Source organism: Pseudorasbora parva, chromosome 11 (assembly GCF_024679245.1).
Source record: "Pseudorasbora parva isolate DD20220531a chromosome 11, ASM2467924v1, whole genome shotgun sequence".
NCBI classification, from domain to species: Eukaryota; Metazoa; Chordata; class Actinopteri; order Cypriniformes; family Gobionidae; genus Pseudorasbora; species Pseudorasbora parva.
The window spans coordinates 15,274,615-15,346,703 of record NC_090182.1 but is presented as its reverse complement, the minus strand read 5'-3'; the positions used below and the strand labels follow the sequence as shown (position 1 = coordinate 15,346,703).

Here is a 72,089-nt window from a genome sequence, read left to right as displayed (position 1 = left end):
ATAAAACACGTAACAGGCAAATAAATGTACAGTCACATGTATTTATTGCAAAAACTGAACAAAAAACTGTATTAAAGTATTAACTCATGTTGCATTCCAAGTCTTCTGAAGTCATACGACTATGATGATGTGTTTATTCCCTTTCTGGACATGGACAATATAGTGTGCATACACTTACGCTCTCGGACGCTCTCGGAGATACGCTCTCGGACTAAATATAAAATGACTCAAACTGTGTTCTGAAGATGAAAGGAGGTCTTACGGTTGAGGAACATTAGGGTGAGTCATTAATGACATCAATTTCACAGACAATTTGACAGACAGGTCATCGTGCTCTGATAGGTGCTCAACTGTTTTCCTGTCCTGGGTATCCTGGATGTTACCATGTGAATATATATCTTGAATTTTTCTATCTGAATATGAGCAGTCGAATTAGACTGTCTTCTTTGAATAATATTAACTTGAAATTTGAGATATGAATTTGAATCAAATTTGATCAACCTGAATCTGTTTTATCTGAAATTCTGTTTTTTAGAATTTATTTTTGTTTATTTATTTATTTATTTATTTTAGTTTATTTATTTATTTATTGCATCTGAATTTGTGAGCATTGAAAAATATTCATAGATATTCAGGTTTTGAGAGGTAAATTCAAATGGTTTCCAAAGTAAAATAATTTCAAAAGGGTGAATTCAGGGTGAATAAATTCAAGATAAATGTTTTTCAAAATAAGATATTTCAAAACTAAGTATTCAGTGGCTGTTACATTTCAAATAATTATGTAAATTATTTGCTTCCATACACCTAACCTACATCTTGGATGCACTGGGGGTAGTAACGTAAGCAGATAAACATCACATTTTCATTTTTGGGTGAACTATCCCTTTAACAGAGAACCATTACACCCCTTACAGTTTTATACACATTATAAACAAAATCTCACCTTTGAATTTCCTCTTTTCTTCTTCTGATAGTTCCAGTCCAGCTTCTATGAACTTTAACAGTTCTTCCGACGATGAAGAGGCCAAACGCCATTGTGGTAGTGCTGGTCAACTGTTTCCCGCTCTCCTTTCTGTTTAAAAAAAATTCAGTAACGGACGCAGCAAAAGAATATTGTTGCTATGCCTAAGAGATACCATTTAATATAACTTGGGACAGCTGAGAGCAAAATATATGTACCACGATAAATGAATATTAAACTCATTCATTGCTTTAACAATATTAAAAAGTGTAACAACTGGCTAACATCATTGGGTAACGTTACGTTAATTTTTACGTTGGGTCACTTGAAACCTTTGTATTTTCAGCTACTAAATGTAATGTTAAGCATAAATAGTTAAAACTCACCTTCAATTTTCATCTTCTCATATATTCTTTCGTCTTCTAAATTCAACCCTTCATTAATTTCAACACTTTATGTCGATAAACAGCCAAAAAAAAAATATAATGTCCTTGTTGCAGTCATATCTGCTGAGGTGAGCCGTGCTGACGGAAAATTCTAGGCCTCAACTGGCTGCAACCAATCAGTTTCTTGTTGCTATGCCTAATAGTTAACACAGCAACCAATCGCCCATGCAGCAACAACAGTAATTTATCAACATACATTTGCATCGGAATTCAAGCCATTTTGTTTGAAAATAAATTGATTATATTGTCTATAAAACATTTACTAAGGTTTTTGTTTTTATAAATATCACAATACCAGCATTAGGACATGTTGTTGGTTCATAGAGATTGAATGTTAGTCCACTTGCAAATGTAATTAAGAGGGAGTTGTCTATCACTTAAGGTTACTGTAGCCTACCTTTTATGGGGAACAATTTTGTACCTTCATATCAGTTGTATACCTTAAAATGTACTAAACAGTAGCAGTGTCTCATTTCGTTAAATTTCGAAGGCTGCGTCCTCCGGAGGACACGTCCTGTGTAGGATGCAGTATACGGAGTGTCCTCAATCAGAATTAAACGAGACGTCCTTCGTAGGACACACAGGCAGGAAGTATCACGTTGCTATGCCAACAAGTTCAGCCTATATGAATGAAAATTATTTATAACTTGAAAATGACTATGAAATGTTTTGCCTTGACAGCAATGTACTGTTCTAAACGTTTAAAATGCACTAAACAGTTGTAATCCTGTTTACCAAAACTATCTGTTTGAGGTAGGCCTAATAGTCCTTAAAAAAAAAAAAAAAAAAGCTTGAACTACTTATTTTAAACACCACACCTACGCTCGCATGTATATCTGGCGGTGGTGCCGTTTTTTTCATATAATATAAAAAAAAAATGACGGTTGTTAACGGAGACGCAAAGAATTGTGGGTTATCTCCAGCCGCGAAGGCTACACCTCATGTACACTCCGAATTCCTGCGAAAGAAGGACACATTCGAAGGTCGCATTTGGAGCGTCCTACTCACTTTTTTGAAATGAGACGGCCTTATGACATATGCACCCTTCGAATGCGACCTCCGGAGGACGCAGCCTTCTGAAATGAGACACAGCTAGTATCATCAGAGGCCTTTCCTGTACCATTTAAGGTACAATTATCGAAAAGTTACAAAAATGTTCTTCAAGGCAGGCTACATTTTTTGTACCATCCTGTACCTTTTTTTCTGAGAGTGTGGGGCGTGTTTCAACCGAACCAGGAAAGACCTCCATTGGATAGACCTACAACCAATCAGAGCAACGAAGCGACATCAACAGAGCTCAACTGCACTGTCAAGTCCGTGTTTTTTTTCCCGCGGGTTGTTTTCTATGTCCTATGTCCTAAAAATTTAAGAATTTAATTCACAGAGTACTTACCCAACATGATCATCATTTTTGAGAGAAATTGTGAAGGTGAATGCGTATCCAAACAAGCTCCCCTTTTAAGATTTGAACAAATCCAAGCCCCTTTGATGACGTGCATGATTACATTACTGTTGATCATCTGTCCATCATCGTCTAAAGCCCGCCCTGATGATTTCATTGGTCCGAACAGTTTCTGTTTGGAGATAATTACTTCTCTATGGAGGGGCCAGACCGAACTGCCCGACTTAAAAAAAATGTGGGCAGGGCTAAGTTCGGCTGGCATCCAGGCTAAAACTTCCCATCACTACTCTCTCTCTCTCTCTCTCTCTCTCTCTCTCTCTCTCTCTCTCTCTCTCTCTCTCTCTCTCTCTCTCTCTCTCTCTCTCTCTCTCTCTCTCTCTCTCTCTCTCTCTCTCTCTCTCTCTCTCGACTGGCAGCGCTGCAGCTGCTGCTCACGCCTCACTAAACCACGCCCCCTCCTCACATAATCTCATTTCAAATGCAAATATATCACAACAGTGGGTGTTTTCACTGAAGTCTCAGAGCAGACACGTCCCTTGAAACAGTGCATTCCAGTCCATACCTGTCAACACTCCCGTTTTTGCCTGGAGTCTCCCGTATTTCACACCCATCTCCCGCCCCACTCCCGTTTTGTAATTTCTCCCGGAAATTTCCCGTAATTTGTATGGCCCAAACCTCATTCTTTGAATAATCACAAATATGTTATTCCAAGGTTGTTCAGTTGCCAGATCTTGTATGAAACGGCGACTCATACAATCGACACATCACACAAATTTCAAACCATTTGGCCTCGACCTGACAACGTAGTTGCGCTGCTGATATCTGCGCAGGGCACGGGAAGTTGTATCAACCATCAGTAGAAACGGGAGAAGACTCAGCTAGTAAATATATTTTCTGTAATCCCTGACTAGTGTTACATTATATGATCACGAGTTTATTCGTGCAAATGCTTTTAAACCATTTAAGAGCGACAAGACAAACGGAACGTGCTGTATGAAAAAGCCCAGATTCAAGTTCTTTCACTCTTTAATGAACAATAACACACACCATGCCAAGATACCAGTTCTGTTAAGTTTCTTCATAAGAGCAGCCTTTAAAAGAGTTTAAAAAGGTGTGAGATCCGCATCATGTGCGACAGCGGAAGATCTTTTAAAGTGACAGTAACCACTTATAATGACAATGTAAAGAACAAAAGTAATTGCTCACTAAATATGCTCTGCTCTTGACTAAAAACCTTCAGTATCTTTAATAAGGATTAATTTAAATATAATTCATAAATTATCCAGTGCAAACAGTTAAACTTATGCATAACAATTTATGTATATTTCCTACTTTCTAAGTTCTTGAGCACAGGAACAAATTAAATGTATTATGGGTTTATGTGAGGATTTTTTTAATTCACTGAAATGAAAAGTTATATTTTTTAAGCTTAATAAATGTTAATGTGTTATTTATTTTATTTAAGTGGGAATTAAATATTATTTAATAGAGACATCAGAAGCTGTACTATCAGTGATACTGGTCTAAAAAGATAAAAAGCCCCCCCCCCCCCCCCATCATTTTAGGGATCATAAAATCCCCCCTGAGCTATTATTTTAGCTTAGTCAAAAATAATAATAATAATTATAATTATTATTATTATTAGACAATCAATATGACTATTTTATTGTTTTTTATCCAAACAGGGAACATTCTGCATATATTAAACCAAGTTGAAAAAAGTAGAGAATTCAGTCCATGCTATGGTTCCATATTTTTCAGGGACCTAAATGGCAGCCATGGACATGTGAAGATGTGATTACAATGTTCACTGACATTTTGTGCAGCAGCTCCAATCTTGTCAGCTCTCAGAAAACGGAGTCCAATCTGCACAGGACTGACACCGTCACACAACTTATTTGAACATACCCCTATAAGCGACCTCAAGTTGGGTTTTGTAGTTGTTCTGAGAATTTTGTTCAGGAATCAGTTCAAACACTTCAGAATTACACAATAGACATTTTCATCATGTTGGCTATAAGGTGCGGTGATAACCTGTACTCAGAGATACTCAAAGAAATATACAGTGACCATAAAATATTAAAAAGCTACTTTCATATCTACTCTTCTTCATACATTAAATAAATATTTTGTTAAATTTTGTGTATATATATATATATTTCTCCTTATAATATTAATTATTTTTTTATAATAATAAGATTATATAATATTTTTTTAATAATAAGATTATATATTATTGTTATATAATAATTGTTTTATATATATATATATATATATATATATATATATATATATAACAATTATTATATAACAAAATATTTTTATTTATTTTTATTTAATATTATTAATAAATTCTATTATATATTTTAAAACCTTTTTCAATATGTAATTATTTATTTGTTTATTACTATATATTAAGTATTTAATAATAATAAATTAACAATAATAAATTCTATTATAACAACTATTTTATATTTGCACAATAAGATTAATTTTATATTATTATTCTTATATTATTATTATAATTATTATTAATAAAATATTATATTATACATATATTATTTAATATGTAATAATGTATAATTATCAAAAGGTTAAGACAATTTCAGTCAAGTGTATCTTTTGGCTGTAGGCTCTACATCTAAATCTAAGTTTTAAATGGTAATTTTTGTGAGGGATAACAACACTCTTTTATGGTAGGGTTAAAAGGCCAGTCTTAAATCTGAATAACAAATAAACCTTTCTGCAAAATGTTTCAGCGATGAGCAAAGACCCAAAACAATGACATCTGCCCCACATTAAACCAAAATCAGTGACAGGCTCAAAGAAAAGCCAGCTCCATGCCGAACACAGACAACAGACAGAGACACGCAGCCAGAGCTGTAACTAAAACATGGTGGACCAATGTTTTGAAAACACAGATGACCCTGAGACTGGAAATGAGTGGAGAGTGTCAGGGGTCTGGCTGCTTGCTTCTTGAGTGAATGCTAATCAGTCATCTATATAGCATCTAATACAGAACAAGCAAAACTGCTTTTTAGATATTTCCTCTCAATGGCAAGTTTGTGTGTTCTGCCTTTATATTCACTGAAATATTGCATGAGATCTGTGAATGAAAATCGCAATCACTATTTATAGGTGGTGCTGAAATCTGTATCCAATTTTCACAAAACTACTATGCAAAACTCACTTTCCAAGTTCAATCTTACTTGCACTGGATCCAAATGATTCAATAACTCAAAAGAAATTTCCTCCAGACTGTCGTGACTAGGGTGATTAAATCTGGCAGACATTTTAGACTCATGTTAGACTCTGGCACGCAAGTTTCCTCACTTGATCACCTCATTCCTTATACCATGAATACTCACAGAGATCCTTCATTTGTAAAGGGCCTTTTCTGTGTTTTTATGTAAATGACCTTTAAATTCAAAATAAAAACTGCTCAATAAGAGTTAACCAGCTTGCCGTTTAGTTTGCCAGTCTTCAGCTCTTTTAGCTAAAGTAGTTCAATCCTCAAAGGGTAAGTTCACCCAAAAATAAAAATGCTGTCATTAATTACTATACCCTCATGTCATTTGACATCCGTCCATCTTCAGAACACAAATTAAGATATTTTTGTTGAAATCTGATGGCTCAGAAAGGCCTCATGACATTTCCTCTCTCAAGACCCATAAAAGGTACTAAAGATGTTGTTAAAAAGCCCATCTCACTACAGTGGTTCTATTTTAAGAAGCGACAAAAATAGTTTTTGTGCTAAAAAAAAAAAAAACGAAATACATCTTGCATAGTGATGTCCGATTTCCTGAAGCTTCGGAGCTTAATGAATCAGCGTAGATGAAGATGAACAAAATGGATCTGGAATGGCACAAGGGTGAGGTCTAGAGGTCTCCAATTCAAAACAAAGGTGTAGACGCCTTGATTTCGCTTAACTTTTACTAAGCCACAGGTGACTGCTTCTGCTTCTTCCGCTTATGCATATCTAGGGTAACGCAGTGCTGTTTTGCGTTGAAAGTCATGTTATAATGCTACTCTGTGCATTCACTCTGTGGCTACAAGACACTTGTTGCACACTGCAGTAAGAAATTAGGTATACAGTATGGATATTGGCCTTGGTAAAACATGGTACTCTAGATACATCATGAAAACGAGATTCAAACAATAAGACTAACTGTGTTGAGCTATATAAAAGTGATTTGTTTTCTGACGATGAAAGTATCCAAACAGTTGCTCGTCTGTTTAATAAAGCATATAATATATTAAAGCATCTTTGGTGTTTCCATTGTTTACAAAAACAAAAATGTAAATCGAGGGTAACGTGGGTATGATGTCATTGATAAGCAACGTGCAGGCATGACTGTTTTGGTTAGATTCTTGGAATTATTGGGGATAATAAAGTACACAAGTCAACAAAATATATAACATTATTCTAGTGGTTTTTGGATTATTCATCCAAAATCTTACATTGTGTGCCTTTAACTTCTGTCACGTCTTTTTTTTTTTTTTTTTTTTACAATTGACAGGCTAAGCACTGGGCCGCATAATGCAGTTTGTGAAAAACATGACATTGATCTGAATATGATCATGTTCCAGTCTCTTTAAATAGTTCATACTGATCAAAACTAAATTACCTGCTCACAATAACTGCTGTGAAAGACAGGGGTAGAAAATGAGAAACATTCACTAAACATTATGGTCAAGCACTTGTTTAGTTACAAAGAACTTAACCAATCAAATTCCAGTGCAATGTCCTAAAAGGACCCTCATTAGGTAACCATAGAAACAACAAGAAATCCTCCAACAAACTCCCTTTTGTGTGCTATTTGCTGCCAAATCTGTTGATCAATATCATAGGCATAGTTTTGGGTGGGTGGGTGTTCACCTTGATGTTAATGTGTAGTATAAAGCTTTAACTGTTGGAGAAGTCTTGAGGCACGACTCACAAACAGTGTGTTCTCTTCCAAAGATCAAATGACCTACTCCACTGATCAATATAAATGAGAACAACATGTACTGCATGAAATTTAAGGGATATTTCATCCTAAATGTACTCATGTCGGTCCAAACCTGTATGACATTCTAGAGAATTGTGACAGAGATTTGGGAATCACATGGGCCTTTAAAGAGAATGGTAGAGCTTCATGATTCCGTATTGACAATCACAATTTTTTGATTATTTTTGATTTTTGAATAATTAAACAAAATAACATGTAATTTACCAGAGTTTCCACGAAAATGATCATTGCTGCAGTCTATTTAAAATGTTTAATTAAAATATATATAATTCATTACCATTAATTATTCCCATTCATTCCCATTGTGTCAGCCCAATCATCACCCATGTCCCTCTTGCCCTTAAAGCTGCTGTCCTCTGTCCTATACTTAAGAAACCAACTCTAGACCCGGAGGTCTTTGCTAATTATAGGCCGATCTCCAACCTCACCTTCCTGTCAAAGGTTCTAGAGAAGGAAGCCACCTCTCAGCTCCACAATCATCTAAAAAATAACAACCTATCTGAGACATTTCAATCAGGCTTTCGCTCAGCCCACAGCACCGAAACAGCTCTGCTTAGGGTGACAAATTACGTTCTTATGTCAGCTGATTCAGGATCATCATCACTGCTCATTCTCCTCGACCTATCAGCGGCATTCGACACCGTGGACCATACCATCCTCTGCAGCACTGCAGTGATTCTAGCTTTCCGACAGGATAGAGAATGTTATATTGGGAGAATGTGAGTCCAGTCTGCTCACTGTTACATGTGGTGTTCCGCAGGGGTCGGTTCTCAGCCCAATCTTATTCATTCTCTACATGCTTCCCCTTGGTCCTGTTATCAGCAGACATGATCTTTTCATTGTTTTGCTGATGACGCAACTTTATCTTAAAACTGCCTTAGCCCCTCCACAGCTCTTTCACAACTCACCACATGCCTTGAGGAGATTATGGGAAGTAACCCCTCATCAGATCCACTCCTATATCCCTTATCCCAGCTCATCTTTGATGGTCAGGTCATCACTTTCTCCTCCTCAGTCACTAATCTAGGGGTTCAGTTTGACCCCCAGCTGACCTTCAATGACCACATAAAGCACATTCGTAAAACCTCCTTCCACCACCTTCGAAACATCTCCAAACTCCGTCTTCTTTTAACCTTTCCAGATGCAGAGATACTTGTCCATGCCTTTGTCTCCACCAGGCTGGACTACTGCAATGGACTCTTCAGTGGGATTTCTGGCAGAAATATCCAGATGCTTGAATACATCAAGAACAGTGCTGCCAGAGTCCTTTTGAGAGTCCGTAAATATGAACACATAACTCCCATCCTACACTCACTGCACTGGCTTCCTGTTTCATCCCGAATCGAATACAAAATCTTTCTGCTCACACATAAATGCATCATCGGACATGCACCACCATATCTACAGGAACTCATCACTCTGAAATCCTCCACCTGCACCCTCAGATCTTCAGGCCACCTGCTTCTTCAAGTCCCCACTACCAGGCTTCGTACCATGGGGGATCGAGCTTTCTGTTCGGCTGCACCGCCGCTTTGGAACCACCTTCCCAGTGAGCTGAGAGCAGTACAGAGCCTGGACCAGTTTAAAGCAGAACTGAAGACTTTTCTGTTCAAAAAGGCTTTTATGTGTTGATTGTTTTTATTCATCTATATTTTTACTTTTTATTAATTATTAATTTTTGTTATTTATCCCTTTTCCATTGTTGTACTTGAGATTCTTCAGAATGAAAAGTGCTTTATTTATAAAATCTATTATTATTGATTATTATTATAAGCAGTAGTAGTAGTATATGAACTCAGTTTGAGTGAATGATTCAATGACTCACTCATTATTCTGCATTCACAGTGCTGCTAGTGACTGGCGGTGAGGTCACTAGTGGGCATTCCCACTACTGTTAACCTAATAACATTTGTGAATAACATTGTTCATGTTCAACACTCCATGTTGTAGACAACAAATTATTTGTCTTGCTGTTACAAAGAAACATTTTGAAAGGACAAGTCTAAATATACACCTAATATTTATTGCAAAACATTGGCCCCCTTTTGCTGCCAAAACAGCCCTGACCTGTTGAGGCATGGACTTCACTAGACCCCTGAAGGAGTGCTGTGGTCAGCGGCAACTCAAAAACAGATTTAAATGTTCTTGTGTGATTTTGTCAAAAGTGTAATAGACAGGTGACTCTAGGAATAAGATCGTGTGAGTGTTTGAATTGAGAGGGCAATCGTTTAACAATTAATCGTGCAGCTGTAGAGCATGGGTAGAGAAAGAAAAAATTATGAAGTGATGAATGAACAACAAAAGATGAATAAATACATTAAGGGTAAGTAAGCTCAAAGACCACTTGGCATCTTATCTGTCATAACGAGGAAATGGAAGGGGGCTCATGGCGAAAATGAGACATTTAAGCACTCTCAGGAAAGACGTCGCACCACTGGAAGCACCTTAAAGCCTCAGCTGTTGTTTGTGGTCGTCAAGGCTACCTAAACCCTTGTATTTCACATCTAATTTCATAGTTGCTGTGGAGAGCAAGTCTGCCTGGCTCACCCTTGACAACGGCTAATCCCTGAAAGTTCAGGTGGTCCTCCTTACCAAGACAACGGCATACCAGAGCCATCATGAGAAAGGTGGTGTCCTCAACACTGATAATTAAAAATAAGACCTTTTCATCTGCCTAACATTTATTAGCATCACTGACAAAAGCCATGTGTGACCCTAGAGATGCTCATTACAATATAGTATGAATCAGATATATTTTCAGTATATTTTTCAGTTACTCTGTGAATAAATGCACTGTGAACATATTTATCAGCACTTCAGCATTGTTTGGGGGAAAACCTAGATGTTTGCAAGTGATTATAAATCTGGAAACATTATAATGGCCTGTTACCTAGATATAGACAAACCATTTGTGTCAATAAAGACACACTTAAGGATATATTTAATAGATTTATGGATAAAACACTTTTTTTCAAATTCCCACAATTCTGCGTAGACAGAGAGAAAAAAACATGTATTTCCTGAAAAAATTGCTGAAGTCTACATAAAAATTCATTCGAATTATTTTAAATCGGTTGAATGAATGATTCAATGATAACTAATTTTATTTATTTATTTATTTATTTATTTATTTATTTATTTATTTATTTATTTATTTATTTATTTATTTATGACAAATGCATTTTAACAGTCACTTGATGCCACTATGCAGTGACTGTTTTTTTGTTTTTGTTTTTTAATTTAATTTATTTTTTATCACATTTGACGAGGAAACAATCGAGTCTATAAAATATCAAAACTCCACAAAGTACCATAATCATATTGGTGAGAACCACTGATCTTTAAAATAACAGATCACTGGTGAGTGGTGAGAGAGAGCAATTGTCTCGTTTGGCTGCATGTCACATTTTTGATATCATATACTGCTTGCAAGCGCAATGTTACAGACTGGTCTAAAGGTTTACTGTTTAGACTGGTTTACACTGTCATATATAAAAGAGCCTGCACGGCGACAGGAAATAACAATGAGCACAAAAACCTACCTTACAAAACAACGAAGGTGGACTTCAGAGAGTGGATGAATTCTTTCTAACCTTAGTAGCCTACCATAGACTGTTAAAGGTGTCATGAACTGGCTTTTTTTTTAAAAATTATACTGTTGTCTGAGGTCAACTAATGGCGTTTGTGTGGTTTTATCTTTATCACAAACAATTGAAAAACTTCTCCAAATGTCAGACTTTCCTTGCTTAGCTTTTGTGCTGTAAATACCTTGTTTGAGGTTCTTTTCCACATCATCTATTGACATCTTCTCCATCATGGCACTAGGCAACCTCCCTATCCCGCTGTGTTTTTTTTATTCAACAACATCATAACTAATAAGCAATAGGCTATTTTCTACACTGGTTTTGAGGCTCTCTCCTGAACGCTGGGTTATGATGGGCGTGCCGCACTGGAGACTTGGAAGTAAACGCCCACGGCTAGGATTGGATAAGATTTGCATATTTAATGAGCTTCAGCTTCACTGTCATATCTATGCCTCTGTCTAGAGGGCTGCATTGGGATTGAGTCCCGCCAACGCAAATCTCGGGGGAGCGGGTGGTTTGAATTTTGCTGCGGGCGGGAATGGGCGGCTAAAAAAAAAAAACACCTCGGGATAGGGAGGTTGCCTAGTGCCATGATGGAGAAGATGTCAATAGATGATGTGGAAAAGAACCTCAAACGAGGTATTTACAGAACAAAAGCTAAGCAAGGAAAGTCTGACATTTGGAGAAGTTTTTCAATTGTTTGTGATAAAGATGGAAAGGAGCTGGATTTTGTTCATTGTGACAAATGTGCAAAAATACTTATCTAATGGGCACAAATCCAGTGCGTCTGGGTTGAGGCGACACACCTGCTCTGTTCTCCCCGGTCAAAGTTTTCATGTAGCCTAGTTTATCATATTATATATATATATATATATATATATATATATATTTTTTTTTTTTTTTTTGCAAAGCAGTCTATTTTTATGTGCAAAAAATTTATGTTTGAATGTATTGTGTGTTTGTCTTTTTTTTTTTTTTTTTTTTTTACATGCAGGCCAGGGAAACGAAACAAACAACCCCACTAGTCTCTTTAATAATATCAATACAAATAGGCCCACGTGTTTTTTTCCCCCTGTAAGACGAGAGAAGACAAAATCAAAGCATCTATATTATTGTGCACGAATAAATTCTCAGAGTTTGATTGGACATACATATTGCGGGAGCGGGCGGGAGTGTAACACATACATTGCGGGAGTGGGCGGTATTGGTCAGAAATTCGGCGGGCAGGAGCGGGATGAAGAAAACAGTCCCGCACAGGGCTCTACCTCTGTCAGTTCACATGAGGGAGAGATTATTTTGAAAGTGGCAACTGCAACTTGGCCTTATTAAACAAACAAAATGATTTATTTCTCATCCACCCGCGATTGTATTACATGGCCCGCACCCGCACGATCGGTCGAAATAAGCGTGCACACGTGCACACACACACACACACACACACACGTGCACGCCCAGATCAAGAAACAATTTCTGCCTGCTGCCGTACATTTTGGTAGCCCGTCTGGTACAGCCCCAGGACTAGTACTATTACATATAAAAAAGACGTTTTACTTACATTTGTTGCACAATTCCTGTCGGATCCAATATAGAAGGCACAGCATTGTCTGCAAAAATCCAGCACTTGAGACTTGTTTGAAAAAGAATGAAGCGAACACACGTACATGGTCTTCCCCACGTTCGCTGGAACTTCATTAAAAATAAATGAGGTATCACACATTCCTAATATTATGATCTGAAGGAAGCTTATGCAGCGACTATGTTCTTCCACAATATCTTGCTATCTTCTTCCACGTTTATTGTTGCGAGCCGATCAGCTCCATGAGTCGGTGGGCGGGGTTACTGAACCACACGTTCTGTAGAGGTCTGTTTCATCACACGATGACATAAGGATGAAGCACACGATCGTTTTCTGGGCCTGGTGTCTACAAAAGCTTTTCTTTGACTAAAAAGGACGTTTTCATCTCTGAAATTTACAAGATAATCTTATATTATCATGACCTATTATTTATCAAAAGCTCAAGGGAAAGTGGATTTCTCAATTCATAACCCCTTTAAAATAAAATAAAAAGAATAAAAAGAAGGTTAGTTCCCATGGTTCGTTTTTTTTTTTTTTTTACATAAACTTTTTTTAAACAATTTAACAATAACACTTCGATTAATAGGCCATTTATATTCTTTATTACAAATCAAGTGAATACATGTAAATGAACAAAATTTACGTTGCACCCTTGGTTAAAAAAAGACCCACAACTTTTGAACAGTAGTGTAACTGTAAATCCGCTGTTAGGTTCTTACATCAAAGTTAGCTTTGGCTTCTCATTCTTCTTGGGCATGTTTGCTGTTTGCTTTACGTCTAAAGCAGGTCTGAAGCAGCACTTTGAGACCAGTAAATCACATATAAAGAGTGTCAGTCATGCTTTCCACAGGCAAGCCTTTGCATGAACTGCGGTCAGGTGCAATATGGCATCTCCGTAATCCTAGGAAAGAGAAAGGACGCTAACATGCGTGACACATCTGCTAACACTTATCAAGATTTTGAACTCTGCCACGTCAATAACCCACGGGCTCAAATACTGGACTCTCCAACCATCACTTCAGGCCTACTGCTGTGAGATGAAAGACCTGGCTGGAATAGTGCAGCCAAAACAGAAGACATATAAGTCTGCAGGAATAAATGAAAGCAACTCTTGCACGCCTTTACTGGAGTAAAGTATTCACAGCGCTTCACTTTTTCCACATTTTGTTGTTACAGCCTTATTCCAGAATGGAACTCTTTATTCTTTTTCTTTTATTCTACAAACAATACCCCATAATGACAACATGAAAGAATCTGATCTGGAATTGTTGCAAATGTATTATAAAATAACTAAAAAAATGCACAGCATTTGCTATGACACTTAAAATTGAGCTCAGGTGCATCCTGTTTTCACTGATCATCCTTGAGATGTTTCTACAAGTTGACAGGATGCACCTGTGGTAAATGTAGTTGATTGGACATCATTTGGAAAGGCACACACCTGTTTATTATATAAGGTCCCAGTTAACAGTGCATGTCAGAGCACAAACCAAGCAATGAAGTTCAAGGAATTGTCTGTAGATTGTATTGAGGCACAGCTCTGGGGAAGGGTACAGAAAAATGTCTGCCGCATTGAAGGTCCCAATGAGCACAGTGGCTATAGGACTCTTCAAGCTAAACGGTTAAGAGGTGTTTTTCAGAATCATGGCCTCCTAATAATCCCTATCCACTGAAATGGCTCTGTTATCCTCTCCACCTATCGCTGGTATGTGGTGAGCGCACTAGCGCCATTGTACTATGGCTGCCGTCACATCATCCAAGAAGTGGATGCTGCACACTGGTGGTGATTGAGGAGAGACCCTTTCACGAGTGTAAAGCGCTTTGGGTGTACAGTAGTACATATGAAAGCGCTATATAAATGCCTCATTCATTCATTCATTCATGATCTGGGGGTGCTTCAGCAAGGCTGGAATCGGGCAGATTTATCTTTGTGAAGGGCGCATGAATCAAACCACGTCCCCATTTATCCTGGAAGAAAACTTGCTTCCTTCTGCTCTGACAATGTTCCCCAACTCTGAGGGCTGTTTTTTTTTTTTTTTTCCGGCAGGACAATGCTCCATGCCACACAGCCAGGTCAATCAAGGTGGATGGAGGACCACTAGATCAAGACCCTATCATAGCCAGCCCAATCTCCAGACCTGAACCCCATTGAAAACCTCTGGAATGTGATCAAGAGGAAGATGGATGGTCAAAAGCCATCAAACATATCCAAGCTGCGTGAATTTTGGCATAAAGTCACCCAACATCAATGTGAAAGACTGGTGGAGAGCATGCCAAGATGCATGAATGATGCTGTGAATCAAAATCAGGGTTATTCTACCAAATATTGATTTCTGAACTATTCCTAAGTTAAAACATTGTGTTGTTTAAAAATGAATATGAACTTATTTTCTTTCCATTATTCGTCTGACAACACAGCATCTTTTTTGTTATTTTGACCAATTGTTGCTTTTTCCAAATAAATGCTTTAAATTACAATATTTTTGGGGGAGAATTTGGAACAATGTTGTCAGTAGTTTATAGAATAAAACAAAAATGTTAATAAATAAAATGTATTATTATTACTATTATTAATTTTTACCCAAACACTTACATACCTATAAATAGTAAGCCAGAGAAACTGATCATTTTGCAGTGGTCTCAATTTTTTCCAGAGCTGTATATATTGTATATTATTTATTTGTACATGTAAATTAAAAATTATGGTGCACTCTGGCAAGAAAATAAAGGGAAAAGACAACATTTGCTTCATGTAAAACAAACATTGATCCTTATGGGCTGGGCATTGTCACAAATTTCACAATTCAATATGATTTTGATTAGATTAATTTGGGCCTAAGGTTAGCCTACATGGCAACCATTTCTGTAAACTATACACAGAAGGTTAGAACTAACTGATTTTGTAGGCCATTATAGTTAAATTACTCATAAGGAAGTTTTTAATAACATTACGCATAATAGCAGAATGACCATGATGTTTTACAGTTTTTTTTTATATAGGCTAAAAGGTTAAAGAGTGGTTGTCATAAAAATTATTTATTTAAACATTAAATATTGAAGAACAGATTAAAAAAAAATGCAATACAGAATTAAGTGAGATGCTCATTTCAAAGGTTAACTTTTATAGCTAACAAATGTTTATTTTACTTTTTTACTTTGAATGAAAATTTAATTTTCTGAAATGTGATATTGTTTAAAAATTGTTTGGGCATCTTTTCAACATATGTTTATTAATGTTTATTTTGTGCTGTATCTAGTAGTAAAGCAAAAAAAATGATCAGTTCACGATATGTGCACAACAGCTATTTGCGATTCCAACTATTTTTCATCTGCACAGGTGAACACTTGCTACATTTACTAGTCAGAATGTCACAATGTGGAAAATATAACCCATTTCTAAATCATACAAACATTAAAAGCCTCTACAACAGAATTCACATAGTATTGGTTACAGTCATTAAATAATATTTCAGTGTTCAATTAAGTGTCAATGTTACTTTGTCTACACTGATTAAAATAAACAATACAAATGGCTACATTTACACTTTGTTTTAGACTTACAAGTCTTGCCTTTTTTAAATTTACAATATTTTAATTAAAATAGTGAAAACAAATGTCTGTAAAAGTAAAATGGTATGAAAAAGGATTAGGCCTACTGACTACATTCAAAGAACATCAAAAGACTATGACTACAAGAAAAAATGCTATATAATTAGCACTGCCCACGATTATTGATAAATCGCTCTCAGGCTTGCAGACTTTTATTATTATGTGCAAAAGTAATGTATATAAGAATAAGCAACAAACAACTAAGAAAATATGTTCATGAATCAGCATCAGTGTTACTTAGAGCTGTTTAGTGTTCTCAGCTCGTATTTGTAACTCCAGGATGTGCGGTTATGGCCTGTGTAGTCCATCTGTTCACATGGCACCACCTTGTGGATAATACCTCACTATAATATCCCTAAGCCACTTAAAGAGAAGCCAAAGTCACTAATAAAAGTGCCAGGGGAAAAAACAAACAATTAAAGCATGCAGCTAAAAGTAGCATACCGACACTGTATTTATATCATCACATTCTGCACATCCCACAAAGGTACAAAGTGGCAGAGTTGTATAAAACTTTCAGCAGATTAAAAGAAAATACAACAGGTCATGAAGCAGAAAGAATTTATTATCAACCATAGGAAAATACATTACTGTAAATGAACTATTTACAGATCTCTTGAATTACAGAGAACAGACAGAAAATAGTTGCTTACCATTCTTTTCCAGAGATTTTATTTAAGAGCTGCCTTTTTTGGATTTTATTAGAGAATGAACATTCATTGAATAACTTCATTGAATATTGTGAAAGCTATTCTTATTTATGTTTTATGGGTGTGTCTATCTGCTGGCATTATCTTGAATAGTAAACAAGAGTTGTTCCCATGTATTACACAATGGCTTATGACGGTGTGTACAGTGTTAGTCAAAGAGAATCTACTAAAAAAAGTCATCAGCCTCTACGAAACGCAAGTGTTCTGAGGTAAAATTTAAAAACGGCCCAGCTAATCTATCAATTTTATTGCAGCAGATTTCCAGTATCAAAATGAAAGCTGGAAAAGTTGTTATAATATATAGGGTAAACCAGAATGAAAAAAGAGGACAGTAAAGAAAGATATGATCATTAATTGCAGTTTCTCACTATTTTAAGCATAGTTGTTGGATTGTGTACTACTGAAATTAATAATTTTGTTTGGGAATGATGAATTAAAAACAAATCAATTTAGCAACATAGGTCTCTGAAAATTGTCTCCATTACCTATCTTATTACTTCAATCACTTTAAGCAGCAATGTCTGGAACAACCACTTATCACTGATTGAAATGCATCGATATCAAGTCAAATACTTTACCATGCAGTTTAGTGTATTAGACAACACCTGGAGCCAGTTGCATGAACTGCAGACTAGTCTTAAAAGATCCCCTTATTATTTATTTTTCCATCAAAACTGGTTCTAACCTTTTAGTCAGTTACAAAGTAGATTTGTCTAATTTGAGTCAGAAAAATAAGACTTTTTGACCAATTGCTAATGTCAAATTAGTTCTAAAGACTGGCTAAGTTTATGCAACCGGCTCCAAACTGCATTCAATCATGACATTAAACTGCACGAAAACTAGTCTACCCACAAAGCAGGATGCTCTGCAGATTTAACATTATCCATCTGTTGGCACCTTCAGTCAGATAAGCAATTTTGTTATAGGACCAACAAGCAAAGTTAATAATTGTGAAACATTGTTAAAAAGAGACACCAATAATACAGTAGAATTCATTATATACACTCACACAACACACTTCATTTGTTTTGTAGAAAGCAAAATATTCAATACACATTTTATTCACATTTTACAAAAAGCTAATCTCATTCCTACTATAATACCATTAACAATTCATGGTCACTTAATAAGACCAAAACAAATGCTAAAGAATATTGTGAAGAGGCCCCGAATAATAAAAGACTGCTCTGGTTCTTACTGCTAAAATAAAGCAAGACGTAAAAAGCGATCCTACAGCATAGTTGAAAGAAACTGATTTGTGACATGTTGAACGTGTGACGGTCATGCTGACATCAGTTTAGTGAACCAAAATATAATAAGTGCTAAACAACCACAAATAGACCACAGCCAGACATCCTTTAGTCAGAACTAGGTTATAGAGATAGTTTTAAAAATAAAAATGAAGTTTCGTCAGGAAAATAAACTTTAACAATTGGCTTCAAAAGAATGTATCAAGCTGGCACTAAACAGGAAATATTATGGCCATATATAACTGATTCTAGACAAAAATGTAAATATGGAAATGTATACACAGTCTTCACTTTAAAATGTGTTGCAAAAATCATAAATTCAGAAATGCAGATAACTAAAGTTCAAAACATACTTGAAGCAAAAAATAAATGTCCTATACCTGATTTCTTGAGACTCTTGGACCTCAAGGAGATGAAGATGCACTGATAGCATAATGCAATCTGAAAATAAACTACATAACATTTCCACCACAACAGTAAAGGTGGTTGCAGGTGGAGCTGCTCACCAAAGAGTGTGCAAAACAGTTACTGACTTGACTTCACAAAGACAGATGCCATGTTTAGGAGCTGCGCGTTTTCCCCTCCTTTACATACACAGCAACGAGACACACTGAAAAAATAGCTTGTGATGAATGATTAGATGAACAAGAAAATCATAAACTCTGAAAATTACAAAAGAAAATAAATTATGATAGAAAAAAAAAAGTGCAAAATGAGCGATTAAGTGCAAAAGTATGGCAGCGAGAACCAGGAACAAGCTCTTTGTCTTATACAAGCTGGTAAGTTTTTTTTTTTTTGATTATTATTATTTTTTGATTAATTAATTTTTTGAATAAAAATGTAGCTAACAATACAATCTTATTTTTCTGAATTTGGATCATAATTTATTCTTAATACAAAAGAACATTGAATAAAATAAAAAAGGTATTCTTGCATGTGGCTCATATACAATCAAGTCAAGTCTAAATTTGTCTGTTAGCATATTCGATTACATTTTGTACAAAGACCTGGGAGGACCCCTCTGATACAGTGTAGGGGGTGGTTTCGGCTAGGTCAGAACATTGCTAGCCTCAAGAACAGTGCTACAGATCTTTCGATGTGTGTAAATCAAAAGATAAAATGGTTTGGGGAAACCTTTTCAACCTACAAATCGCTGGTTAAAAGACTTCCTGGTTAGTCTTCTTATATAAAACCTCCCTGTCTAATAAAAACTTCTTGTTTTAGAACCACAGTGAGATCAAGCAGAGTTTATATTATTCACATAGCCTGTCGTGCAAAGAAACAAAGAGAGCCTGCCTTCATAGAACGGGTTAAAATAATAGTGTGCAAAAAGCAGTGCCGCTAAATTGAAAAATTAAAATAATTTGGTTTACTGCCATCTGAGGGAGAGCGAAAGACAAGTGTGGGGTTTTTTTCATTATCCAAATGTAAAAACATTCTGTAACAGTGCCCTCGCTTAGAACGTCTAGAGCGTTCTGAATATTGCACCATTGATGGGAGATTAAAACATCAGGAGATGAAGCACCGATGTAAAGTGAGTTTCAGCACCGCACAAGTGGAAAAACCATCTTTCCCGGTTGGAGACAAATTTTACTTATTGAGTTTGGTCTGCAAAAAACATTGGTCACTCATCCAAAGGAGAGTTACGCAAGCATGTCTGAAAGGAAATTTGACGGCAAGCAATGTATTTGTTCAGCGGAGTGTCAACTTAAAAAAAAAAAAAAAAAATTGTTTTGAGGCAGAATTAATAAATAAATCGGCTAGTGCCTAATTACAATAACAGCTGGTTTTTAGTATTAAGGTCTGATCATAAAAGGAAATAAAACAGTCTGCAACCCCTTTGAGCGTGTGACCAAGTGTTAGCCTCATCTTACAGTTTGGATACATTGCATGCAAACAAGCTGACCAACAATTAATAATAAAACAAATTATGATAATATATCAGCCTATGGGAGGGATTGATAAAAATAAAATAAAAAAAGAGATCTATAGCATAACAAATAGAAAAGAAAAAAAACTCCCTGACAAATTGGAACATGTTAGACCCTAAAAATCAATAAAGGTATAAGAGAAAAAACTAATTATATAAAAAGAAACAGCTTAGAGGTTTTATCGTTTTCAATAAAACGTAGAGAGTTTTGACTCTGCGGTGCCACCATTGGCCAGGATGGCTCACTACCTGTTTCCAGGTAAGTGGATCCCGTTGAGAGGGGGAGAATAAGGCAGGACTAACTCCAGTTGTGCAAACAGGGAGATGTGATCTGAGGGAATGTGAGGGTGTGGGCAGCCACTGATATTGTTCTCCAGGAGCCAGTTTGTGTCCAAAGGCCCGAGGACACCCAGCACGCTCAGTTGTGGCCTGGAGTAGAAGATGTAGTCAATGACACCCTGGGTTTAAAAAAAAGGGAGTTGTGAGCACACACACAGCAAGAGCCGTTTTCATTCTTTCTGCAGTTCATTTGTCGTTCATCTGCCATGTTATCGCACATGGCAGAGCAAGAAATGGCATGATGTGAAATGCATGAAGTCAAGTTAAAGTGAAACGCTAAACCTCCCTGTTTGGACAGCGAGATTGAGATATGGATACTAATGACACTGTTTTACTAGTTGTCAAATCGGAACAATGGCAGACAATTTAAGCTCACTGCACTTACCTTGAATTCAAAAGTGTAATTGGTGTAAGGCATGAGCCCATTCTCGTAGGCACTCTTCAACTTGAAACCATGTGTGATCCTTCCACTAGATGTGCTGATCTTCCCGTTGCAGTTGAAGTTGGTCAGACTGTCAATGTAGCGCAGCTCTTTAAAGTCTTTGTGTGTGCAGTCCACCCCGCCTGAGCTCAGGTACTCCACCACACCTACGACCAGAATTGAAACTCATTAAACATGTCTTACCCACATACCTGTATCTACTGACACTGAGAAATAACTATTAAACAGATGATTTAAAGATAACATGAGATCAAAAATCAACCTGAATTACTTAATACAGTAGGTGTCACAATGTGTCACAATACAAAAATACAACAATATGTACCGTGGATAGTGACAATCTGTATTGTCACCCAAATAAAAAAAAATTCAAGTTTACAGATGTGGTGTCAATACTACATTAAACTACTATATAATGTTGAAAATAATGTATAATAAACACAATGGGGGAATATTTGTGGGTCCTGATGCCAAATGTCTTATGTCGCCAGTAAAAAGTGGCTTTTTTAAAGGGGTCATATAATGCCATTTTTGTACGAGTTAATATGAATCTTTAGTGTCTAAATTAAAATTTTGTAATATACTTTAATGAAAATTCTTATTAGTATTGTAAGAAAACACTAATTTTACCTGGTCAAAAACAGCTGTTTTCACCAAGCCGTTTCAGTGCATGTGGCTAATGCTAATGTGGTTCCCGCAAACATAAAAGCATTGACGAAAACAAAACTCAGCCACTGCGTCTTCAGTGGTTCGGATTTAGGAACATCATAATGACTGCTGTGTTCATTATTACACCCAAGAACAGAACACTACAATCGCTTAGACGCCATTCTCCAGCGTATCAACAATGGCGGACTGTGATGATGACAGAGCTCGCTCAGGGCGGGTATGAGGTGAAACACTGTCGAACGGCTCGATTTGAGACAGATATTTCATATGGAGATTTTTAAAAAAAGAACATCATCATTATAGGTATAGATTTTTATCATTATAGGATAGTTGTGTACAGGCACTGCATGTACCATTAAATTACCCCTTTAAAATTAAATTATTTATAGTCAGTGACAGAGCGCATGCATATTTGTCTAAAATAATTATGTACCTTCCAGCTTCAGTATCGTGTATTTTTAGTCTGGTGTCACTATTGCCCTGTACATCATTGGGTTACCAGCACCAAGTCCAAAGACTATTAACTTCTACCTCCAATGTAATACCAAATTTAGCATTTTAAACCAACAACATTTTTTTGTTAACCTTCTACCATATGTCTCGGAGAATCGCAATTATATCGTTTTGGGAATTCAGTATCGTGATATGTATCGAATCGTGACATCTAGGTATCTTTACACCCATATTTCTTAAAGGTGCACTATGTAGTATTTTTGCAGTAAAATATCCAAAAACCACTAGGCCAGTGTTATATATTTTGTTCAGTTGAGTACCTACAATACCCCAGAAGTTTCCAACTATTTGTAAATTGTGAGAAAATTGCTATTTTAACTAAGGACAGGGACGTTTCAGCATAGCGTTTGAGGGAGTCGCCTGTCAATCGCGTCATATCTGCCTTACCCTCTGTTTCGGCTTTTATTTGGCAGGAGCGCTTTACTCCGTGCGTTCACTTGTTCACACTGCTAAGAGTAAAGTCATAACATCGTTTTAAACACACTTAAGTGTATCTAATATGATAAACAGAGCTACATTACCTCAAAATCATAACCGGAAGAGCAGATCTGTGCAGGCGCCCGGCGAATGTGTCCCGTCCTGTCATAATAAAAGTCCCGGTATTCGCGAGGCGGGAATTTGTTTAACAATCGCTCCAGCAGCTGTGCTCAGGTCCAGAACACTCGGTCCTGCTCTGCTTTAGACTACAGTAACGTTAATAACCGCATGCATGAACGTGATTTCTGCCCGAGTCCTATTTTCCACCGGCTGTGATGAGAAGACCACATCTCCCAAGATGCTGCGCTCACACTTTGCATCATCAAACTACGCATTTGTTATGAATTGTCGCCCTCCAGTGGACGGAAAGCTGCATAGTGCACCTTTAAGAAATGTCATTGAGTCAATGTCAATGTACAGAAAGTTTGCTTTCATAATCGTTTCAAAGTTCTCAACTTCTGAAACTACTTTTCTGCTGAGGTAGCCAAGAACGTGCAACGGAGCAAGAATAATTATAGCATTTGTACATAACTTTCAATAACTTTCATAGCTTTCCAAATCCCCAAAACAAAGGCTTTGTTTTAGGACACAAAAGCACATGTAACAAAACAAAAAAATGAGAAAATGAGACCTGTTAAAATTCTCTGGCTTTATGAAGACTTACCCGAGTCAGGAAGTGAGTTCAGGTCGGCACACAGCACCAAAGGGATGCTGTTGGTTTCTCCAGACACAGAGGAGAGCTTCAGACTGCAGGAGGCCTTGTCTATGATATTCTTCACCTCTGACAGGAACATCATGGTCTGAACCAGCTTCACGTCAGAGTATTCTGGGTCCCAGTGCATGTGAGCATTAGCCACTAGCAGGAGCTGTTTCTCCATAGCATGGATAGACCTCCCTGCTGTAAAAAAAAAAGAAAAAAAAAGAAGTTTTATTTTGCATAAAGAAATAAACATTGCAATATTTTTGTATTGTAGAAATACATTTGTGAAAAATTATTATATTTGTGATGCACCTCTTATGCTTGTCAAGGCTACATTTATCAAAATACAGTAAGAACAGTAATATAATGAAATATGTAGGGCTGAACCAGATTATTCAAATATTAGTTCGGTGGGTTGCTATTCAATATTCAACTCAGAGCCTGTGCGTTTTTTATCACTAGTGCAGTGTCCATTCGTGGAGCATATAAGCCCTGCCCACGTGAGGGGCGCCTCTTCTCGAGATTCCTGCCTTTATTAGAGAGAAGAATATGTTCAGCCTCTTCCCTCCGAAACTTCGAATATTTGGAGCGGATTACTACTAAGGCATAAAAAAATGGTAATCGGACCAGCCCTAGAAATATTACAATTTAAGATAACGACTTTATTTGTCTTTTAAAATGTACTTTATTTGTTTTTTTTAAATGTAATTTATTCCTATAATGGCCATCTGAATTGTTTAGCATCATTACTCACGTCTTCAGTCATGTGATCCATCAGAAATCATTCTAATATGCTGATTTGTGCTGATCAATATTTTTGTGGAACATAGATTCTTTGATGAAAAGGAAGTTCAGCAACAATTTTTTTTTGCCACAACAAAAATCTTTAAATGTTACTTTTCAATCACCTTTAGGCTTTAGGTGTAACAGTATTAATAAATAAAAAAGTACTGACCACAAACTATTGAACTAATGATTGCAGTTGCAGTCAAATTTTGCATAACCTTTTTCACTGGATTATAGTACAAATTAAAGGCAATTTTATTATTTATTTATTTTGTATTATTCCATTAAAGGTGGGGTAAGTGATACCTGGTAACCGTTGTTGTTATGCCTCTACCCTCAAAAGGGTCTCGCCCCTATTTTGATAGCTCCAACCCACATATATGTAAACCCTGGCAACGACTACGGCAGAATCTTTGTGTAACTAATCCAAGTCGAATATTCAATGAAAAAGTCTCCCCACCCCGTCCATCACACAAACACAAACTGTTCTCATGAACAACTCGATAGTACACAAGCATGACAGTCCAGCTAACGACATATTACAATTATGACATGATTAGAGTTATAGCGATTATAAAAAACACAAACTGTTCCCATGAACAACTCTATAGTACACAAGCTGACAGTCCAGCTAACGATATATTACAATTATGACCAGATAAGGGTTATATAGATCATGAAAAGATGAAACAAACATATATTAGGAGTATAGTATCTTACTTGTCGGACACATTTTGTAAGCTGACGCTTAAAAACAGTGAGGGGATTTAGATGCTCCATACAGTGGGAAAAGAACGGGTCTTTATCATCGCTGAAGTGTCGTGTGATGGCGCTTCTCACCATCAATAGTATACACTAGGGATGGGCATTTCCCCCAAATATTGTATTCGAATATTTGGGCTCATAAAAATAGAATATTCGAATATTAGTTTATGTAAATTACGTATTTTGACGAAATTAGAATTTTTTTTGTATTATTATTGGGCTATTAATGTGCCATTATTATTGAACAAATTTAAGATTAGGCAATGTAGCTACACAACACTCTTACATTAAACAGTTTGTGTAATAGTATGTTTCAAAACATAAACAGTACATATAACAACAGCACGTATAGGCCTGAACAAATAGAAATATAGAACAAAAGCATTATAAACTCAAGCAGCGCGAACTGAAAGGCCCTCAATAAAGCGGAGCACGCCGGTTATCATACAGAATGTACACACACACTAGGTCCATATATGATTGTCGTGTTTATACTGTTTCACATTTTCATGTTAAGAGAAACAATAATATTATTAGATGATGATGATATTCTTGGGTGAGAACGCGCTGTGCTGCCAGATGTTGCGGAGACACAAAGATAACGGTGTCAAGTAAAGTTTGAGTGAAGCACTTCATGTTTACTGTTCTTAAACCCTCAACGAAACTGAAAGCAAGCATTTGACTCGAGATTATTTTGCTATCATAAGTAATCTCGCTCTCATTAAGGGTACAGATGGGCTTACCTGCACTCGAATGCAGTTATGGACTCTTTCCTTATTCGGCTGGTGTTTGGATTTCATGTGATCCTCGTTGTGGTGGTGATATTATGGTAACTCAGTTTCATTAATTAATTTCATCAAAAGAAACTCCATTTTGTACGATCATTTTCAATTTTCATCTAAAGCCGGATGCACACGGTGCGATTTTGGCCACGATTGACTGACACCAACAAATTTAGCAAATCCTAAAAGATTCCTCTGATCCTAGGCTAAAATCTGACGTCTTTGGTCGTTAGTTTGACATGTTCACCGGCAGCCGATTAATGAGCGCTGCGATCAAATTTTACCTCAGACGAAATTCTGGCAGTGTCAGAAGATTTGGCACACAATCCTGCAGTGTGACTTCTCCTACGATGACAGTCAAATATCTCAGTTTTTCAAGACATACTATGACCAAAACGAGTGCTAGAGATTTCTTTGTAGCCAGCAATTCAGTCCCGCGTGTAATGCGGCTCACTGTCACCGAACGCGTCATTCATTGATGATATAAAACTCTGGATGTGTTTTCTTGTGCGCGTATTTAGCACGCCTTCACTATCCTGCAGTCTGACATTAATGCCAACTGAGATCTTACAGTGTGACATGGCTTACATCAGGGATCATGTTCGTACAGTCTGACAAGGGACATTCGCAAAGGATTTTGAAAAATCGCAGTGTGCAGGACCAGTGTTGGGAACGTTACTTTAAAAAAGTCATTAGTTATAGTTACTCACTACTTGTACCAAAAAGTAACTGAGTTAGTAACTGAATTACTCTATAATAAAAGTAACTCGTTACCAGGGACAGTAACTATTTGCGTTACTGTAAAAAAATACTGCTATAAGTCAAAAATTCGAATAGTATTTTTAGTTTTTAAATATTAAAGGGTAACTAAACCCTAGAACAACTTTTTTTAGTTAATGATCTGCAAGAATGGAGCTTTATTATTATTGTTCATTGAGTCGAGTAAATGTTTTGACAGTTGGGTTTAAAGTGTTTAAATTCTATAATATATGGTATAAAAACGTCTTAGTGGTGCCCTCTTAAGGTTGAACGGTGGCTACTGCAGTTGAATTTTCCTATTGGACGTTATGGTACTTCGTTACGTAGGTTTGTACTTCCAACGGCTCACTATCCACGCCCCTGGCACGAGCTCACCACGCCCTGAGAAATGTTTTCCGTGATCACATGATGAGAACGGCTTCAGTCCAGTATGAGCGCTCATGTTAAATGAAGTAGAAACATTATGAATGAAACTTTCTCTTCACTTGCTTTCAACATCCTAATTAAGAAAATACAGATATATAATGCAGTTGTAAGTACATGTTAAGCTTTTCTTCTGATAGTTTTGCCACCTGTCATGTCTACAGATAATTTTCATACCTCAGACGCTTTCAGACAAACCCTGACACGCAAATGGTTGCCGTGGTAACGAACAACAAATCCGTAACGTGCTAGACTGCGGGCGTATGTAGTCTAACTTTTATTTAATGCATGAGGAATATTTAATATGAGGAAATCTGTTGTAATAGGCTATTAGGTTTGAACTTATTGGTCCTGTGATTTTTTTTTAGTGGCATTCAGTATAAGGATATGGCTGTTCAGTGTTCATAGATTAGTTAGTGATCTCATTCTCTCTTGCGCTGCTGCTTCGCTAGCATGAATGAATGAATGAATGAAAGCATCGTATGCATCGGGAGTTAAAGCAGTTTGAGCCAACAAACTCTGTGTCTACAGACATTTCACCCTCCTCCACTTTAGGTGAAGGTGGTGGAGAAAAGTCCTCTAGTTTAGATGACTGCTCTGTGCAAAACTACTGTCCTCACTCCAGCCACTATCAATCTTTGCGAGTCTGACAACTGTCAAACAAGTTGTCACTACGGGTCTCAGGTGCACGCCCCCCGCTCAGCGCCGCCCTCGTCTCGTCCCCTCTCTCTCCGCTGGGCTCTGCCCACTTTTGCAGCATTTTTCAAATATTGCCAGAGGGCGGAGTTAGGCTGTGACCAGGGGTTTAGTTACCCTTTAATTACAGATCGGATATTCAAATATTCGTGCACACCCCTAGTATACACTCCCCTTATCTGCTGATTGGCTACAAGTTTGTTATTCCACTCGGCCCGAATCCTTTTTCTAAAATGGTTTTAAAAATAACACTTACCCCACCTTTAATGTGGCTTAACTTTTTTTGCATCATAGGTAGAAAGAGGTTGTCAAATGGTTATTAAATAATGTCACAATGCAAAATAAAATCTTAATCGTACAGATACTCACACGACGCCTCCATTAACTCATTCTTTAGCTCCAGCAACACGGCCACCCCAATGTTGTCCTTGGTCATGACCCGATTCAACATAGGCTCCGAGCCCTCTGAATTGGCCATAGCCAGCTGGTTAAACTCTACTGTGTGTTTCTGCACCATGCTGAACCTAAAAGAAAAAAAAGAAAAAAAATTCAGTTTTCTTTCAAAATAAAACTGAAAGAAAACCTCTATCAACACTTAAGTGTTACTTTACTCACTTTTCAGTCTTGTAGAATATTGCACATCCATCTACATGTTTCCTGTCTGATTCAGACATGGTTCTGGCCCGGGATTTTGCACTGAAGAATCCATCATATCCCTGTTTACTCAGCTCCACAAGGAAGTAGTTATAATACTGTTCCGTCTCCACTTCCTGTGCATGAAACAGCAGACTAAGTGACTCTGATAAATACCTGTTGTTGCATTACTAAGCTATAAAAAAAAAGAAAAAGAAAAAAAGTGACCTTTAAAGAAACTAAACAAGGAAAACACTTAATCCATGAGGACAGGTATACTCAAATACACCGGAAAATAAAACGAATTTATTTATTGAACCAGGTAAGTCAGTTGAGTTCTCATTTAAAAAGCAACCACAAGTTACATACTTTGAGTACCCTTGGGCTTACATAAATTATTTTTACCTGTAAACTGATTATATCTGCATTGCAGCTGAGGATCTCCTGCATAATGGACTTTTTCCTGTAGCTCCAATTAAGGGCCCAGGACGGGCAGTAGCCATAGAGCTGGCGTGTGGCGTACTTATCACAGAGCACATTGTAGCACATTACAGTTAACAGGGCTGGTGAAACAAAGAGAAGAGCAAAATATCAGGCAAAGTGCCCTCAGGTTTTGAATTGTTCCACGGTTTTCCTAAAACATCTACCTGTTGGTCTCATAATTTCAGGCTCCTGCAGCACAATCCAGGATCTGGATGGAGGTTGCTCTGTTGGGACTGTGAAGGCAAAGTATTTGGATTTCAGGACAATAATTTGAATCAATGCGGTGCTCTTCTAAAAAATATATATATATATATATGAGTGAGGAAAATAAGTATTTAAACACCCTGCTATTTTGCAAGTTCTCCCACTTGGAAATCATGGAGGATACTAAAAAAATTGTCAGGGTTGAACGACTTCCGAATTTTTTTCGACATTTATGTGATCGAGTCGACTAGTCCCTGAGGACATCATTCATGAACAAATAAGCCTTAACCTTGAGCTGAGAACTCGGGTCTTCTTGTGCCCAGGACAGCTATGGCATATGACACAAGCACTGCTCATAAGGTTATATCTCCTACATAACAGCTTCTGTAGCTGTTATTTTGTCTTATAGTCATTACATTTCTCACAGATTTCTGCTCGTTCTGAATAAGATACAGATAAGTAGCACAATAAAGATGACATGCATTAGTGAGTGATTGCATGTGAATTAATTCTACCTGACAGCGTCTCTCCTAGGCTGTGAGTTTTAGTTATCAAGAAATATATAATAGAACTTTTCCGTTTCTAAGCTATTTTACTGATAAATCACAGAACAGTGTTGATAATACATTTCTGCACTACTGAATGGTTTTGTGTGAGGTGCGTGCAATCTCTGTGTGATGCACGACCGATTTAGTCATGGTTTCCAGTTCGACCTCTTCGGTGAGTGTTGCTTTTTGAAAGTGATGAGGTTACTTTTGAAATAATTATATATTATAATTTGCAGTTATTTAATTTGCCAAATGATCTATGATCAAATTACTACAAATTATTACAAATTAACTAACAGTGAATATTGTGTAATATATATACAAATATATACAATAAAATATATACAATATACAGCAATTTTAGAGAGGAAATGGAAAAAGACATGACAGGCACGGACATATCTTAAACAGTCAATTTGCCCGAGACACCTACTGCGCTTGATTGCACCAGCTAGATTGTCCAAAAGGTAGTTCAGCAGTCGCCGCGTGCCATCTGGCTCCTGGTAGAGGCTCATAATTTCTTGAGTGAGTGGATTGCCTGTAGAGATGCATACAAATAGTCGGTAGGAAACAACTCTACAAAGTGAAGATCTCAAGATGTTGTAATCCCCAGAACAATGACACTCACCTTTCAACCCCAGTGTTTGTAACTGAAACAGTTTCCCTAATTCAAAAGGCAGAACCCGCAATTGGTTGTTATTTAAAAGCAGTTCCCTGTGGAAAACAAAATGAATGTTAACTACCAATAAAAAATGTGCTAAACACCGTGTTCTAACTACACACGACAAGATTCCAGCAACAAGCAACTTGTCTGTCCACACCAGACACGACAAGTCAATCAAAAACCACAGCCAATCAGAACATATAATGAATTAGTTTAAAGGGTTAGTTGCAAAAATGCAAATTCTGTCAATAATTACTTACCCTAATGTCTTTCAACACCCGTAAGACCTCCGTTCATCTTCGGAACACTGTTTAAGATATTTTATATTTAGTTATATTTAGTCACTGTATTGATTCATGATTCGGATCGCGTGTCAAACTGGCAAACTGCTGAAATCACGGAAAGACACTGGCGATCCGAATTCTAAATCGATAGGCTATTCATGACCGTTCTAATCTTTGTTTGCGGATTGAAAACAAACCCGGAAGAGAAGTCAATGCTGAATAAAGTCGTAGTTTTTGTTGTTTTTGGACAAAAATGTATTTTCGATGCTTCAAGAGATTCTAACTAACCAACTGATGTCACATATGGACTACTTTTATGTTTTTATTACCTTTCTGGACATGGACAGTATACCATACATACATTTAATGGAGAAAGCTTTTAGGCTAAATATATCCTTAACTGTGTCCAGAAGATGAATGGCGGTCTTACGAGTGTCGAATGACATTAGGGTAAGTAATTATTGACAGAATTTTCATTTTGGGGTGAACTAACTCTTTAACATGCACTAACACTAACATTGAAAAATAGTTTTACATTTGTTTAAAAAAAAAAGAAAAGAAAAAATAATAATAATAATATGTTAGTTTACAGTGCATTCTATTAAAAATAAGTTCTAAAATAGATATTACTAAGAACAGAAACTCACATTCACAACTGACCTTTATAACCTTAAGCTTTCCTAGCATTTCCATGACCGTAGAAATTATATTAGCAGTAATCTAGTTTCATCAAGTGCGGTCATAAGAACATTTTACCTTTTTTCCCCTCTGTATTGCAAACACATCTCCAGTAGTAGTATTAACATTAAGTGACATGGCATCTGACGCACAGAAGCCAATGGCACATGTCATGCGTACTGGCTTTTTTTCAAACAAAAAAATGCATTTTATTGATGTTATTTGTGTCACGTCTGTGTTTAATTGGCATGTGCTGTACCACTGAATGTTTTGTAATATGTCACAAACATTCTAGGAAAGACACAAAATAAATCTTATGGGTCACTAATAAAGTATTAACAGTTGCATCCGTTACTGTAAACCTTAATTTTTTCGTGATGCTGCACGGACACACGCCAGTAGGTGTAAGTATAAGTGAGTGTAAAAAAAAATGTAAAAAAAATATTTGTTAGGCTAAGTATGTAAAAAAAATATTCCATACCGAGCTACTATAGAAATCTTCTTAGATTTAAAAAAAAATGCAAAAATAAGTGTTCAGTGCATTTTAAAATGTAAACAAATGTAGCTTAATTTTTTTTTTTTAAGTATGGTATTATCCAATAAATATATGTTGTTTTTTGTACAAGGTAATGATGTGCATGTTACATAATCTACAATATACTCAGGCAGACAGCTGCAGGTGTCATTCCTGGAGGTGCCACAACAAAAAGAGATGTCAGTTTTAGTGACACAGTCCAACTGGCATGTGCCAGTGGTAATGGCATATGTGCCACTAAAATGTGTGATGTGGCAATTGATTGCGTCATTTCCCAATTGCATAACAATTTGCTTTATGCTGTCAAAGATATGATTTATTACATTGCTGAAGTGACGTTTACGACATTATTATGGCTACATAATTTTATACAATTATATTTTTAAATATTAAAGCCATAGTTGAGAATCTTGCACTAGCCAGTGTTACACTCACTTATACTGACACCTACTGGCGTGTGTCCGTGCAGCATCACGCAAAAATAAAGGTTTACAGTAATGGATGCGCGACTGTTAATGCGTTATTAGTGACCCATAATAGATTTATTTTGTGTCTTTCTTAGAATGTTTGTGACATATTACAAAACATTCAGTGGCACAGCACATGCCAATTAAACACAGACGTGAAACAAATAAAACGTTTGCAAAAATGTGTTTTATTGATATTTAAAATATTTCAGCCACTACTGGAGGTGTCATGACACACGGCGACATGTTCCGCGACTCGTTGTCACTCAGGTGTCAGGTGCCATGTCAGTGTCAGTGTATCGCGATAATGTCAGTGACACATACCAATGAAGACCGGATGTGCCACCGGATGTGCCAATACGCATAGTGACATGTGCCATTGGCTTCTGTGCGTCAGATGCCATGTCACTTAATGTTAATACCGTCTCTCCACATTAAATAGAACAAATGATCCATTGAGAGAATCACACAGCTTTTGTGTTAGTTTACCTGAGAGACACCATGTTGCCAAGCTCTGCTGGCAGGCTCCTGATTTTATTGGACGACAGGTCCAAGAACACAAGGTTGTGCAGCTTGGCAATTTCAGGTGGGACGCGTGACAGGGAGTTGTCACTTAGGTGCAAAGCAGTGAGGTGTGTGAGCGACCAAAGGCCCGAGCTGAGACTCCGAACATTACCTGAGACAGAAACGGACATAATATTAATAAAAATACATCTTTCTTTAATTGGTTTCACATCCATTGCAGAAGTGACACTAACCAGTTATTTCAAGGCCATCCCAAATTGATTTTTTCCCACTGTTTGCCTCCTCACTGGACATGATAGTGTATATCCGCCTGGAATCAGACGGGTCATATTTCTCCTTGGGCATCCCTAGACCACTGTGTGGGATAAATACATAATACTTATATATACAGCTCACAAGATTAAGCACAGTCCTATGTTTTCCAAAATTGTACGTCTTACTTTAAATTAAAAAAATGCATTATTATTAATATTTAAATCAATTTACAAATAGTCATTCAGCCATCGCATAGATTATACTTCAAATAATTACTAATTACATAATATAAAACTTTAAAAACTAATACATAGACAGGCAGTTAAATGACATCACTAGCTGTCAAAAAAAGGCTACTTGTCAACTAACGTTCTTTACAAGGAAAAAACAAACCTGTTACACAAACTACAACACTAATTAGATTAGAAACATGTCTACTAATATTTAAATCACCATATTTAGACAGTTTGGTGCATGACAATGAAAACACAATTAAGAAATCTAACAAAGAAAGCAAGCTAACAACTAGCTCTGTGCTAATATTTCACTGACCCAATGAAACTCATCAATAATAACGAAGCCTCCACAAAGTGACATAACATGAAACACCATATTAATCACACACTTTAAAAAGTAATAAGCATCCAATGTCTCTGTTAAAAAACAAACAAAACAGATATTTACCACAGCTAACCTGGTTTGCTATCAGCATTAACGCTAGCCACAGGCAACTGACTGTGCATTAAGTTTATCTAAAAGATTTAACTTGTATCTCTAACATGCCTACATAAAATAATATTTAGGGAATACGGTACACATTTGTTTTAAAATGATGACGCTTTAATCAAATGATATTCCTTTAATATGAGCAAAGAGTAGCTAACTAGTGTAGCTAGAACGTTAGCTAACTTGGAAACAAATCCAAACAGCGACGCGGAGCAGTAAATCTTTACAAATAATCTTTCCGAATTACCTCTGATAGCATACCAACTACTAAATCAGTTGTGTCTCACAGAGGCTTTAATTCATCCGTTCGGCTGTGCAGCTACGTGAAGCAACGCAGCATCATGGCGGAGGATTTTGTGCAGCTGTTGTGCTGCTCTTCAAAACAAGGTTCCATGTGCCCAATATTTTGCTGTTCATGTCTCAACCCCTAATGAGCTTCCTACCTAGAACGCACCAGCGGTGCTCAAAAATGCTCTCCAGGTTCGCAGGTCAATAGCATTTGAGTCACAGTCATTCTAATATTTCATGTGTAATCTCGTTTAATTTGTTTTGAGGACATTTTTAAACTCAACTGAACTTCGCATCTGATTTCCCTATTTTATAAAACATACATTTAGGAGATCATTTGTAGTAAACGTGCAGGAAATTACAGTCTGGCATGACTGGGCTGTGCCTGTGACGAGCAATTATAAACGATTAATTCTTACATGAGAAAGAATATGATAGGGCTTTTTTTATGGTTTTGTGTTCAAAAAGAAAGTTTGCCCAAATTCTGGCTACCCCTATCATAGGGGTAGCCAGAATTTGGGCAAACTTTCTTTTTGAACACAAAACCATAAAAAACTTATTTTATGCAATTGAAAAGTAAATAATAAATAAAATATGTATTATTATTTTACTTTTCAATTGCATAAAATAAGTATGGTACGCATAGTGGTATGCATATAGTGAACAAACACGTATATAAGTTGTTTAACTGTCGAAGCCAGTATTATAAACGTTTTAATGACTTGAAGTAACAGGATTTAGGCCTACTATTCTGCTGTTAAGGTTGTACAGCCAGCATTTCCAATAGGACACCATTACTAGGATTTGAATGCACAGCATTATTCAAATTTTAAGCCATTTGCCTAAAATTTTCAACAGAATACTTAGAAACATGACCTTCTATACCCCAATAATAGCTGCTTGTAGCTATATTTATTACTACTGTTTGCTCTTGGCTGGTCTCTGTAGTCAACAAATACACAATTTGTATAAAAATAAATTTATTTAAAATAAAAAATTAAACAAAGTTATTAAAATGTTGAAGGACTTGAATTAACACTGGACATGTCAGTTATGTGTTCTTGTAGTTGGCAAAGTAATTCCTGCATTTCCATGGGGAGAGCTTGGCCGATGTCATCCGCTGCTCGTGACAGGAAGGCGTCTGCTGCCTCTTGCACTGCTGAGCATTTCACCTGATCATCTCGTGTCCAAACCGGAGCATGTGTCCTATCAAAGCGCTTTGTGATGGGACAGTGTAGATGACCTGGGGAACAAAGATTGAAAAATTATTATGATAAATCCCTTCATCACAATTCTATTTTGCATTTGTCTTAACATTATATATTAGCTGGAAATAGCTGTTTGCACTAGTTTGTCACCTGTGACCACTTCTTCATAACTGAGCATCTGCATCCACAGAAGCTGAAGAAGTTCATCCCATTTTCTCCATTTCTCTGCTCCATCCTAACACACCATGCAGGGAGATCATATCAGTTCAGCTGTTATGCAGAATACCAATGCAAAATGGAATAAAACACTGTAATGATATTTTACTGAGGGTTCTGAGGCCAGTGTGGAGCTCTTAAGGTAGTGCAGAAGCAAACTTAGAGACATGGGCAAGTGTGTTTTCTGAGAACAAGTCTCATCCAGCAGCAGCTTCAACAACTTGCATCTCAGCAGCTTGCTCTCCAGAGTACTCAACAATAAGAGTCTAAAACAAAACAAATGGCAGCAAAAACATAACATTTAATGAAGGTCATTCTATATGTAAAATTGTACAACCTCTAATTATATTGATTCTCTTTTATTTATTTATTTCTTGTGGTTCACCTTATCTTCCTGCAAGAACACATTCTGTTAAGACAACTGAAGAGCTCTTCTGAAAGTTTGTCTGAATTGTAGGCAGGGTCCTTGTCCACCTCTACGGCCAATGTTAACATCTTCTGAAGAGATAATACAATCCTGTAACAAAGAAAGTACATGTTTCTCTTTTTCAAAAAAAATGAGGAAAGTACAATCCAAATTGTTTTCACACTGTTGTTGCATGGCAAAATATATTACCCTTAGAAATTGTTATTTTATTCTACAAAGTTTTGAGGTCTGTATCATTTTATGTAGTCTCTTAGGCTCACTAAGGCTGCATTATTTTATCAGAAATACAGGAGTGTGTACTATTATTACAATTTAAAATAACTGGTTTCTTTTTTAATATATTTTGGATTGTAATTTATTTAAAGGGATAAATGACTCACCATCAAGCCATCCTAGGTGTAGATGACATTCTTATTTCAGACGAATACAATCAGAGATATATTAAAATATGTCCTGGCTAATCCAAGCATTATAATGGCAGCCCAAAATTTGAAGTCCAAAAAGTGCATCTATCCATTATAAACATACTCCACATGAAGTGAATGGATGGGTTTGCATAAGAAAAATATTAAGTAATGTAAAATATTTAGCTTCCGGCAGTCTGCCTTCCGTATTTAACTTACGAAAAAAGCGTAACTGACACGGCATATGACATCAGAGTTGAGGATTTAAGCGCTTTAAACTGCAAAAGGTGTTACACTTTGTTCATAAGTTGAAAATGTGGTCTGGCAGAAGATTTTACTTTATAAAGTTTAAATATAGATGTTTTTATTACACAAACCCTTCGATTTGCTTCAGAAGGCCTTTATTAACCTCCTGGAGCCGTGTGGATTACTTTTATAATGGATGGATGTGCTTTTTTGGGCTTCAAATTTTGGCCTGCCATTCACTGGCCTGCCTTTCACTGCCATTATAATGCTTGAATTAGCCAGGAATTTTTTATATAACTTCGATTGTATTCATCTAAAAGAAAGAAGAATGTAATATTTGATATATCTAATATTTGAACATTAGTGTATAATGATAACAAAAATAGCTCTTCATATACTTAAGACAGTTGTCCTCTTGCTTTGGATATCCCACATCATTTGAGTTGTTCACTGACTCTTTAGCCGCATTAATCATCCAATCTATTAGATCCCTAAGTATAAGAATCATATAATTACACACATAATATGACCATTCATTAATTATTACTGTATGCAAAGTCAAGCAAAGCCTATTGCAAAAAGCGGGGCTTAAACTCACCTGACTTGTCCAAACGTTTCACGGCCACATGAAAGCATCTTCTTTGCAACAGAGTGTTGAAGACATTGATTCCTGAGTTTAAAGTGAAAGTCATCTTCTAAAACCTGCAACACATATTGCAGTAGCATGTACCGGACCTCTGTTCGCAACCTCTTTGTGTCATCCTTAAGACAGGGAAAATTAAATGTGGAACATTTAAGAAAATTATTTACTTATAAATAAAAATGCCATTTATAATGCGCTAAAAAGTACCTACCTGATCCTTCATAACCGATTTCATCAGTTCCCAATCCCATGGGACTGTAGAAGCATCAACACGATGATATCTTAACATAAAAAACAAACTGAAATTATTTATAGCGATATTATCTAATGCTATTTCATGCGTTCTGACTCGTTTAAACTGTTCAAGAGAATTGTCATGCTAAAAATGGCCAATTTAAAATAAACAAAATTAGTTGGATATATGACAGAGTATTTCTGTCTGAAATATACTTCTTCAGGATTCAAATACATTTTGGAAAGGTTTTTTTTAGTATGGCCCTGTATGACTTCATAAAGGGCAGAATTGCTTGTATAGGCACTTTTCCCAGATGAGCACATGCGCACAGCAAGAGCACGAGCGCGAGTACACTCATCAACGAGCTGGTGGATCATAATGTTGGTACATTTATAATCTACTCATGACTTTTTCTAGCCTGATGTGGTCATACTCAATTCTAGTCAGAATATGAGTCTGAAACTGCTCCATTGGGCTGTGATTATGGGGCGTGTTTCAACCGAACCAGGAAAGACATCAATTGGATAGACCTACAACCAATCAGAGCAACGAAGCGACGCATTGTCAAATGTCAACATAGTTCAACTGCATTGTTTTGCCAAGTCCACGTTTTTTCCCCCGCGGGTTGTTTTCTATGTCCGCGGGTTGAAGTGACTATTCTGTGATATATAGATCCATGAGTGGGAATTTTAGCAGGCAACCTTCCCAAAATAACACACATTTTACCCCCCAACGGAGAACCTCCCGAGAAGCTATTGTTTAGGGCTAGTAGTTGGCGGGTTTTGTTGTAAAAACTTGGCAACCCTGTCAGCACGCGCGCTGAAATCAGTCTGGAGTACACGATCTTTGCTGGTGTTGTAAAAAATAAAATAATTTAATGATACACAGAGTACTTACCCAACATGATCATCATTTCTGAGAGAAATTGTGAAGGTGAATGCATATACAAACAAGCTCTCCGTTTAGGATTTGAACAAATATAATCCAAGCCCCTTTGATGACGTGCATGATTACGTTACTGTTGATCATCTGTCCATCGTCGTCTAAAGCCCGCCCTGATGATTTCATTGGTCCGAACAGTTTCTGTTCGGGGATAATTACTCCTCTATGGAGCAAGGCCAGACCGAACTGCCCGACCTAAAAAATTTGTGGGCGGGGCTGAGTTCGGCTGGCATCCAGGCTAGACTTTTTCATGAAAACTCAAAATAGTTGCAGATGTGATCCCACTCACCTCTGAGTCTTCATCAATAGGTTATAGGCCTCAACAGCTAGGGCATCAGGGCTCTGTGGGTCCAAGAGAATCCTCCTGAGCAGATGTTCGGTAATATCCACCGGTGGGTAATACAGAGGCTGAATGAAGTCAGAGAGCAGCTGAAGAGTGCCCTCTGGGTAATTCTCCTCAATAGTGCTGTAAACCAAACTAAGGCTCTGTTGGCACAGGGGTTCAGCGGGATCATAGTTTTCATCTTCCTCCTCATCGTCATGCTGTTAAAAACAAAACATTACTAACTGAAATACATTTTGCTATGTATAATGTGTGAATACTGATTGTCACAAAAGTCTTGGCATGTTCAGGAGACAAGGGTATGGTCACATTTACCGTTGCTCATTTACCGTTTTTTTACATTACTCATGTAAAAGAAAAAGATGTCAAATGTGCCATCACTCTCTTAACCGTTATATAAGAAACCCTCACACAGCCGCGTTAACTAGTTTTTGTCATGTTCACCAACAGTAAGCTGCTTGGTTTGAAAATGAATTCTGTGTAACAAGTGCTTCATACATCGCTACACTATTGACAATTAATAGACAACATACGTTTTTTGCCTGTACAATTTTGCTAACTGATCATATCTTAAAGGAGTGAAGTAAACAGAGATGTATGATTTGTGTTAAGGTCAGTCACAATCATGAATTTTGTGCTGACAATTAATTATGAATAATTGCAATTAAGGTTTTAATTCAGTTTTGTCACTTACAATGTAAGCATATTTTGTTTTTACTTGGAATCATATATAATCAAATTTATAATAAAATCGATTAATTTGATTTACTTTAATGCTGTGATGAACATATAATATAATATAATATAATATAATATAATATAATATAATATAATATAATATAATATAATATAATATAATATAATATAATAAACCTTAAATTAAAATGAAGGAAGTCATTTGACTATCTTTGTATACTGTATTACAATGTTATACATCCTCTTAAAACTAAAATTTAAACTGCACATTTAATGCAGTTTTCTCAAATAATTGTGATTAGATCTAATAACCACGATCAGATAATTAATCAAAAATCTTGAAAGGCCTAAATGTGATTTCAGATTTACAGCATACACAGAGTAACAATAAGACAACAGTATTATCATTATTTTGCCTATTGAATCTACCCAATAAAAGCGCATATCAAAACATCTCACCATCTGTGGAAACATTCCACCTATGCACTGACTTAATTTTCTGTACCGAGCCAGACAAATATGTTGTCTGTCTTGTGAGTTGTTTTCAGAAATATCCGAGTCCAGAGTAGCCAGAACATTTTCATTGTCGTCATCACTTCTTGTCTCCCAAAGCCTGATGGAAGGACTTTCTGGGAATCCTAAATCATTTCTGCTTAGCTCTGCTCTCTCTGAAAAGTGTGGCGTGGAGGGTTGCGAGAGGAGGAGGCTGAAGGAGCTACTTGGTGAGCTTAGCATAGATAGATCAGGGGACTGTGCCAATGTGTCGCTGGCAAGAATCTCTGTGGAAGTAGGACTGCTGGGTTTACTCTGCCTAGATCTAAGTTCAGGGCTCCAGTTGGGCGATAGCCTAGATGAGGTATCTATGGAGGGGGAAGAACGTTCGAGCTGATCCTGAGTATGTAGGTCTTCATTTTCGCAGATATTTATCGTTTCACCGTCATCATTTAAAGAAAGAGCATTGGACACTGATGCAGTATAAGTATTATCCTTATCTTCAGATTTATTGGATGAGTCAGAAAATATATAAGCATCTACCTCACTTGGACAGTAATATGGACTGTCAAGACTGTAAGGAGAGTGAACAGTGTCTTCCCATTTCTGTGATGAGTCGAAATGTTCTTTGTTTTCTTGGTCTATGTCTATGCAGCAGACAGCTGGTGTACTAAGCTGCTTGTCTTTAGTGTTTTGGGATGTATCTGTAATAGAGTTCTTAAACACTTCAGATGCATTTATGAAAGAAATTATACGTATATCATTGGAACTGCAACAATCCAAACACTTGTCACAGCTCAAATGCTCAGACAAGCTTAAACTACAATTTGTGTCCTGATGCAAATGATTTTCTGTTATTTGGAGCACGTCTGTGAGAGTGTTCTCCTGAGTGAGTGACTTAGGGCCAACAGACTGCACACTGTTCTCTACAAAACACCCTGAATTAGCCACATCTTTTCCAACACTTGCTTGGGATTGTGAGTCTTGAGGTTTTTCAAAAGATGCCGGTGTTACATGCACTTTCTTGTTTTTGCTTTCTACTGATGGCAGAGTCGGTGATGGATTCTGAAGCTGGACGTCGCCTTTATCAGGAGGATCGTCTTCACTTATATCTATAACTTCAAACGAAGAGCAAGTATCTCTTCTTGAGCATCTTCGCCTTGGAGGGGTTAACTTATGGTCGGTGATATCAATGAGCACCTGAGAAATCAAGAGAAAAAAAGTAGTAAATGCACTTCTTAATGGCTGCCATTTTGGGCAACTACACAACAGGTGGATAATGGCCTATATGTAATAGAAAAGCATATAGACAATCAATTATCATCTAAAAACAACACTGACAAGGTTCAAGTCTCCCTGAAGGAGGTTATTTTTCAACGATGGCCTACTAGTGTAGATTAATAAATCCCATTCACACCAAGAACGATAATTCACATACTATGAATCTGTATTTCGCATCTTGTGAATGTATTTGTCGTTGTTGTATTATTATTTTTACTTTTTTTATGTTTCTGTATTTGTCTTTAAATGCCCAATGGCTGTCAATGTTGAAACAATTAAAGGTGGAAAGAAGAAATTGGTTAGTGACAGTTAACTGAGCCAATGTTTGAACAATTTTTGGCTAATTATTTATTCCAGAGAGCCATGGAAAAAAACCAAAGAACTGTTTCACACAATACTCAAAATATACTAAAACAATATTCACCAAATATTATTTTATTTATTTCTAACAGTTTGTTAATGTTAATATCAAAAACCTTTTCGATGTAGCCTAGATTAGTGGTTTTCAAACCTGTCTGGAGCACTACCCTAGCCCTGCATATTTTGTATGTCTCCCAAATCAGACACAACAAAATTAGTTCTGAGAGACTCTACTAACGAGCTGATGAGTTGAATCAGGTGTGTCTGATGAGGGAGACATACAAAATGTGCAGTGCTGGGTGCCTCCAGGACAGGTTTGAAAACAACTAGCCTAGATATAATTCTGTAGAAATTCCTTGATATCGAAATAATGATTTATTTATTATTTGTGATTTATTATAATTAATTAATTACATGCTGTAAATTACATTTATTTCGTTTCATTTTGCATTTGAAGATTGCTCGTAGCCAACGTTGCGCGCGTTCGACGATGCAATGTCCCGCCAATGTAAAAAGTGAAAAGCACATGGGGGTTGGAAACAAAGTTTACGCTATCCTCAACAAATATCCTATTTGCATATGTAAATTACATAAAATGTATTGTTTTGCGCAGAAATTAATAAAAGGGCACACTGATAAATAAACAAGCCAGATATTGAGACTGATAAAGACACACCGATTGCAAATAGTAAACTTACAGGAGTGACTTGGAGCCATTCTGCTCGGATGAACGGAACTGCATCATCTTTATCTTCGTTGTAACTACTTATAACCTCTAAATCAGAGTCGTCGCTGTCCGAGCTGACACAAATAATATCCTCCATAATTCTGCCTTACTCTGTCCCATCAGTCATGTTTGTGCTGACAAATGTTAACTATATAACGTTAGTTGGTCTTGATCCAGGGGTGGCACGATTAGTGCACTAAGAGTTGACAGTTGCCGTTGTTAAACAAACCAACAGAAAAACAAAGAAGTCACGCAGGTAAATGTCAATACTAGTGTCACCTATATGTAAATGTTTTGGTTTCACTATTGTAGGATTTGACGTAGAAGGAACTTCCGCATGTGTGATGTAACGTCGGTGATGCGGAAGTGTGTTTGGAATAGAGGGAATGCACGTGACCTCACTGTCAGCTGGTGCGACCACTGCTGTGGCAAAAAGACTGCTGCTGCTCCTGCTTCTAGAGGGAAAAGCTGCCCATAACTGCTTGTCTAGGATATAATCCTATTAATCCTCTGTAAGAATTCGTACTAATAGCATATTATTAGCGAAAAGGAGCTAGCAAAAGATCCAGTGTGTATCTGTATTTGCACTCGTCAAATAATTACATTTCCAACGTGTTTTCGCTTCGGTGAGTAATGTAGCCAATCACAGACATTTTGTAGATATCAACAACGCAGTTGGCCAATCACAGGTGTTGGATTTGGAATCCACTCACCGCTCTAGTGTTTGTCCAGGTGCCTCTGTAAAAGTGCAGACCAGACATTGTGAAAATAAGAGATTCATTGTATACCAGCCTCCCTTATTAATATAACTTAGCGGAACTTTGTGAGATTGTGTTTAATGAATGAATGACAGCTTTTAGTGATTATAAAGTGTATTACTACACGCTTCAATACAATGACCCACTCGCATATGTTAACGTTCTTTGCGGGATTCACTCGAAAAATGTAATGACCGAGTTATAAATATTCATGTCATTATTCATGGATCACTGAATCTTTGGTAAGTTGTATAAGGACCACTACGTCGAGTCCAACCTTTAGTTAAACTGATAATCGTTTGCTATACACTTGTGTTACCCAGCCCCGGCGGCGGGAAAGTGATGTCGATGCAAACCCTCTATACTGGATTTACGGAGCACTCTGGTTGTGCTTAATGTTTCTGATTAGCTAAAACAACCAGCTCAAAATAGTCATCCGTTCAGGAATCGGGACACTGGTCACGCTGTGTTTCAAAAGAGTAATTTCCTCAAGAATCTGAATACTCTGTTTTGTGTTTTATGTTTTTGATTCGCTAAAAAGAACCAGTTCAAAAGATTCACTCATTTGGAATCATTACTGCTCCCGGATTGTGTTAGCCTGACAAGCCAGCCAGACCCACATCAAGATGCAGATTAGATTTTCTGCCGCTAGGGTGCGTCGATTTCTAGGCTATAATAAGATTGTGTCTAAAAAAGAGCCAGTTCTAAAGAGTCATTTCCCTGAGAATCTGACTACTCTGGTTGTGCTTTATTGTTTTAGTTTTTTGCTAAAAAAAAAAAGAAAGAAAAAAAAAGTCATCCGTTCAGGAATCTGATCACACTGGTCACGCTGTTTTTGATTCACTAAAAAAACCCAGTTCAGAGTCATTTGCTAGATAATCTGACTGCTCTAGTTGTTTTGTTTGGAATAGATATCTGTTTGTCACATTACATCTGCATATGAAATTCAAACTTTGTAGTATGTAGTGCTTTCATTTAGTTTGAATAGAAGCACATATAACTTGAATCTTGCCTGAACATGAACACGGGGATGTAGCTCAGTGGTAGAGCGCATGCTTTGCATGTATGAGGCCCCGGGTTCAATCCCCGGCATCTCCACTTTTTTTTCTCCCTGGTTATTGTCTCGAATAACAATCTTGACTGTGGTCAAAGTCATGTAATTTTAAATAACAGATTTAAAACGCAATTTAAACGGATTCTATTTGAATATGTATAATGTCTTATACTACAGATGCTTGAATCTGATTGTTGACAAATGTAAGACAGTGTTTTCAAACTTTATGATGCCAATGACCCCCAAATATGACGAAGACCTCTTTCTAAAATGCACACACACACACACACACATATATATATATATATAAGACATTATAAATACACCAAACTGATTCCAAACTTATTTTGGCTATACAGAGCTGCTGTCCATAACCTTTTTGGGTTAAAAAAATTATCCAAAATACATTTTTGAGCAAGTACATAGCCAGTGTTCAAAACGATCTGCTTATCGTTATCGTAGCTCGATTTACAAAGGTAAGCTTGTAATAATGTTTTTAATTGCAGCGGTACCGATGGATTTCAAGCATATCTTTGCTTCATGCGTCACATCTGAAGGCGTTAGCAGGCTATATGTGTCCGCATGTTTGAGGATGTTGGAGGTGGAGATTAGCCTTTTCTTACACCTGATATAATTAAACTTATCAATTTGATGGCGGATCCAAAAAGAGTCAAAAGACAATCACCATAACAACTGGGGATTGATCCATTGTAAAATGTGAAAACACGTCAAAGGGCTTTTAAAAGTGGCGTGAACTCCGTGTTTTTAAGGTTTTTTTTCCTGCTGGACAGGTAAATTAAGAAATTTCAATGGTTGAATTAGGCTATAGCACACTTGTTCGCTTAATTCATACAATTGCAGCGGTTTTTTTTGTTGTGCCTTTCTCGTTTTGCTATGTCCGTTATGGTAAACATCAATTATTTTGTGCTATGACATTAATTTGTTGGTATATAACTAACTTACTGCACGGAAATTAAACTAGGTAGCCCAATACACATTAAATGTAGTCACGCAATGCTGATGTTAACATTAAAAATTTGAATAATTTGCACGGTTTGACGTAGCCTACGATAAACGATCGTTAGATCAATCATCGCGATATATTGCAATGTTTTTCCGCCTTAGTTTGTCAGAACAAAAGTGGATGTTAGCTACTTAAGTTACTTTGTTCAGATGGCATTATGTCGTTCATACTTTCAAACAGTAGAGTCTGTTAACAGCAAACACATTTACGTTGTGGCAAAGTCTGTGGCACGTTGCATTTCTACTATTGCAACGTCGCATGTCGACGTGCTCGCAACATTATAACAACGTAGAATTGTATAAGACGCAACGGGACTGTAGCAACGTTGTTGCGCAACATTCAGCAACTTCAAGACAACATTCTGACAACTTATTTTTTTAATGCTATATTCCCCATTCCCCATAGTGGTTCATTTTTAATTTCATACATTATACTTTTTATATGCCTATTGTTTATCCTTTTATTTATGGGCCTAACAGTAAATTAATTATAATCAACACCTGCAACACACTTTTGAAGAGTAGCCTAAAAATGACATACAAGTTTTTTCAACTAATTCAACTATAACAGCATGTGGTGAGCGATCATACATACAGATACATTTTGTAAAAAATGACATCAAACACACAAAAAAGCAAAGATGGGTCAGAACATTTAAGAACAAAACCGGGTTTTGTAGATGGCAGAAAATCGTATTTGAAAGCCTGGTGATGAGGTCGGTAACCGGAATCATGTCCAGGAAATATCAACAAATCCAAAGGAGAAATGCAAGTCCAGAAACCAGCAGGTATGAGATGTTGAACACTTTTCTTAATGGTAATGTGGGAGGAGACTAGCCAGTAATGAGTTTCAGGTGCAGGTGCTTTGTCACATGATTAAGGAAGCATAAATAGTAGTTGCAGAGACACATGGTGAGATTGGTTTGTTTCGGAAGTTGTGCTTGATGTACAGCCCCCTTTTTCATTGAGGCTGACTTGAAGTTTTTACACTTTGTCTGGGAAGTGGGTCAAACACTTATTGCTGCAGTACTTTCAATAGGCTGATGGCCACGTTGGAACGGTGAATAACTGTATCATTTTATCATGTGTGGGGATTGAGCGCTGAGATTGGATAACTGTGCTGCAGTTGTACTTTCGCTAAAGTATGTTTTGTTTAGTTTTCGTTTGTTTTTTTGCATTGACTTGTATTAATGTGTATTTATTTTCCTGTTAAAGGGGCAGACCGGCCACTGTTTCTTGTATATTTAAGTTTCCCTTTTGAGTTACATTTTGATTTTTGATTTACTATATATGTCTACTTTGTTCATACTAATAAATGTTTTTATTTGTTGTTGTTTGTGGTATTGCCCTCCTCTTTCTGTTACAGTGCTACTGGCTTTGTACAGGGCCGGGCCTGCATCGACACCTAACCTTCCTTGGTGTGGCTGATCTGGGTGGTGTGTGGTGTGCATTAGAAAGTTGGCACTATAAATGGTGATTTAATTTGCGGTTACTTATTTGCGGTGTATGCTGTGGGTTTCTTTTGTTTTCTTCCCCCGTCTCTTTCAGGTGGTAGGCGGTGTACAAGAGCAGGCCCGACCCTTCTTGCATTCTCGAGGAGCGCCATTTCCCGATTCTATGAATCCTATTGCTGACGCATTTTTAATTGGTTTTTAACCTTTTGATATGGCTGTGTTGTACTAATAAAATTGTGATTAACAACAAACTACATTTGTTGTTTATAATCCCATTACTTTTGGTAGGCTCCTCCTGCCTTAAATAAGGTGGCGTAGTCAGTTTCATATTTACTACACTACAGTAGGCTACTTTCCATTCATCAAAGAATCCACAAAAAAAAGTATCACAATTTCAAAAAATATTAATCAGCTAAAGTGTTTTTACGTATTAACATTTAAGCACCAATAATATTTGAGCCAAATCAGCATTTTTTTTTTTTTGAAGACTGGTATGGCTGTTGAAAATTCAGCTTTGCCACCTCATGAATACTTTATATAACTGTTTTACTGGCTATTTAAATCAAATAAATGCATCATTGGTTGCGCATAAAATACTTCTTTCAAAAACATTAAAAACAATCTTAATTATTACACACATTTGAACGGTAGTGTATTATCTCAAACACCTTCTCCTCACTGCAAAAGTGGATAAGGTGAATCCTTTAACAGCAACACAAGTGATTCACTGGGAGTCTGTATGGTGTGGTATTGGTCATAGGTGACCAGTGTTGGGAAAAGTTACTTTAAAAAGTAAAGCATTACAATATAGCTTTACTCCCTTAAAAAGGAACTGTATGTAAGAAGTGTGTCAAATAATCATAAAATGGCCCTGATATGTCACTAGACATTAAGAAATCATGTTAATTTCAAATACTTATATCACTGACAACAGTAGTCCGTCCAGGATATTGTCATTTAAAAGTTGTTGCAGCCCTCAACTGATGTTGATGTTGACATGTTGTATTTTGGCCTGAAGCTCCGCCCTCCACCTATGGCAAAATCAGTAGTGTTTGGGCGTCCGGGTTGCCAGATCTGCTCTAGTTACCACAGCTGTAGCTACAAACGTTCCTTCTGGATCCTGCAGCATTTCTGGCAACCTCGAGTCAAGAGGGAGGGGGAGAAGGGAAAGTGATTGCATTACCAGTTTTGGCTAGCCTGACAAGCCAGACCCACATCAAGATGTTTGGTCTGGAAACTCACCATAGACAGGGCTCAATCCGAGGGGCGGGATAAACGGTTGTCTTTTAAACTCCCTCTGCACGCGATAGGATATCGCTACACCAACCAGAGCAACGAAGGTGAAACAGAGCTCGCTGACAGATTAAACATTCGCCGTATCCGGTCGGCTAAACTCCGAACACATCTTCCCTTCTTAAGAATGACTTCAGTGCCGTTCTTTGTTCTTTTCTCAGAGAAAAGCTTAACTCCAAGTCTTCCAAAATCGCAGTCAAAGCTGATTCGAAAGAACGCCGCCAGTTTCTGTGTTTACTAGAAGCACGCAAATGCAACTTGGCCGTCGTCATTATGGCCCCGCCTGCCAACTCTATACACAACGTGATTGGCCCGTCCAGATTGAGAGGAATACAGCTCAGAAGGGTATTGAGAGTTGCTAGACGACACTTGCGGGCAGATTAAATTTGCTGCCGCTAGGGTGCGTCTAGATTTCTAGGCTAAGTTTTGGCCACAATCTAACATACACTTCCTTTACTTTTTAAGAAAAATTATGCGTTATGTTACTTTTGTGTTACTTTTTCTCACTTTTTCTCTATTTTTGTGCAAATTGAAAGACCTCTTCACACCAAAATTGAAACTTAAAAATGGGCTAAAAATGCAAATTCAGGCATTTACAGAGGGCTCAGCTATGAATAAATGCTCACATATAGTCTAGATCTACAATAACCTGTTCACACACAACATCTTTGCACTTACTCTCTTTTTCTCAACATGGGGAGAAGAGAGCTGTCAGTCAAATAAATTGCGTTACTTTTTTGAAAAAGTAATTTTGTTGTAAATTTTCTAAGTAATGCGTTACTTAACTAGTTACTTGAAAAAGTAATCAGATTACGTAACTCTAGTTACTTTTAATGCATTACCCCCAACAGTGTAGGTGACCATAGCAAAGAATTCCAGTGCTGCCCCTTGTAAGAGCGATGTTGAGGCCCATGTCCTGGGTGCACAATGAATATCTGTCTTGTTGAGTTCGTCCAGAGGGACTGAAGTTGTCTTGGAGACAAGGAAGTTCACTTGGCCTTTTGTGGCTCTTTATCACTCTCTTTTTGAACACACACATCTATTCACACACAAGCATACTGCCTTGTGCATCTTTCTAAAAATACAGTGATCACATCTGCCTCTGGTAAAACACTTTGACCTGTGGGTCAAAGTCATCACTAGGACAACAAGGCATTAATGCACCCTTTGCTTATTCTGCTATCTTTCTCTGGAAAGTTGTTTGTAAAATATATCAAATGACCATAATGCCATTTTAAAGCTATAAAAACAGTAATATCACAATAAGATCAAGCACTGGGGTGATAAGGTTACTGTCCCTTTTGACAGGTTATACTTTGAGAAGTTCAACAGATCAGGAGTTCAAGTTACAATATAAACATTCAGCACACGCCTCTGTTGCCCATGTAAGTATGCTTTTCCATTCTGGCTATTCCTCTGGGACTCGCACAGTATTATCCAGCAAAAAAGACAGATAGCCATCTGGAAATGTGCTTTACGTCTTGCTTACTGCCATGATGCTGTAGGTTAACCCCTGCACTGAAATTTAATTTATTTAAAATTTTGCATCTACAAAATGTTTACAATTTTTTAAATGCAGAAATTGTCACAAATAAGTTTTGTATCTCACTCTGGAATGACATAGGAGACCAAACAGCAACAATGCATTTAGCTAGATCTGTTCAAATCTTGGTTTTTAGTTTTTTTTAATCCTTTCGTTAAGAGGATTTGATCCAAACATATCCACAACTACAGACAAGGCCAAAGATAAAGTGAAACCCTAATCCGGCAGTTGACTCAGATCTCACATTAAAGAAGTTATATATAACTATGTAAATGTGTATATTCATATTAGTGTTTTATCCGTTATTTAATGGCATGATGGAGTCAATCAGACATTTGAGCTTTGAATATGACGTATAGAAAATTTGACAGTTGGACAAACATGTGCAACTAAGCATGTCTCTAAATCTCCTCACTGGATATAAAGAGGCTTTTTCACACTGGGATCTTCCAAACACAGAGAGAGAGTGTGAGCAAATGCCTGATGCACTTAGCAGGGGTGGGTGGGGACGTTATTGAGGGGGGTATTAGGAGTCCATTGTGCGAGTGCAGAGGCAGAAGGAGGGGGGGTGAGGGGGGCGTTATTGAGGAGATGAGAGAAACACATCTGTTCAGGAACAGAGAAGGAGGGCAAGCACGACAGAGCACAAGTGCAAAGGGAGAAAGAGACAGAAGTTGTTGGTAAGCATGTCCCAATTCTTTCTATTTTGAATGAAATAGTTTCTTGTATTAACTTTGACTTTGCATAAAACTGTAATTGTAACTTTCTTTGTTGTTTTCTGAATATTTGGAGCTAAAATGTTAAATCTTTATGTCATATATATAGTCCTGGCACAGGACTTTTTCCTAAAGCGAGTCTAAAGCTTTGGAATTTGTCTATTCATTTTAATGTCAAAAATCGCTACACTAAAAGTGCAACAAATGTTGATGTTTCTATCATTTAGTCTTTATTATTGTAATGGCAGCATGTGATAATAGTAACGACTTTATAATCTGCAGAATGCAGATATAAAATGTATTTCTACATAGTTTTTTTATAACATCTTTAAATAGTAACCTCCTCTAGGCTTCATTACGACTTCTGTGGCAATGAGCCCTTTGTACCAGTTGCACTGAGACGTTACAAATGATACAAAACATGTATAAAACTGTATAGTATTTGTTTACATTAACCATATAGATTTATGTTAACATGTGGAGAGGAGAGATGTGGGTGTGGAGAATGAGCTTAGGTAATATGAGGGGGATCATCTTAGTGTGATTTCATCTTGGATGGGGATGCTAATTTCACAGGAGAGAGTTCAGCTGTTAATGTCCTTTGTTTTCTCAGAAAGTAGCCATCTCTTACACTTATTACAATTTCTCCAGTCTTACACATGACTTCAGATCAGATGAGAACACAGCAAGACAGGCAAGTTATAAATACATGTTAAAATAAATTAAAATAACACTCTAAAAGTTCTATAAGTTTATATATAATAAGTATAATATTATATAATATAACCATATATAAGTTTATACATTTACAATGTCCTCTGCATACATCCGGAACTGTCAGATATTTTGTGACAAAGTTGAGAAATTGAATTGCACATCGTAAATGGCATGTGCGAGTATATTGTGCATTACATTATTGTATTTATTGAGGGCATTTATGCAGGTTCTCCCCTACTGTCTTTCTGTGACTGAAATCCTGAGTGATGATGAGATACTGACCCATTCACATTTACAGGCACACATGCGTCTCAACCCATTTTTTCCCGTCAATCTCCCTCCCTTTCTTACACTGTCCTCTGTCCTTGTCCCTTGAGATTGGCAGTGTTCTCCTTTAATTCCATTATTCCATAACTCTTCTTTTCCATGCCCCATTCCCCCATCCCTACTTTACTCTTACAACTCGTCATCTCCCACATGGTTTCATTTCTTAAATGAAATGACGCCTGCTAATTTAATTAAAGCCCCATGTCCGCTATGCTTGCCTTCTTTTCCTTTAAAATGAACAGCATACAACCTCTGCAGTCTTTTCATCCTTCTCTCTTTGATACTAGCCATCTGCAATTCAATCATGGAGCTTTACAACCAAAGCGTGTGTGGTACAGTATCAATTATTTTAGGACTGAAAGAGCTACCAAGTTAAGCAATCCCTTGTAATGAGATTGCACAATTGATTTGATTTATATTATTTTAGAAAGTTGTTTTCCTGGTTTAGAATCCTAAAAGCTAGAACACAATCTTGTATAATCATTACTAAATTATCTCCAAACTCTAATTTTACAGCGCTGGAATCAATCCTACATTTCCTTAACACAAGAGAGGCCACCATCTCAGTTTCAGCAAAGATGACCTCATTTAAATCACTTGACTAAGGAGGATTGACATTGGGTAACTTTGGTATTATGGCAATGTTTTGGACAGCAGTTGTTTTCTTCATGTGTGGATGTACAGTGGAAGTTTATGGAACAGCTGATGAAGATGCACTGCCAACCATTTTGGCAAGAACAGTTACATCTACCGCTTTACCCACTGTCATACCCACTGAAGATGAGAGCATTAAACTTGTGGTGAGAATGTAACCTTTTCCTTATTCATAATGTATGTTTCAAGTTAATTAATTTCTACTGCACATTTAAAAACAACAGTTGACCAAAGTGCTGTGCGTAAAGGGTCATAAAACAAACAATAACAGGGTGATGTACAAAAGTATTATACATAACAAATCAGAAAAAAAAAACAGCTCTAACTAAAGCTCTAACTATTTCTAAATGCCAAAGAATAAAAATATATTTTTAGACAACTCTATCTGCATTTAAGTTTTAAAAGCAGACCGAGTTGGAGCCATCCTCACAGCAATGGTAATGAATTCCAGAGTTTAGGGGCAGCTACTGCAAAGGCATGATCTCCCCTGAGCTTCAGTCTAACCAGGGATGTACAGCAGCATAGGGTCAGCAGACCTCAGAGACCTTGATGGGGCATGCAAGTGTATAAGGTCAGAAAGGTAAATTGGGGCTAAGGAAGCATTAAAACCTTGTACCGGAAGTCAATTTTAGAAGTCCACATTACTGTTAAACGTCGAGCTGTGGCATTCTGCACTAACTGTAGGTGTGAGAGAGAGGCCTGGTTGATACCAACATAGAGGGCATTACAATAGTCTAAATGGCTTTTAAAATCATTAAATGGCAACTTTAGATAAAAATCTTGATAAAGAATTTATCTGACTATAGAGTTTATCTGTTTGTCAAGTTTGAAATCTATATTGATTATTATCCCTAGATTTTTAACAGTGGATTTAGCATACAGAGAAACAAAGAGCCTAAATCAATGTTAAGGTCTTATTAGTTATTACAGTTTGGACCAAATATCATGATTTCAGTTTTGCTCTCATTAAAATGTAATAAAATGTAGGGCCATCCAAACTTTAATGTCTTTTTGAGGCAATCAAACATAAGTTTTAAAGGAGTGCCATCTTTGTTTCAATGGCAGATAAATTAGTGTCATCTGCATAACAGTGAAACTAAATGTCATATTTCCTGAGAATGGACTCTAATGGCAGCATATGCAGGGAAAACAGCACTGGGCCAAGAATAGAGCCTTGAGGGACTCCAATGCTGCGTTCCAGTTTGTTTTTATCATGCCCTTCACTCGCGAACTACCCTCCGTCTCCTTCACTTGGATGTGCGTCATTGCTTACGTTGCATGAGTGCCCAGTACTGGCGGAAACTTTGCAATGGTCTGAACTGGAATGCCCTAAGCCCTTGATCACTTGGAATCCACTATGGGGTGTATTTATTATATATTTATTTTTCCTTTACAAATTTGTTTAATGCAACAATCGCCTTGCATTGTGGTATATGAAGCTGCCTGAAGTGTACATATGAAGTAGACTTGCTCCCTTGGTCAAAATCGAGGGAGCAAGGGTCTGTCCATATACATGACTTCCCTTGTCCCCTTCATGAAGTGGAACGCACTTCAAAATGGTGGCAGGGATTCCCCTGAGGGGAAGTGCTTAGGGAAGTTTGCAAGTGCGTGTCTAATAGTGGAGTGGAACAGGACCTAAACCACTCCAGAGCAGTACCTTTAATACCGACATGTTCCAACCGGGAATGTACAATATTATGATCAAAGGTATCAAAAGCAGATGTCAGATCTAAAAGCATACTAATGGTTGAGTCTCTTGAGTCAGTGACTAATAAAAGGTCATTAAATACCTTTTAAAAGTGCTGTTTCTGTTCTATGAATAACCCAACTGATATACTGATATAACTATGCGAATCTAAAAAAAAAGATTACAATTGTATGTAGACTATTTTCTCTAATGTTTTAGAAAGGAATGGAAGTTTTAAGATTAGACTATAATTAGAACTGTAGTGTCCAGATTGGATATGTTAAATCTAATGGAACAACACCTAAGGTCAAACTGCTTTTCAAATTTATTGAACTACAGGCCCAATGGTTTCAAACATCTCCTTCACGAAAAAAAGTGGAGGATCTTTGGGAAAGGTAGAGTATTTCACAGGATTATAACATCTTTCAAAAAAGAAAGAGACAGTGGCTCAAACTGGCTTTAAAAAAGCAGAGTGGCCAGGACGAGGGTTCCACCGAAGGAGGTATAATGTGAATCCTGATCATTGATACCTTATCCACAAAGAATTGTAAAAATCTCTTGCAGGTGTCAGAGGACACATCAGAAAAAGTAGGTTGAGAGGCATTCAGCACTGCATTGATTGTACTAAAAATAATTTTTATATTTAGTTTTCTGAGCTTTAACAGTTTTTTTTGTTCCTGTACCAAGTCTCTAAGTGAATAAATGATTAACAAAGCATAATTAGCAATTTGCAAATTAGCTGTTTGGGGTCATTAAGATTTAATGTTTTTCAAGTCTCAAGTTTTTAAGGCTGGATTTATTTGATTAAAAATACTATAAAAACAGTAATATTGTTCAATATTATTACAATTTAAAATACATTTTTAAAATGTATTTAAATAGAAAACTTTTTGTTTGTGTGTGAATTTTTATTTGTGTGATGGCAAAGCTGAGTTTTAAACATCTTCAGGCACATGATCCTTCAGAAATCACCCAAAAAACATATTTATTATATTAATAAAAATGGTGGATGGAGCTTCCACTTAATATTTTTATGAAACCGGTCATGTATTTGTTTATTTTTTTCAGAATTAATTTTAAACAGAAAACTCTTGTAACAATGTAAAGGTCTTTACTGATCATAGGAATGCATCCTTGCGGAATAAAAGTATTAATTTCTTTCAAAATGTTGTTCTGTTTGGCAGGATTGGCTCACGAAGTATGGCTACCTCCCACCCCCTGATCCCTCTACAGGTCAGTTACAGGCCTGGACAGCTGTCACACAAGCAGTGAAGAAAATGCAGAGGTTTGCTGGTTTGGATGACACCGGAGTCTTAGGTATGAATGACAATTCCCATTCTCCCCCCCCCCCCCCCCATACACACACACACCACACCACACCACACCACACACACACACATTCTTTTTAAATCTTACAAAGAAATCTCACTCAATGCCTTTCTTATTTCCCTCAACCCTGTCACAGATGAAGAGACTGTTCAATTGATGCAGACACCTCGTTGTTCCCTTCCGGATGATGATGATGATCAAACCATCCAGGTATCAGCATTACACAGTGATATGGAAAATCAAAGGATGAAAAGAGCGGTTTCTACCTGGACAAGAAGAAATATCAACTGGAGGTTAGACTGATTATTTTACCAGTTGTGTTTTTCTTCCTGCTTTTCCTATCCTGCCTGCCATATCTTACTTGATAGCTAGTTTACAGAGCCACAGTAAAGTAAAAACAAATAAGCAACATTTTTGTTCTTAGTCCATCTCTCTTATTCTTCATTTTTCTCAGGTTGCGCTCTTACCCATCATCTTCTAAGCTGCCCCGTGAAATGATTCGCTCCCTTGTGTACTATGCACTCAGAGTGTGGGCCGATCCAACATTGCTTGAGTTCCATGAGGTTATGGCTACTTTTTAAAAACTAAATATTTGGCAGTGTCTGACCTTAACTAAATACTGTATGTTCATGTTTTTGTGTGTTCATGTAAATTCACTACACTTAATTTCAAATAGGTGCGAGGACCAGAGGGAGCAGATCTCCAAATAGATTTCTTGCATGGTCCCCATGGAGACGGATATCCCTTTGATGGAGCAGGTGGATCTGTTGGCCATGCCTTCTTTCCATCAGACCCAGATAGGGCAGGTGGAGTTCACCTGGATGCAGAGGAGGAATGGGTCTTCAGACAACCAGGTTATTCTGCAAAACACTCATATAAGAAAGTATATACAAAGTAAAATCCTACTTGGTAGTTCAGTATATTATCCACTGATATTAAAATATTGACCAATAATTTTCACGCAATGGCCAAACAGTTTTGCTACAAGCGAATTCAAGCTTCACAACATTATGTGCAATATGAAAAAAAGTATAACTACATTTAGCAACTATTAAATCATTTTTGTTTTTAAAGATTAGCCATCTAATGATTAGTTAGAGTTAGTTTACCCAAAAATGAAAATTAGCCCATGATTTACTCACCCTCAAGTCATCTTAGGTGTATAGGACATTCTTTGTTTAGAAAAATAAAATCAAAGTTCATTTTAAAAACATCCTGGCTAATCAAAGCATTACAATGGCAGTGCATCTATCCTTCATATAACTGTTCCACAAGGCTCTGCGGGGTTAATAAAGACCTTCTGAAGCGAATTAACTTTGAACTAATGTGGGTGTTTCTAAATTTGTGGTTGTTTTCAAACTGATGGGTGTTTATAAATCATGCAATGAAAATTATCCCTATACCTGACCCCACAGTACCCTAACCCTACCCACACTGTGACCGGAGCATACAGTGAAAAATGCCCCCCTGTTTAAGGCCTCGCCCACTTATCTGGTAACTCCTATTACTAACCTGCAGAGACCTACAGGTCCTTCTAAAAAAAAAATGTCCATAATGTAATGATAAAAATTAAACTTTCATATATTTTAGATTCATTGCACACCAACTGCACACCACATACTGATGATTTTGGCATACACCTCATGAAAACCCAAAATTACTCAAAAAATCTGTATATTTCATCCGACCAATAAAAGAAAAGTGTTTTTAACACAAAAAAAGTCAACCTTCAAATAATTATGTTCAGTTATGCACTCAATACTTGGTCGGGAATCCTTTTGCAGAAATGACTGCTTTAATGCAGCGTGGCATGGAGGCGATCGGCCTGTGGCACTGCTGAGATGTTATGGAGGCCCAGGATGCTTCGATAGCGGCCTTAAGCTCATCCAGAGTGTTGGGTCTTGCGTCTCAACTTTCTCTTCACAATATCCCACAGATTCTCTATGGGGTTCAGGTCAGGAGAGTTGGCAGGCCAGTTGAGCACAGTAATACCATGGTCAGTAAACCATTTACCAGTGGTTTTGGCACTGTGAGCAGGTGCCAGGTCGTGCTGAAAAACGAAATCTTCATCTCCATAAAGTTTTTCAGCAGATGGAAGCATGAAGTGCTCCAAAATCTCCTGATAGCTAGCTGCATTGACCCTGCCCTTGATAAAACACAGTGGACCAACACCAGCAGCTGACATGGCACCCCAGACCCTCACTGACTGTGGGTATAATTACATTATGGAAAATAATGAACTTTATCCAAATATGCTCATTTTTTGAGAAGGACCTGTATACTTGAATACTTTGGGCAGGATTTTTTTTTAATGAGGAATATTATAAGGTGTGAAAAGTCAAGACTATGATGGAGGGGTTTTAGTGGGTACAGAAACAGTGATTACTGATTGAGAATAACTCCCATTGGAGCATGCTTTGTAACTTTCCAGACCTTTTTCATGCTCTAACAGCAGCATTGCACACTAAAGAAAGCTGAAAACATAAAAAAGCATAATACGTCCTCTTAACATTTACACACAGCAACTGAGGGCACAGATCTGTTCACGGTGCTGGTGCACGAGCTTGGTCATGCCCTCGGACTGACTCATTCATCAGCACGGCAATCTGTAATGCGTCCATACTACCAAGGGCCCCTGGGAGACCCACTACACTTCAGCCTGGGACATCACGACCTTCAACACATCACAGCCCTTTATGGTAACTGTCATTAAACTCCTCGGTTGGAATCTCAGTTTTGCAATTATAGCTCATGGGATTCATGTGAAATCTCTGTGTGTGTGTGTGTGTGTGTGTGTGTGTGTGTGTGTGTGTGTGTGTGTGTGTGTGTGCGCGTCTTTTTTAATTCAGGTAATAGGGATAACCTTATTCCAACTGATAGACCTCTTCTTGTGACTCAGTTGCAGCGACATGAAGGAATACACAGACTCACACACATGTACAGACATGCACACAGCCATTTAGACAGGTAAGAGAAGATATATATTAAACCTTATATATATATATATATATATATATATATATATATATATATATAACCTCAGTATATATTAAACCTTTTTAATTAAAAATCAAATTAAACATTGTGTGGTATATTCCTGTCTTAACTAGATGCATCACATTACAGAAATATAATGTTCTGAACACTTTTTTATGCTGATTTTAAAGACATGCTTCAGAATTAAAGGGTTAGTTCACCTAAAAATTCTGTCATTAATTACTCACTCTAATGTCGTTCGACACCCGTAAGACCTCCATTCATCTTCAGAACACAAATGAAGATATTTCTGTTCAAATCTGCTGACTCAGAAAGGCCTCCATTGACACCAATGTCATTTCCTCTCTCAAGACCCACAAAAGGCACAAAAGACGTCGTTACAAAGCCCTTCTCACTACAGTGGCTCTACAATAATTTTATGAAGCAACGGGAATAGTTTTTGTGTGGAAAAAAAACTAAACAACTTGTATAGTGATGGGCCGATTTCTAAACAAAGCTTTGATCCGTTATAAATCAGCGTATCGATTCATGATTCGGATCGCCAAAGTCTTGTGATTCCATCAGTTTGGCTGTTTGACATAAGAATCGATACATTGATTCATAACGGATCGAAGCTTTGTTTTAAAGGGGGGGTGAAACACTCAGTTTCAGTCAATCTCATGTCAATCTTGAGTACCTATAGAGTAGTATTGCATCATTCATATCTCCGAAAAGTCTTTAGTTTTATCATATTTATAAAAGAAATATAGGCTGTACCGAGTCTTTCCGGAAAAAACCGAGCGCCTGGAGGCGTATCGTGTGGGCGGAGCTAAAGAATGACAAGCGCGCAAAGCGGGCGTGGAGAAACCCATCTATCTCAGCTAATACAGATAATGATCCACAATCAAATCTGAGGGAGAAATAAATTGAACAGGAGAAACGGCAACAGCAGGACGTCCGTCTCTGTGGTATGTAAGTTACTGTATTTAATGGCCTCTCCACATTTCTGTGTGTTTACTCGCAGAGTATGAGGACATGATTCAGTTTATGGACTATTGTATGCGACTAGACCTTAGAAGTAGCAAGCAAAACGGTTTTGCACGTCAGAATACTGTAACGTTATACAGAGAACAACAATGGAGTAACCGTTAGCGCATTTGAATGACGAAGCACGGGATCGTGTCGTTTACTGATGTTTACTCATGCGACGGTAGCCAATAGCAGAGACATTTGAAGCAGTTTAAGTTAACTCACCGTCGAAGCTTTAACGTATCGCTGGGACCGCTCCGTCAGAAACACACTTCTTTGGTATGATTTGGTAAAGTCCTGTGACAGCAGTGGCGTGTAAATCCATTTTGAGACGCAACTGAAACGATGTTGTCAAGCTTCCCGTCATTTCTGCGTTCAAATCGGTTCAAATGCAGCGCTGCCTTCCCGGAATGCTGTGCTGAAGAGTTGAAGTCGCTCGACGTCACCCATAGGAATAAAGTGGAGCGCGCCGCCGTTCACGGACGACTGGATCTGCAGCTGAGAGACTGTTTACAGCGTGCTCTAGTCACGCGCGCGCGCACCCTACCGGGAGAAGAGCCCGTACGGCCCATACAAGGACCTTCCGCTCTTATTAACGTCAAATAGACCCATACTCGAAAAAAACTCGCCGAAACTTGTGAGAAACCGGAAGGAGTATTTTTGACACAGAAATACTCCATCAAACGTCCAACATTAGTTTTTGAAACTTTGTCTATGTTTAGGATGGGAATCCAAGTCTTTAACAGTGTAAAAAGCTCAGTATGCATGAAACAGCATTTCACCCCCCCTTTAAAATCAGCCCATCACTATATAAGTCGTTATTTTGGGGGAATTTGCGCACAAAAACTATTCTCGTTGCTTCATAAAAGTACTGTAGAAACGAGATGGACTTTTAACATCGTCTTTAGTGCCTTTATGGGTCTTGAGAGAGGAAATGACATTGGTGTCAATGAAGGTATGTCTGAGCCATTGGATTTCAACAAAAATATCTTTATTTGTGTTCGGAAGATGACCTGAGGTCTTACGGGTGTCGAACGACATGAGGGTGAGTAATTAATGATAGAATTTTCATTTTTGGTTGAACTAAACCTTTAATAAATCACATTTAAATATCTTGGCACCTTTTCTTGGAAAAAGTTTTGTTATTTTGAAATGTCTCATTTGTCTCAATCAAGTTCTGTGGATCGCTGTAACACCAGTTTTGATGTAGTTGCCAAGATTCGAGGAGAGATTTTCTTCTTCAAAGGTAGATATTTGAAGTATTTAAATATTTTAGGGCTAATTTATGAAGTTTGACATTTTGAAGAGAAAAAAAAACACTTCCACTGTCTGTTTTCATCTTCCTATCCTCTTGTTATTGGTCTACCAGTGACTTTATCCATCCATTCAGTGTCACCATATACAGTTTAAATAATTTATTCTTATTTCTCCCTTTTTAATATCTCTCTTACCCTTCCTCACACACTTTGCAGGGCAGAACATGTGGAGAGTGAGCAGAGGTGGTCTTGTGTCAGTCAGGGCTGTTCCTGTCCAGAGACTTTGGTCGGCTCTTCCTTCTTCACTGCCTCCACTGCAAGCAGTTCTGGAGAGACACACAGATCATGCTATCATCTTTGTCAGTGGTCAGTTTCCCAGCATCACTGGCATCACAAACTCACAAACAATTGCATCACAAACCCACGTTTTTGTGTTGATTTCAATTTGTACAATGAGTTATTTTAAGCAATTTAAAGATTATAGAATAATTTTATTTTACTTGACCTGAAAATATTTCTAAGTGCAAATAGCGTTACATGATTTGTATACTAAGTGAAAATAGCAGTATTTTTACTGTAAATAATGTTTATACTAGGTGCAAATAGTGGCATATTCTATTTGCACCTCAGTGTATTATAGTACATTATAAAACAGCATGTTATAAAAACAACATATTCAATGTATATATGATTATATTTATTATAATTATTAATACATGCTGCCCTATTGGGACTTGGCTTGTCGCTATCCCTAAAGCACACCACTACACCTATTTAAATTTTCCAGTTTTATTTTTTTCCGAACTGAAATGTGATGGGAAAAGGAAGAAGAATGGCATCAGAAAAATTTGGTTGCCGAAATGTCAAAAAAAAAAAAACTCCCCTCATGGATTTATTTTGTAATTTGACCTGGTTCAAACAAACTATAATGGGTGGAGCTAGTGTAAATAGCTTTTGCCAACAAGATGGGCTATTTGCACAAGTGTCTATTTATAAATTGACACTGTAAAATATACCTTCTAAAGATGGAGACTGATATAGCCACATAAAATGAAAACACACTTTTTAGTTTGCACTCGTTTCTACACCCCTGCTACTTTTATGTGTAGAGTTGTCATCAGTTACACCAATGATTTAATTACTAAATACATGTGCAGGCTCCCAGGTTTGGCTGTTCAAGGATCTGTCACTCCAAGAGGGTTTCCCTCAGCCTCTGTCTACTCTGGCTGCAGAGGACTCAGAGGGACTGTGGCAAGGATTGCACTGGGACCCTACGCAGGGTGTGATGTGGGGGTCTGTGAGAGAGGATGGAGAGAAAGGAGAAAACCCAGAGGAAAGTGAAGTCTGGAGAGATCTTATTGAAGGTGGAGTGAATGGAATCATCACTGAAAATAATGACGAGAGAGAAAATGTTGGAGACTTCAAGGGTGTGTTGCTTTTAGGATATTTATACAATACTGAATTGCCTGTGAATGTGTTTAACAGCAGTACTTCACTACAGAATTTTTTATTCTCCATGTCAATCAGGTTCGACCTACATTTTCAAAGGCAATTCCTATTGGAAATTTACTCACCCAGGCTCAGCCCCTGAAGAAGGATACCCCCGGCTCCTGGCCACCGATTGGCTGGACTGCCCTCAGCCCTCCTCTTACAGCCCCGGTGACATCTCTTTGATCTCCCACTATGGTCAACAGGAGCTTCGTGAGCAAAAAGGGCAAAGAATAATCGACCAGATCAGGCGCAAAGATAAAACAAGAGATAAACCTCATCACTGGGACTGTCCATGTCTAAACAGTGCAGTGACTCAAATCAAACCTATTTTACTTCTGTCCATTTTAGTTCTGACCACTGTAATTTGTTAACAGTCACTTTAAATTTTTCCACATCCAAGATCACAACCATAACCAAAAATACATATTGTCTTGACTTTCTATCTCTGACCAAAGGAAGACATTAAAATAGTTGGCAAGATGAGTTCTTACAACCATCAAACTGAGAAAATTCTGTTGTACAATAACTTCAAACCTAAACGCTGGCCTTATTTCTCTGTTAATTACGGTTTCAGTAGCTAAACCTCCTTAGAATTAACAAGTTAGGTTGGTTATACTGCAGCACATTCTTGTTCATAACATATCAACCCTCAAGTATTATAAAACAAACATCAACAAAATATCTCTCTCTATATATAAATATATTTATCTAATAAATATGTTAATGATTTACAGTTCAGAGAGTCTGTTAGATGACTAAAGCTTGTAAAGGAGGCAAATATATTAGCAAAATATTTGCCTCCTTCATAAGCTTTACCATTTAAAAGTATGATATTATATATGTTGTGTGAGCAAATGTCTTAAAATGACTTTAACTGATACATTAGGTTCCAACATGCACTGTAAAAAATTTCAGGCCTCTCCAATTGTAAACTTTCTAGTGACTGGTCACATCTACATTTTTCAGTTGGCCAAATTGAATTTCTGTGATTTGATACAATTTCATTCACTGAAAATCAATTTGGCTAACTAAAAAAATTAGATCTAGTGACCAGTCACTAGAAAATTTTCAATCGGAGACCTTTTTTTTTTTTTTTTTTTTTTTTTACAGTGTGTGATTTATTCATATTTTCGTAATGAAATAGTGTGAGAATTTAGGTTAATCTTAAAGTGAGAAGGATTGTCAAATGACATAATAAAAATAATAAAAAAATGAAAAATAAATGTTTTAATATATTATGGATTCTACTATTATTAATAATATATTTATAACATTACTTTTCCCCATCGGTGTTCTTTCTTTTTTCTTTTCTTTTTATGACGTACCCAAAGAATATGCCCATTAAAAAAAGAAAAAGAAATTGGAGCATCATTTTATTAAACACTGGCATGTTCTGTTACATTAAAAATTTCCTGGACCCTAAAGTCCACAATTTTCCCCAGTTTGATCATTTCAGCACTGGCACTATCATCACAAACAACTGTTGCAACACTTCAGAAAAAAACAGATGATAACGCGAGATACGCAGTTCTATTTAAAGTGCTTGTTCCCCTGGTGAAGCAGCATAATTTTCTGAAATCTACAATGTCGTCTTTGGTGGTTTTGACTGCTCTTCTGGGCCTGTTTAGTTTAAATCAGGCCACTCTGCCAGACTGTAAGGAGCTCATAACTCCACTGACTCTGGAGGATGACAACAAAAGCGTAAGTGCATTTTTAATATATTTTAAAGCAAGCATTCTTTCAAAGTAAAAACACTACAGTCTATATGGGACAATAAGGCACTTACATTTCTCAACTTCTATTTTCTTCCAAACAGATCATGGGTAAATGGATCTTCCTTGAAGGCATAGCTGATCACGACTTATTTATAAATATCTTGAAGACTGTGAACAGCTCATGGATAGAGTTTGGCCCGAGAAATCTCACTCTTGGAAACACTGGAACACTCCGTCAAGGAAACATGCTGTAAGATTGTCTTGCTAAATTGAATACATTTTATCATGACCAACATTCTGAATCGGTTCACTCTCCCCCTCAGAAATGGAAAGTGTGAATTCAGCGCCATCAACACAGTTATTAAAGACAATATACATTATTCCAATGGTAAGTGAACAAAAGTATTCATTTCATTTTTAACTCATGAATTCTGAGCACTAATGAATATTATAATGTTTTGATCCGCAGAAACTGGCATATTATCCACTGGAAAATTCTTGCCATCCTGTCCAGAGTGTCTCACCATGAGCTTTGTCAGCCAATTCAAAAATGAGACCATAAAGTCGCTATACTTTTTCAGTAAGTCACCAAATCCATAGACATAGATTTAGACATTACATATGGTTAAAATAATGTATTTTGTGTCAATTGAATTGAAATTTTCCCTCCTTGCAGAGAGAGAGAGCAACCCAACCGAGTCTGACATGGACTTGTACTGGAAGCAAGCGGAGTGTCTTGGCTTCAAAAGAGAAGTCCAGTACTCCTATGATGGTGTAACAGGTCAGCTTGGGTTTCATTACATTTAACATTTACATTTAATCATTTAGCAGACGCTTTTATCCAAAGCGACTTACAAAAAAGGGGAGAGCAATAGAAGCAACGAAACCAACAAGGCCAACAACCTGTAAGAGCTGTAAGAAGTCTCAATTAATTAGCACAGTACACAATTTTTTATAGCCATCTATAATAGCCATCACCTACAACAAAAACTCACGTACGCAAAATACCGAACACTGGATTTTGATAGCCATGATAACAACCCATTAGGACTAAGGCTGTTGCCCCAACTGTTGTCGTTAAGCAGATTCAGTGGGCCAATGGGTTGGTTTTGTATGGGATTCTAGCTAAACGCGCAGCAATAGCCATCTACAACAAAAACTCACGTACGCAAAATACAGTACACCGGATTATGATAGCTATGATAACTATGTAACACACCCGCCTGAAGGCACAAATCCGGATGAGAGACGTAGAAATGATCCAGGAGTGTGCGCTTTTTGGTCGTTGCTGTGGTGATCAGTAAGTGCTATTCTGTATTGGTCAAGTGCAATTGGAAAAGATCTGTCCTAAGATGTTTTTTAAAAATGGCTACAGACTCTGCAGCACGAATTGAGATCGGCAGGTCATTCCACCAGGTGGGAACGGTCCAGGAGTTTCAAGCACTTGTAGTTTTCATTCAAAGCAACAGCTATTAGTTTTGATGTAGAGAAAGCAGGTTCTGTTAAGGTGAGACTTGATATCACTTAAAATATCTCTAGAACATGATTTCAGTTTAATTTGAACCCCTGATACAGAAGTTACAGGTAAACTGGACATTTGTCATGCCAAAAGGCTTCAGAGCTGACGACGGGTTCCAGTAAAGTGACGCTCGGCCTACTGCTTCAGTATACCTATATGCAAATGATATGCAAACTACGCTCTACTTACCCCTCCCCTCAGACCCTCCCCCTCTCCACGCAAAACAGTGACAGAAAGTTGAAACTGAAAATCAGTGACATTGAAAAAAAACTGGCATTGTAAAAAAAATCTGTCACTAAAAAAGTGACATGAAGAAAAAATCTGAAGATTGTCATTGAAAAATACAAATACATCCCACTACAATAAAAGAATAAGATTGTAAGATTTTAATTATTGTATTTTTTCATTGCCAATACTTGCAAATGTATTCAAATGTATGCATGCATGCAAATGTTTCAATGCCAATGTTTCCTTTTTCAGTTCTGCTTTTGTTTTCAAAGACAATTTTAATTTGTGATGCCAAATTTTAAAGTCACCATTCTGGCTCCATATTAACTCACAAAAGTTGTCACAAACATGTCAATCATAATTTAACCCCCAAATTAAAAAGAAATCATATTGAATTCACATGCAATTATTTACAAATAAAATTCACATTCACATTTTCTTTCTTCTCTCATTGCAGAATTCTGTCATGAGGCCAAGGAAAGCTCATCTGACAAGAAGCCAAGTTTAGAAAAATCAGATCAATAATATACATGGTTACTCTTTCTTTGTTAAAAATAAATAAATAAGCAAACAAACTGAATAAAGAGTCCCTGTTATTTATCTTTGTGTGTATTTTTAATAAACAGTGATAAAATAAATGTTGCATTTGTACCCGTTACCTGCCACACACACACAAAAAAACATCAGAAAGAAATTGTAAATTTGAATCTGTGGGTAAGTTTAGTAACTTTTGGGATTGTCCTCATTTCTAAAGACAATTCTGACAAGGGCACTTCCCAGTTACCAAAAGTTTACACACTCAATAACTTTCCATTCACAGAACCCATTGCATCACTTCAGAGAAGAAAGATACTGTGGCTGGATTATTTAAGGTACTTGATTCATAGGAAATCTTCATAAAGTAGTAGCCTCAACCACTCTTTTCTGCATGTGTAACAAACTGCTCTGAGACAGAAGGTTGGAGATCCAAGCGCAGTATTTATTAAAGGGTAATCCAAAGTCGTAGTCCATAAAACAGGCAAAAGGTCATACACAGGTAGGCAGTTCAATCAGGCAAACAAAACAAGGGACAGAGGCAAAAGGGTAATCCACGGAGAAGGCAAGAAATCAAAGACAGAGATAACCAGGCTTATATAGGCAGAGGTAATGAGGTGATGAGACACAGGTGTGAACATTGAGTGCAAATGAGTCAGAGGAAAGGATTATGGGTAAAGTAGTTTGTGATGGAGTGACACTCTGGGGTGGAGTGCCCTCTGGTGGTGATCACGGACACTCACACTGGTGAATTGTGACAGCATGTGTAGTTTGAGTCAGGGCATTCTATCAGACTACAAAGAGCTTGTAATTGTAAGTTACCGTTTAGGATATTAAACATTAGATATTATAAGAATAAGGCATGCTTGTTTGACAAACATTGTGTAGACTCTGTGCAAGTATAAAATACAAAAGATGCTTTCATGCTGCTCATGATAAAGAATAATGTTGATGATTTGTTGATTTTGCATAAATTATTTAACACATGGCTGGTCTTGCACATGGGCCTGAAGCTGCAAGAGTCACACCTCAAGACAAATCAATGAAACAAAAACTATAACAGGTTCATGGTTTTAGTGTTGTTAAAGACTACCATCAGTGTTGGGTGTAATTATAAGTCATTTAATTACTTTTCCATCGAAAAAGTAAAGTAAGCAATACGTTTTTTTCCTGTATTTAATTATGATGTAATTGCATTAAATACTGTATAGACTTATTACCTATAAAACAATAGTACACTTAACATACAACATAAAATGTAATGTTCAAATTTATGATTTTAAGGTAACCCTCTCCCTTAAACACTAAGGTAATTTCAACAATAATTTATGTAATTTTATATTGTTTGTTTGAACAAACAAAAGGAAATCCCGCACAATCAATACTTTTTATTAGAAACGTTTCAGTCTCATGACCTTCAGTCTGTCTAGATAGATAGACAGACAGACAGACAGACAGACAGACAGATAGATAGATAGATAGATAGATAGATAGATAGATAGATAGATAGATAGATAGATAGATAGATAGATAGATAGATAGATAGATAGATAGATAGATAGATAGATAGATAGATAGATGTCCGTCCGTCCGTCCGTCTATCTATCTATCTATCTATCTATCTATCTATCTATCTATCTATCTATCTATCTATCTATCTATCTATCTATCTGCTCATGTCCGACTCTGACAGACAGACAGACAGACAGACAGACAGATAGATAGATAGATAGAAAGACAGACAGATAGACAGACAGACAGACAGACAGACAGACAGATAGATAGATAGAAAGACAGACAGATAGACAGACAGACAGACAGATAGATAGATAGATAGATAGATAGATAGATAGATAGATAGATAGATAGATAGATAGATAGATAGATAGATAGATAGATAGATAGATAGATAGATAGATAGATAGATAGATAGATAGATAGATAGATAGATAGATAGATAGATCACTCAAAATCCATGACATTTAAAAAGTTAACGTGACCAATCATATACTCAAATACATATATTTAAGTATCCATACACACAAGAAACTCTTCTTCAATACACACACATTTAATAATGCTTCATCATCCATACCCATCGGTGATAAAGTCTGTAAAAATCCAAAACAACTCACGTCTCTATAAGAGCAATTCAATATCGCCTCCTCTAGAGGTGGCACACTCACTTTTTCAATCCCACAAAACCGTAAAGAAGACACATCATGATTAAATGCACCAAAATGAGCCGCAACCGGATATAGGCCTAACATATTTTCTTCTAATCGCACTCTTTTCACGAATTCTTTGTTTTAATTGACGTGAACTGGGTGATGTTTTTCCAGCATAACACTACAGGTATGCGATGGTAATTGTGCACATAATTATTGTTTATTTGAAAAAATGAAAAGTGCAATTTTGTGTCCATCCTTGTATTGTTCAACTTGTCGAGGTTTATATGGGATTTATAAAGTCAATACTTTTTCGAGAGAGTAATTGCTATTACAAGTAATCTAATGACACTTTTAAAGATGTAGTAGATCGCAATTACTTTTTTAGAGTAACTTAGCCAACACTGACTATACAACACCACTAGGTGTCACTTTTCCCACGTCCATGGAGTAAAAAAATCTCCAAACACTGATATAGCCTATTAAAATAAAACTAATAAACAGATCAGTCAGGCTGGAAGACCAGTTGACCACCCTGAACAATAGCGGAGACTTTACATTTACATTTACATTTAGGCTATGCATTAGCAGACGCTTTTATCCAAAGTATGTATTCATGTATTTATGTATTCAAAAAGAAAATAATTATTTCTGGCTGGTTAGATACATAATTAGTTACATAATCTGTTATCTTTTTGGGGGATCCAGTCTCATATAAAACAAACATCAACAAAATATCTATATAGGCCTATATATAGTCACCCGTCCTTCGGATGAGACATTAAACCGAGGTCCTGACTCTCCGTGGTCATTAAAAATCCCAGGATGTCCTTCGGAAAAAGAGAAGGGGTATAACCCCTCCTGGCCAAATTTGCCCACTGGCCCCTGTCCATCATGGCCTCCTAATAATCCCCCTCTCCTGATTGGCTTCATCACTAGGTCTCCTCTCCACCAATCAGCTGGTGTGTGATGGGCGTTCTGGCGCAATATGGCTGCCGTCACGTCATCTAGGTGGATGTTGCACATTGGTGGTGGTTGAGGAGATTCCCCCCTTTCTATGTAAAGCGCTTTGAGTGCCTTGAAAAGCACTATATAAATCGAACAAATTATTAATTGATTTACAGTTCAAGCCAAGGCAAGGCAAGGCAAGTTTATTTATATAGCACATTTCATACACAATAGCAATTCAAAGTGCTTTACATAGAAAGGAATTAAAATAGGGATAACGAATGCATAAGAAAAATAATGCAATGTAAAGAGAATTAGAAAAGAACAAAGGTAAACTAAAACAGTTATAAAAAGAATTTACAAAATGATGCATAGATGAGGTGCGATCAGTCGGACGTACAGTGGCTCAGAGCTCATTCAGTAAATGTACAGCTAAACAGATGTGTTTTGAGTCTGGATTTGAATGTGGCTACTGTTGGAGCACATCTGATCTGTCTGGGAAGCTGGTTCCAACTGCGGCTGGCATAATAGCTAAAAGCAGACTCTCCTTGCTTTGATTGAACTCTTGGTATTTCTAACTGACTTGATCCTGATGATCTGAGTGATCTGTTGGGTTTGTATTTAATCAGCATATCAGCAATGTATTTAGGTCCTAGGTCATTGAGTGATTTATAAACAAGTAATAGTACTTTAAAATCGATCCTAAATGTAACTGGAAGCCAGTGTAAAGACCTGAGGACTGGTGTGATATGATCATATTTTCTGGTTCTGCTCACAATCCTGGCAGCAGCATTCTGTATGAGCTGAAGCTGTCTAATGGTCTTTTTGGGAAGGCCGGTGACAAGGCCATTACAATAGTCCACCCTACTGGTGATGAAAGTATGAACCAGTTTCTGTAAGTCTTGCCTGGAAACAAAGCATCTAATTCTTGCAATATTTTTCAGATGATAGTATGCTGATTTAGTTATTGCTTTGACATGACTACTGAAACTCAGGTCTGACTCCATTTGAGGACCATTCCAGAGAGCCCAACCCAGTTTTCCAGCCTGTCAAGAAGTATGTTGTGGTCAGTATCGAATGCAGCATTGAGGTCGAGTAGAACCAGAATTGATGTTTTACCTGTATCAGTATTTAAGCGAATATCATTTATAAACTTTATGAGCGCTGTCTCTGTGCTGTGATGCGGTCGGAAACCAGATTGAAAATTGTCAAAGAATCCGTTTGAGTTTAAGAATTTGTTTAGTTGATTGAAAACAACTTTTCAATGATCTTGCCAATAAAGCAAGATGATTTGAGATTGGTCTGTAGTTGCTCAATATGGAGTTATCCAGATTTCTCTTTTTCAGAAGAGGCTTAACTATTGCAGTTTTAAGGGCGGTTGGAAAAGTCCCATAGAGAAGTGAGGAGTTCACCACTTCTAGGAGATCTGTTTATAAACAGTTAAACACACATTTGAAAAAAGAAGTGGGGAGTGTGTCAAGGGCGCAGGTTGATTTTTTAAGGTGCTGTACTGTGTCTTCTAAAATTTTACCGTCAATTGTTTCGAAATCAGACATAGGAATTTTCTGAGGTTGTGGTCTGATCTGTCTGACCCCAGAGCAACTCAAGGATGTGCTGATTCCCTTTCTGATATTTTTGATTTTCTCTGAGAAGAAGGAAGCAAACTTGCTGCTGTCTGAGAGCATTTCTCTGGGAATGTGACTCGGGGGGTTTGTTAGTCTGTCTACAGTAGCAAAGAGTGTGTTGTTAATGTTTCTGTTTATAATATTTGAAAAGAAGGTCTGTCTAGCTTTGCCTAGTTCAACATTGAAAGCATAAAGGCTGTCTTTATAGATGTTATAATGGACTACAAGTTTTGTATTCCGCCACTTTCATTCAGATTTTCTGCGTTGTCTTTTCATTATTTGAACTGCTGTTGAGTTTCTCCATGGTGCCTTTTGTTTGCCACTCTTTTTCCTGACTTTCAGAGGAGCAATATCATCAATTACACTCTTAACTTTTGAGTTAAAGGAGTCAAGGAGAAAATCAACAGAGTCTGCAGGTATGCTTGGTGTTAGAGATAAAGCCTTCATAAACAGCACATTAGTGTTCTCATTTAAGCATCTCTTTTTTACAGAGACAGATGTAGCTTCAATGGCAGAAGAGATTGATATATCAAAGAAAATACAGAAATGATCAGACAGTGCCACATCCTTAATAACAATCGATGAAATGTTTAGACCCTTACTGATAAGTAAATCTAGAGTGTGTCCACGATTGTGTGTGGGTCCATTTACATGCTGTGTCAAATCAAAAGTGTTAAGAACAGTCATGAGCTCTTTTGTTGTCCTGGATTCAGCATTGTCGTGAATGTTAAAATCCCCAGCAATAGCAAAACAGTCAAACTCAGAGGAAATTATTGATAACAGTTCTGTAAATTCCTCAATAAAGGCTGGAGAGTACTTTGGAGGTCTATAAACAATGATAAGCAGGATGCGTGGAGCACCTTTTAACACAATACCCAGATATTCCAGAGACAAATATTCACTAAATGTCACTTGCGTACATTGAAAGACATCTTTAAAAAGAGCAGCAACACCCCGACCTCTCCAAACAGCTCTGCAAACTCTCATAAAAGTAAAGTTAGGAGGGGCTGCTTCATTTAGGACTGTTGCACTACAGTTTTCTTCTAACCACGTTTCATTTAGAAGCAAAAAAACAAGGTTGTTTGTGGTTATTAAGTCGCTGACTAGAAATGATTTGTTCTTAAGTAACCAGATGTTTAAAAGTGCTAACTTAACAGTATTAATTTGTTCACCCACATTAGTCTTAGTTTGACAAGTGACAGGCAGCAGATTATATTGGTTTGTTAAACGGCCTGACAAGACCTTAGACTTTCTTTCATGTAATAGAACTGGGATAGATAAAGAGGCAGGCACTCTGGGTTCCCACTTGTTCTGTAAACATTTGATTAAGTTACTGTTATCATAGCGGGGACCCAAAACACATCACTAAGAGCTGGAATCAGTTGAGAGAGTCTGTTAGATGACTAAAGCTTGTAAAGGAGGCAATATTAGCAAAATATTATTTGCCTCCTTCATAAGCTTTACCATTTAAAAGTATGATATTATATATGTTGTGTGAGCAAATGTCATAAAATGACTTTAAATGATACATTAGGTTCCAACATGCACTGTAAAAAAATTTAGGCCTCTCCAATTGAACATTTTTCAATTGAAGACCTAATTTTTTTTTTACAGTGTGTGATTTATTCATATTTTCATATTGAAATAGTGTGAGAATTTAGGTTAATCTTAAAGTAAGAAGGATTGTCAAATGACGACAGAGTG

General features: G+C 37.1%; 5 protein-coding genes and 1 non-coding gene across 6 annotated transcripts in view; 3 read left to right on the top strand and 3 right to left on the bottom strand.

Moving 5' to 3' along the window:
- Positions 1–1,485, bottom strand: part of LOC137092772 (A disintegrin and metalloproteinase with thrombospondin motifs 2-like) — a 262,031-nt gene extending 260,546 nt beyond the window's left edge. The window contains exons 1-2 of the mRNA XM_067457208.1: positions 1,348–1,485; positions 944–1,072 (exon numbers count right to left, since the gene is read on the bottom strand). Of these exons, the coding sequence (XP_067313309.1) occupies positions 944–1,035 (92 nt within the window). The 5' untranslated portion in view covers positions 1,036–1,072; positions 1,348–1,485. The remainder of the gene's footprint in view (positions 1–943; positions 1,073–1,347) is intronic.
- A 15,649-nt stretch (positions 1,486–17,134) lies between these two features.
- Positions 17,135–34,261, bottom strand: cnot6b (CCR4-NOT transcription complex, subunit 6b). The gene is made up of 12 exons (XM_067457207.1): positions 34,081–34,261; positions 33,086–33,207; positions 32,817–33,003; positions 30,328–30,413; positions 30,133–30,237; positions 29,112–29,180; positions 28,870–29,027; positions 28,447–28,601; positions 28,201–28,355; positions 23,585–23,818; positions 21,205–21,407; positions 17,135–20,938 (listed from the first exon to the last, which is right to left on the bottom strand). Exons 2-12 carry the CDS (start codon positions 33,195–33,197, stop codon positions 20,726–20,728), a joined length of 1,677 nt encoding a protein of 558 aa, XP_067313308.1. The 5' UTR covers positions 33,198–33,207; positions 34,081–34,261; the 3' UTR covers positions 17,135–20,725.
- An 850-nt stretch (positions 34,262–35,111) lies between these two features.
- On the bottom strand, positions 35,112–42,697 carry simc1 (SUMO interacting motifs containing 1). Its single transcript, XM_067457206.1, has 10 exons — positions 42,313–42,697; positions 39,941–41,173; positions 38,732–38,985; positions 37,477–37,546; positions 37,221–37,384; positions 37,021–37,113; positions 35,931–36,062; positions 35,655–35,811; positions 35,480–35,564; positions 35,112–35,364 (listed from the first exon to the last, which is right to left on the bottom strand). The coding sequence occupies exons 1-10, from the start codon at positions 42,436–42,438 to the stop codon at positions 35,132–35,134; spliced, it is 2,547 nt and encodes an 848-aa protein (XP_067313307.1). The 5' UTR covers positions 42,439–42,697; the 3' UTR covers positions 35,112–35,131.
- A 1,428-nt stretch (positions 42,698–44,125) lies between these two features.
- Positions 44,126–44,197, top strand: trnaa-ugc (transfer RNA alanine (anticodon UGC)). The gene has a single exon. It is a non-coding gene; the product is annotated as a tRNA-Ala (tRNA).
- A 5,902-nt stretch (positions 44,198–50,099) lies between these two features.
- mmp17b (matrix metallopeptidase 17b) lies at positions 50,100–62,536 on the top strand. Its single transcript, XM_067456497.1, has 12 exons — positions 50,100–50,146; positions 51,743–52,026; positions 54,752–54,884; positions 55,033–55,189; positions 55,351–55,459; positions 55,573–55,750; positions 57,419–57,595; positions 57,746–57,863; positions 60,077–60,147; positions 60,374–60,523; positions 61,315–61,584; positions 61,685–62,536. The coding sequence occupies exons 2-12, from the start codon at positions 51,862–51,864 to the stop codon at positions 62,017–62,019; spliced, it is 1,863 nt and encodes a 620-aa protein (XP_067312598.1). The 5' UTR covers positions 50,100–50,146; positions 51,743–51,861; the 3' UTR covers positions 62,020–62,536.
- A 654-nt stretch (positions 62,537–63,190) lies between these two features.
- On the top strand, positions 63,191–65,710 carry LOC137092234 (saxitoxin and tetrodotoxin-binding protein 1-like). Its single transcript, XM_067456496.1, has 6 exons — positions 63,191–63,349; positions 63,465–63,613; positions 63,687–63,751; positions 63,833–63,943; positions 64,040–64,144; positions 65,568–65,710. The coding sequence occupies exons 1-6, from the start codon at positions 63,233–63,235 to the stop codon at positions 65,633–65,635; spliced, it is 615 nt and encodes a 204-aa protein (XP_067312597.1). The 5' UTR covers positions 63,191–63,232; the 3' UTR covers positions 65,636–65,710.
- Positions 65,711–72,089: the final 6,379 nt, after the last annotated feature.

Excerpts from the sequence above, each read along its gene's own strand:
- cnot6b (XM_067457207.1), bottom strand. The coding sequence starts at position 33,197 with ATGCCCAAGGAGAAATATGACCCGTCTGATTCCAGGCGGATATACACT. Across the intron at positions 29,028-29,111 it reads TGAAATTATGAGACCAACAG|CCCTGTTAACTGTAATGTGC; the intron begins GTAGATGTTTTA and ends TTGTTTCACCAG. Across the intron at positions 20,939-21,204 it reads ATTACACTTTTGAATTCAAG|GGTGTCATTGACTACATCTT; the intron begins GTAAGTGCAGTG and ends TTTTAAACCCAG.
- simc1 (XM_067457206.1), bottom strand. The coding sequence starts at position 42,438 with ATGGAGGATATTATTTGTGTCAGCTCGGACAGCGACGACTCTGATTTA. Across the intron at positions 37,547-38,731 it reads CTATTGATGAAGACTCAGAG|ATATCATCGTGTTGATGCTT; the intron begins GTGAGTGGGATC and ends TTTTATGTTAAG. Across the intron at positions 36,063-37,020 it reads CAAGAGGACAACTGTCTTAA|GATTGTATTATCTCTTCAGA; the intron begins GTATATGAAGAG and ends TCTTTGTTACAG.
- mmp17b (XM_067456497.1), top strand. The coding sequence starts at position 51,862 with ATGGCAATGTTTTGGACAGCAGTTGTTTTCTTCATGTGTGGATGTACA. Across the intron at positions 55,460-55,572 it reads CATTGCTTGAGTTCCATGAG|GTGCGAGGACCAGAGGGAGC; the intron begins GTTATGGCTACT and ends AATTTCAAATAG. Across the intron at positions 61,585-61,684 it reads AAATGTTGGAGACTTCAAGG|GTTCGACCTACATTTTCAAA; the intron begins GTGTGTTGCTTT and ends CATGTCAATCAG.
- LOC137092234 (XM_067456496.1), top strand. The coding sequence starts at position 63,233 with ATGTCGTCTTTGGTGGTTTTGACTGCTCTTCTGGGCCTGTTTAGTTTA. Across the intron at positions 63,614-63,686 it reads CTCCGTCAAGGAAACATGCT|AAATGGAAAGTGTGAATTCA; the intron begins GTAAGATTGTCT and ends TCTCCCCCTCAG. Across the intron at positions 63,944-64,039 it reads AAAGTCGCTATACTTTTTCA|AGAGAGAGAGCAACCCAACC; the intron begins GTAAGTCACCAA and ends CCCTCCTTGCAG.